At 41.4% G+C, this 72,089-nt stretch overlaps 3 protein-coding genes and 1 long non-coding RNA gene across 4 annotated transcripts; 2 read left to right on the forward strand and 2 right to left on the reverse strand.

The window, feature by feature from the left end:
• Positions 1-12,029: 12,029 nt before the first annotated feature.
• Positions 12,030-26,839, forward strand: LOC136753823 (acyl-coenzyme A thioesterase 3-like). The gene is made up of 10 exons (XM_066710211.1): positions 12,030-12,100; positions 14,333-14,481; positions 14,756-14,968; positions 17,097-17,190; positions 17,492-17,715; positions 18,432-18,607; positions 19,996-20,115; positions 25,515-25,650; positions 26,129-26,238; positions 26,783-26,839. The coding sequence occupies exons 2-10, from the start codon at positions 14,355-14,357 to the stop codon at positions 26,837-26,839; spliced, it is 1,257 nt and encodes a 418-aa protein (XP_066566308.1). The 5' UTR covers positions 12,030-12,100; positions 14,333-14,354.
• Positions 26,840-27,506: 667 nt separating this feature from the next.
• Positions 27,507-29,742, forward strand: LOC136752692 (single-pass membrane and coiled-coil domain-containing protein 3-like). The gene is made up of 2 exons (XM_066708210.1): positions 27,507-27,804; positions 28,308-29,742. The coding sequence occupies exon 2, from the start codon at positions 28,329-28,331 to the stop codon at positions 28,992-28,994; it is 666 nt and encodes a 221-aa protein (XP_066564307.1). The 5' UTR covers positions 27,507-27,804; positions 28,308-28,328; the 3' UTR covers positions 28,995-29,742.
• Positions 29,663-41,217, reverse strand: LOC136752693 (uncharacterized). The gene is made up of 3 exons (XR_010817339.1): positions 41,141-41,217; positions 34,228-34,277; positions 29,663-33,186 (listed from the first exon to the last, which is right to left on the reverse strand). It is a non-coding gene; the product is annotated as an uncharacterized LOC136752693 (long non-coding RNA).
• A 10,370-nt stretch (positions 41,218-51,587) lies between these two features.
• On the reverse strand, positions 51,588-71,787 carry LOC136753824 (peroxisomal succinyl-coenzyme A thioesterase-like). Its single transcript, XM_066710212.1, has 13 exons — positions 71,780-71,787; positions 70,924-70,997; positions 70,606-70,815; positions 69,389-69,482; positions 68,776-68,999; positions 66,382-66,557; positions 61,449-61,568; positions 59,350-59,432; positions 57,519-57,612; positions 56,932-57,012; positions 53,642-53,777; positions 52,351-52,460; positions 51,588-51,793 (listed from the first exon to the last, which is right to left on the reverse strand). The coding sequence occupies exons 1-12, from the start codon at positions 71,785-71,787 to the stop codon at positions 52,357-52,359; spliced, it is 1,404 nt and encodes a 467-aa protein (XP_066566309.1). The 3' UTR covers positions 51,588-51,793; positions 52,351-52,356.
• Positions 71,788-72,089: the final 302 nt, after the last annotated feature.

The following is a 72,089-nucleotide window of genomic DNA, read 5'->3' on the forward strand; positions in this document are numbered from 1 at the left end:
GTGATGCATAGCCCACATAGGGCACGTGCAACACATAACACAACATTTAGCAAACGGGTGACACTTATTTTGTCACGTATAAGAGCTACACTACTCCAGACACTCCCTTGCTCGTGATCTAAAGTTAGACAGAGATGCTGTGCTTGGCTGGGGTCACCTATCAGACAGGCCTCACACTTATCAACTAATTCACGGCCTATACAATGTTTTAGCACTAGCGCAATACTGCCCTTTATGGTATATTTCATCACTAGTGTTACATGATCATCATAGTTTTTACAATTATATCTCACAACTTCCCTGTCTGAATCAAAACTCTTGTGGGTTCTAGCAAGGCAAGAACAAAAGCATGCAATGTTCAATCTTGTTCGAGGTCTTAAAGAGCTGACAGAGGAATCAATATCACTGGTGTCGGGTACTCCATTACTCTAATGAAGAGAAAAGAAAATAACACTTAAAACTGTAATGAGTGTCGGTAAGTAAAGAAGTACACGACAATACACAGTTGTAGGACCTCTATATTTACCTCTCTTTCCGCTGATGGTTCAACTCCACCATCAGTGTCTGAGGTTTTATCCTCACTGCCATGTTCATGGTCCTTGTCATCATCTTCAGACTCATCACCAGTGTTGACATCTTCGTCTTCATCAGACATTGGGAGAGCGTCCCTGGGGCTCGGAGGAGGAGCGCTGACACCACTCTTTTGATAAACATACAAAGAAGAAAACATGCATTTAAATTCACTTTGCATTGAAATTCATATATACACACATACGGCCTAACATGTAAACGCGTGGTGGTAAGTTTTTGTAAAAAACCTAAACATGTTTTTGTTAAAGTGAAATAAAGTGTTACCTCTTTTGGGTCCCTGTCTTCCGTCCATCTTAATTTTGTGTTAGGCGCACCTGCATCTTCATCAACAGTGCTAACGCCTTCATCTTCATCAGACATCTGGGCAGCTTCACCAGGGCTCAGGGGAGGAATTCCTACACATGTCTGTTGATAAACAGACAAATTAAATTAACTTTTCATTGAATTTCATATATACACTCATACACCCTAACAGCATGTAAACACCAGCATAAATTTAAAATGAATAATAATATTCTAAACAATTTTTTTTAAAGTAAAATGAAGTGTTACCTCTTTTGGGTCCATGTCTTCCATCCATCTTAATCATCTTCATCAGCAGCGTGGTTGCTAGGGGGTGTCTTCTTAGCAGGTGTAGCCATAGTGCGCTATGGGGGTTTCCACCATTTACCGCAGACCTGTTCTGTCCCGAACGGGTGACATGTTTTCTGCGTTTACCAGCATGCTCTTTATACTGTAAATGGTGGGCGGCGGTTCTACAGAGGAGGTGGGGTGTGTGTATGGGGACACGTGGGTAAATGGGGGCAGTGGCTCTGCAGGGGAGGCGGGGGTGTGGGCGGAGTTGGGTGCGTGTATGGGGACACGTGGGTACAGTCAGCATTTGTACCTATTATGCTCGTGTCAGTACAAATATGTGATAACAATTTTATCTCTCCAAACGGTCACCTCACCCAGTGTGTACACGTTGTTTTGAACGTGAGACCATGACCATAGCATGCATAGATACAGATGTCTGTGGGAGATAAACTTTATCGGAGTGAAATAGACACACCAACATACCGCCCCAACTGAATTCTGTAATGAGAACAACATTTTTTACGGTTTCCTGGTATGTTATGTGGAATACAATTTTGTGTGATTCTTAGAATAAATATGAAATACCATTTTGCCCCCCCATAAATAAGTCACTCCAAGCAGTTAATTTCACACAGCCGACATAATATATGAAGGGACACACTCTTCATAATGGCATCTGACTGGGGTACATTTGATGAGGAAGAGCTAGTAAATGTGTTATCATGTATTGATGGTAAGAATGTTTTTTTATAGTAATAGAGTTGGGTTTAAAAGTGTTAATATATCATGCATAGTTCATGTATAGGTGTTTGTATAATTTAAGGTGAAACACCGGCCTTGGAGAGAACCGAGATACTACAGCACAGAATAACAGGGCCGAGAACCCAGCGGGGGACCACGGAGAGTGGAACTCACAACCCCCAACGCCTACGTCCCAAACAGCGCATTCCAAACCGCAGGAGACACGTGTTCTGAAGGTGGGCTAAAACAATGTGTTTAATGCCCCGTTTTATTCAGATTTCATGGTATGCCATAGAACAAGTTGTTACATATTATGAATTAATTACATCTTCTAAAACATAATAATGTGTACATTTATGGTACCAATGTTTGTTTTTTGTCAACAGTACAGTTGTCAACGAGACCGTGTTTAACCCACATAACTATGCACTTCCTCACCCACCCCAAGTCACAGAGCAAAATTTTAATGGTGGTATGTAACATTCAGTTTTTTACCAATGTTATTATTATTATTATTTTATTTTTTCGAAATGTAGTGAAAAGTCACTGTATAAAGTGTAATTGCCATGTTTGTTTTATTATAGCTAAAAATGCTGCACAGCCTGCATTGCCCTGCATGAGAGGCATGTCAAGTCGTAAACAGCTGAAGAGACCCGATCGTGCTGATAAGGGGAGGTCCGTTCTACAGCGGGAAAGGCTGCCACCAGCCACACAAGGGTAAAAACAGAGCCCAGAAAAGCCCTGAGTAAGACAAACCGGGTGGCACACGACACCACCGATGTGGGGGTGCAATGTATGAAAGTGAACCGACCAAGCTCCCCTACTGTAAAAAGAGGTAAATGGGGTAAAAACTCAGTTAAAGCCACTACTAGTGGGGATACAGAGATGAAATGTGATCAATCACCCTGTGTTGACATACAGACCCCTGGTGATTCTAGGGCCCTGGTGTTTAGCAAGATATGTCGTATATTGACAAACAATTTAAAAGGAGAAGCACAAAAATGGCCAGTCTGCTTGTGTAATTAGGGGGGTAATGAGAAATAAAAATAATGCTGCGAAAAGAATGCTACGTAGGCTTACATTTAGAACAAATGTGTCACAATTAGCACTGTCACAGACACTGTTGCATACTCTCCAGGCGGGGGGCCATCCGGTAAACTTGGAAATTTAGGAATATATAGATCAGGATGTATCTAATGAACTAGCACTAGGAGCTAATAATAATGACGTCATTATTACGTCAATATCTTGTTTATCTATCTATGGATAACGTAATAAAATGAAAATTGATCATATACGGCCTGACTTTAAGTTAATACTAAGTTACAAGATGTTGGTGAGATTTATTTTACAGGCGTAATTATGTAACCAACCATTATTCAGAAAATGGATACAGTCTATTTCCTAGCATAAAAATGGTACGTGATGTTACTAGAATGAGATATTTCTTAGAAACTGGCTGATCGTGTTGATCCTGGGCAGGTATCGAAAACTATTCAGTTATAGTTTTGTGACGACTATTTTTAAGAATCGTTTTATTCGCTCTCTAAATGTTTGTATTCCCTCTTCCAGTATTCCCACCATGTATAAGTAACCTACATTTAATATTCTCTATTGGAGAGGCATGGTGATATTAAAATGCAGGTTTACCAGTATTAATTTCAATATATTAATGTATATGACATCAGAACAATACATTACTTTAACAAACATTATTTATTCTACACACCTATTATTTAATATGAAATTATGGCACTACACATCATTATTGATAATTCAATTTTAGTAATGATTATATTAATATTTATTTCAGGTATCCAATTCACAAAATGTATTCAGATGTCCAGGGCATTGTCATTACCAAATTTAAATATCTAGGCAATGGAAGCAACTCTGGTTATGTAAGTGTTGCATATACAAATGTTACAATTTCCTTAAATTCAAATGCTTTCACTTAAATGTTACTTTTTATTCTATGAACCTTTTTTATTATTTAAGTAAAACTTTACTAGCATGCCTAGCATGAAATTAATAATGAGAGAGACATTACTACACCTCAACACCCATTAATGAGATGAAGGCAAAATATGGCATCAAAAGAAAAAGAAGCCTTGAAACTGTCTCAGATTCTGAAACATCAAGGATATCACAACAACAGGTCTTATTATTGATGAGAGCATTTTTATTTTAAATTGCAATTTTAAAATGTTGTAAACTTCAACCTATGTTCTAACCAAAATTTACAGCAAATGTGTACAATTCTAGTAAGGTAAGGTTGTCTTTGCATTTATAGGAATTTTGTCTACATCTGCATATGTAATTTCATGCAGACTCTGCTAAAGTTGGAGGACTTTGGAGAGGATGCCCATAGCTTCAATGAGCACATTAAAGCAATGCACCTAGAGATGGAGAAATGTAGGCCAAATCTGGAATCTGTCAAAGACAGAATGCACCACACTGTACATGGAAGGACAGAATTGATGCAAAGGTCTACTGCAGAAGTCCACTGTTTCCGTTTCTTCAAATTCCTCAACTGGTAAGTTAATTTCTATCATGACTTTTCAACGAGTTTTAATGAGCAGAGTACACTGTTGATTTATAGGATTGTTATATATAATGTTATATTTATCTAACATGACCCTTGTGTTTCCTTTTAAGCTGCTGTATCAGGTGAAGGAAAGATTTGGAGAAGATCTGAACAGCATATAAAATTGGACTCCATTCCACTGCTCCCAATCCTAACAAATGCAAATTGTGGAGCATTTGAAAAACTCCTGAAAGGATATATCCATGAAAATGTAGAGGAGTTCAAAAGGAGAGGTATGAAAATTGTAAAATGTATTGAACAGAGGAAAACGATAGTTTCAATTTCAATAGTTTTGCATAAAATATTTTGTATAATGTCTGTATTCAAGTTGTTTCACTACACTTGTTTTTATACAGAGCTCACTCGACTCCCTGGATGGCCTGAGATGTTGACTAGTGTTCAACTATACAGAGAGAACCACAAAATTGCTTTATAGCACTATGCTGTGGTGTTTCTTTAAGAGAAACACTGTTCCCTTTGTTTGATTGCAGGTTTTAACTTTCATCCCCTACACTTACAGTGAAGATGCAGTCACTGTGAAAGTGTTTGTTGTTAAATGCATAATCTGATTTAATTTTGTCTTTTTAGAATTAGAAGCCAATGCAGCAGTGTTGTTCCTTCCTTCATTATTTAGAGAGAATTGAAAACTAATATTCTGTGTAAATGAGGTGAGTAACTTAAGTTTAAGTTAATAAGTACATTCCTGTTTCTATCGTATTCAAAAGTAATTGTCTGTGGATTAATTACATGCATTTTCTCAATTGATAACGTAAAAGACAGTCATATGAACATATATTTACCATGTACTTTCTGACTTAAATATCAGGAATTAATTTTGTGTGCGCATTTACCGTGTAACAAATTGAGGAGTTTGTTTCCACACAGTGCATATAGCAAATTAACAGGGACATGCAGAAAGTGGGGGGTGGGACAGGGGTGATGAACTTTGATCAAGAACTTCCCCCACCCCTCGCCAGATCCCGCTGTGTTTTATAATAGCCGATGATGCATCATCCACCCCCCCCAGCAACCCCCCTGATCAACAATTATAATATATCATTGCCCTGAAACGAGACTTTCCATGCATAATATTGCAATACATGATTTGTTGATGTATTTCAGGAACTAGAAGCAGCAACGCTAACAATTACATTTGAGTCACAAAGGAACAACCCCCTCCAAGCTGGGATGGTTAGCATCAAAATGGAAGTAGTAACCATCGTACGGCCCTCAGCAGACATGGATGCCTCCATAGCAATGGGCTGTTTGATGGCAGTGTATTATTTGTTTGGGGTGCAATACTCAAGAGGGGCTCAACATACCCTACATTGTATGGACACATTTTTGTTCAAATTAAATAAGGTAAATTGTAAATTGTTACAAGCTTTTTGTTTTTGGTTGTATGTAATTAAATATAAATGTCAGCATAGTTTTATCAATCTTATTGTTTGTCTGTGTATACTAAATCATTGTTTGCTAGTAGTTCACTTTTTAACAATATGAAATACCAAATATTTATTGACATATAAGAACATTTTTTGATATATGAAGAGTTTTTTGTATGTAATTAAATAGTTTCAAGCATAGTTTTAATAAATCTACTTATTTGTATTTAAATATATATAATCATTATTTGCTAGTAGTTAACTTTTTACAATATTAAATAAAAGCAATGTTTATGTATATATGAACAGGAAGATTTTTATAAGCATTGTTTTATGTAATGTAATGTAATAGTAAATGTACTTGTATTTATTTTAATATATTTTATATGTATATATGTTTCCCACTATTTAACAAATAAAAACAATGTTGAATGTTTATATACGTCTGGTTATCTATCCATTTCAATAACCACTTCATCCAATACAGGGTCACAGTGAGCTGGAGAAAATAAGTTGATCATGCAGGACATCAGGGCAACACTTATGCATGTCTTACATAAACACTTCTATAAATAAGTTCCACTAAGGTTTAATATGAGGTATATTTAAGCGTTTCTTATTACCACAGAAATGTCAAAGGGATCATAAGGATATAGATCCCCCAATGGTTCTATGCCATGATACAGAAATGGCACCCTAAAAGGTTCCATTCAGAACCATTAGGTTTCAGTAGAAAGAACCCCTTATGTTTCTTTTGAAAGAACCCCTAAAAAGGGTTCTATATAGATCCATTTAGGGTGCCATATATGTATCATCACATAGAACCTTTTGGGGATCTATAAACAGTGAGGGAAAAAAGTATTTGATCCCCTGCTGATTTTGTACGTTTGCCCACTGACAATGATCAGTCTATAATTTTAATGGTAGGTGTATTTTAACAGTGAGAGATAGAATAACAACACGCAGAAAAACGCATTTCAAAAAAGTTATAAATTGATTTGCATGTTAATGAGGGAAATAAGTATTTGATCCCCTATCAATCAGCAAGATTTCTGGCTCCCAGGTGTCTTTTATACAGGTAACGAGCTGAGATTAGGAGCACTCTCTTAAAGGGAGTGCTCATAATCTCAGCTCGTTACCTGTATAAAAGACACCTGTCCACAGAAGCAATCAATCAATCAGATTCCAAACTCCATGACCAAGACCAAAGAGCTGTCCAAGGATGCTCGAGTTTGGCTCAAGAAGAAGCACATTAAGGTCCTGGAGTGGCCTAGCCAGTCTCCTGACCTTAATCCCATAGAAAATCTGTGGAGGGAGCTGAAGGTTCGAATTGCCAAATGTCAGCCTCAAAACCTTAATGACTTGGAGAGGATCTGCAAAGAGGAGTGGGACAAAATCCCTCCTGAGATGTGTGCAATCTTGGTGGCCAACTACAAGAAAGTCTGACCTCTGTGATTGCCAACAAGGGTTTTGCCACCAAGTACTAAGTCGAAGGGGTCAAATACTTATTTCCCTCATTAACGTGCAAATCAATGTATAACTTTTATGAAATGCGTTTTTCTGGATTTTTTTGTTGTTATTCTGTCTCTCACTGTTAAAATACACCTACCATTAAAATTATAGACTGATCATTTATTTTTTCCCTCACTATATATATATATATATATATATATATATATATATATAATCTCATATAATTAAAAAAAACAGATTAGAATCAAACATTAACAGCAACCTTTGTTTTATATTGCACAGGTGTATAAAAGACACCTGTCCACAGAAGCAATCAATCAATCAGATTCCAAACTCCATGACCAAGACCAAAGAGCTGTCCAAGGATGCTCAAGCTCGATGCTCGAGCTCTTTGGCATCAACTCAACTCGCCGTGTTTGGAGGAGGAGGAATGACCCCAAGAACACCATCCCCACCGTCAATCATGGAGTTGGAAACATTATGCTTTGGAGGTGTTTTTCTGCTAAGGGGACAGGACAACTGCACCGCATCAAAGGGACGATGGACGGGGCCATGTACCGTCAAATGTTGGGTGTCAATCAAATCTGTGCTATTTTAAGAAGGTGAATATACTCGTAAATAAGTGTAATTATTTGGGTAAACTACATCTACAATGTCAAAATAACAAATGTTGGATAAATTGCCAAACTGATGTGTAGCCAACTGACCATTCAACACTTGTATGCACTTCAACAGCTGTTGAAGTGGATAAAAGTAAACGGGTGGTAGAAGGGAGATTTTGTCTAGGACTAGCAGGAATTCTGTTGCAGGAGGAGCCAGGTGTGGCCTGTTAGGTGTGAATTGGGGGTAGGCAGACAAAAGCTAAATACTAAATTGTATTTCACAGAGGTTTTTACAAAAGAAAAAACAGATGACATGCCACAGGTTGACAATCAGTTGACAATCCTAAGAGAGATCAGGATACATGAGGAGGAAGTACTAAAGGGACTAGCAGAATTAAAAACCAATTGATTTGCATGTTAATGAGGGAAATAAGTATTTGATCCCCTATCAATCAGCAAGATTTCTGGCTCCCAGGTGTCTTTTATACAGGTAACGAGCTGAGATTAGGAGCACTCTCTTAAAGGGAGTGCTCATAATCTCAGCTCGTTACCTGTATAAAAGACACCTGTCCACAGAAGCAATCAATCAATCAGATTCCAAACTCCATGACCAAGACCAAAGAGCTGTCCAAGGATGCTCGAGCTCGATGCTCGAGCTCTTTGGCATCAACTCAACTCGCCGTGTTTGGAGGAGGAGGAATGACCCCAAGAACACCATCCCCACCGTCAATCATGGAGTTGGAAACATTATGCTTTGGAGGTGTTTTTCTGCTAAGGGGACAGGACAACTGCACCGCATCAAAGGGACGATGGACGGGGCCATGTACCGTCAAATGTTGGGTGAAAACCTCCTTCCCTCAGCCTGGTACATTGAAAATGGGTTGTGGATGGGTATTCCAGCATGACAATAACCCAAAACACACGGCCAAGACAACAAAGGAGTGGCTCAAGAAGAAGCACATTAAGGTCCTGGAGTGGCCTAGCCAGTCTCCTGACCTTAATCCCATAGAAAATCTGTGGAGGGAGCTGAAGGTTCGAGTTGCCAAATGTCAGCCTCAAAACCTTAATGACTTGGAGAGGATCTGCAAAGAGGAGTGGGACAAAATCCCTCCTGAGATGTGTGCAATCTTGGTGGCCAACTACAAGAAAGTCTGACCTCTGTGATTGCCAACAAGGGTTTTGCCACCAAGTACTAAGTCGAAGGGGTCAAATACTTATTTCCCTCATTAACGTGCAAATCAATGTATAACTTTTATGAAATGCGTTTTTCTGGATTTTTTTGTTGTTATTCTGTCTCTCACTGTTAAAATACACCTACCATTAAAATTATAGACTGATCATTTATTTTTTCCCTCACTATATATATATATATATATATATATATATATATATATATATATATATATATATATATATATATATATAATCTCATATAATTAAAAAAAACAGGTTAGAATCAAACATTAACAGCAACCTTTGTTTTATATTGCACATGAGTTTTACACAAATCTTTTACTGATTAAATCTAAGGGACCATTTGCCATTTACCATTTACCATTTGTTATTTGATTTAAAAGCATTATAAGTAAACGTGTGGACTAACAGTAAATCAAACACGAGATCAGTTTTGCGTGTGGACTTCATACTCCAGCGTGCAGTGCTGACACAAGACTCTGTGAGACACTCTGACTCCAGGAGAGAGCATCCGTTTGGCCGGTCTCCTACATTAAGTAAGACGCACATTATACCAAGTCTGTTGTTGTAAAGTTTTTAAAAAAATGTATACTGATCAAAATACCACCTTATTTAATTACAAATTGGCAGTTGGAATGTTGTAGTACTGTTTTGTACTAGATAAACTCATTGCAAATGTAAAACAGCATACTCTTTTTTTTTAGTGTCTTTTTTCACAGATTAAATCTTGTGTTATTTTCCAGATTTAGTAAATACTTTCCACATTTATAAATATTTAGTTTTTCAATTAAATACTTAAATAAATGCTAAATCTGTTTTTTTAATAAATATTTATCATTTGATTAAATATTTAACTAAATCTCTGAGTCACAAAATAAATCTATAGCTTTTCAATAAATATTTAGTGTTTATATAAATGTTAAATATAAATATAAATGTTAAATGTGGCGTTTGCAAAATAAATTTATAGCTAACATGCGGATACAGTCCCGCCCCTCTGGTGCCAATTAGCCTCACACAGCAGTGGGGCGGTACTTCAGTAACCCATGTAAAGATATATTTTAAAAAGCTGCGTTCTGTTGCATCATCGGGGTATCAAATTGTCTGATTGTGTTTTCATGATGCAGTCAGTGGAGCTAGTGGTCACTGATCCACTGAGTAAACACTGGCTCCCAGTGAAATACTGTTTTATTGTGATTGTATTTTACATTACAAATTAAAAGCATACACAATTTTAATACTTATGAAAAAAAAAACAAGTCTAAAATCATTCTTAAAATGTTATTTTAAGTGATTATAAACAAAATGCAACATAAACTCTAAGTTAAATGTGAATTAAAGCATTAAAACAATTAAATTAGTGTTAAGATGGCAAAACTGCCGAAAGAACAAAATTTTACAAGAACAGTTGAATGCATGGAAATTGACAGAAAAATAGTCAAAGCAAAACTGAAACAAGTGCATTTTAAAAACAATAATTAATTAAAAACAGTTTTAAAGTGCGAATAAAAGCATTCATTTTCAAGATTAAAAGATGTTGGACTCGGGCTCCAGCAGGGGAAGTATCTGTCCCCAGAGGTGGGATCCCATCATGAGATTTTAAGCTCCCCCAGGTCTTGAATTTTCCAGTTCTTTAAGGCTTCCTCCTTGCCCCTCTGGTGGATCTCCAGATTCACGAGGTCTCTCACTTGGACCATGCACCTCCGTGCAATGACTTTCGGGTCCAGCTCCTGCTTATTTAACAAACAGATGTTCCATCAATCCCACAGGGCCTGTTTCACCGCACAGATCGCGCATGGTGTTATCCATGGTGCCGAGGCTAAATGGTCTCTGGCTGCTGGCAAAGTACAAGCAGTACAAACTCATTTTCTTGCCAGCAGCCTGGAAGTTCTTAACCACATGGTGCTGACTACCTGAGGGGCTTTAAGATGCTGCGCTTAGAGTGATGTGTATCGTTCTATTACACTGGCAACCCGTTTCATATATTTTAAAAAACATATTATATCTCTGCAGTGGCCTACCTTTAGGACCCCACAGTTGTAGGCTTTATAGAAGGACTAACGCTAAGCACAGAAGGCGTTAATCTAGTTAATTCCGCCACTGCAGCCAAATCAATATAGATCAGTGCGGAAACATTACTAACATGTAGTAGCCTTGTACTACTGCTGTAACCAATAAGGATTCTTGTGATATCACATTATAATATACTCATAACCTATAGTAATAATTATCATTTGGCTAGGACTGTTGTTGTTGTAAGTAATTAGAATTATACTAAGACTAAACGCCAGTTGTACATGTGTACTCTGAACTGTACAAATCTAATATCCAGTTGCATAGCCAGATATGGGGTATGGGGGGGTATGGGGGTCCTCCCCTACAATTTTTTAAAATTAAATAATAATGCGCGATTCTGAGTCATATTTGATTCGTTAAACGTAACTCAAAAGCTCCATGAAATCCATTAAATCAGTCATATTTCGACTCAAACATATCTTTGCTTTTACAACCACATATCACTTTCATATTAACCACATCATTAACATATCACAAAAATCATACATCACCCGACATTATGCAGGCAATCTAGATTCTTGATGAGAGAGATCTATTTTGGTAGAGCTCTAATTGAGACGGGTGAGGATGTTTAATTTGTCTGCCTGATAGAAATTCATTTGAAATCAGCTGTTTCCACAGCTGATGTAGCTGTTGTAACTGTAGCTGTTTCTAGGTGAATGCAAGTCTCCTGTTGTGATGCCCGAATTTGTCACTAACATCTCCATACATTAGTCTGAGGTCCTTATTGTAGCTGGTGAGGCCACACCCTGCAAATTATTGCTTAATTAATTTAATCTGTTTAAGCAATGAGGGGTGTTGTGTGTATAATCAACCCTTGCAGCCTTCATTGAAACAATGCACTGCTGTTCGTGTCAGTCTCTCTGCTGCTACTGGTAAGGATAGTTGCGTAGGATCGTCTCCCTATCTCGCACAGTGGTCGTGACTGGTCCACTGAACCATTGCACACGGTTCATGCTTGTAATCAGATGTATTGTGCTAATGCAGAAGCCGATGGATGCAAAGTGAGGAGCTGCAACCACGAGAGTAATTGCGTTGGTAACCTTAGCACTGCATCCCGAGAAAATGGCCATGCAATCTCTGGAAAGGTCTGCCAGAATTAAAATGTGCCAGACATGGCATAGACCATACAATCTTCGTTAGGTGTCAATCAAATCTGTGCTATTTTAAGAAGGTGAATACACTCGTAAATAAGTGTAATTATTTGGGTAAACTACATCTACAATGTCAAAATAACAAATGTTGGATAAATTGCCAAACTGATGTGTAGCCAACTGACCATTCAACACTTGTATGCACTTCAACAGCTGTTGAAGTGGATAAAAGTAAACGGGTGGTAGAAGGGAGATTTTGTCTAGGACTAGCAGGAATTCTGTTGCAGGAGGAGCCAGGTGTGGCCTGTTAGGTGTGAATTGCGGGTAGGCAGACAAAAGCTAAATACTAAATTGTATTTCACAGAGGTTTTTACAAAAGAAAAAACAGATGACATGCCACAGGTTGACAATCAGTTGACAATCCTAAGAGAGATCAGGATACATGAGGAGGAAGTACTAAAGGGACTAGCAGAATTAAAAACCAACAAATCACCTGGGCCAGATGGGATATTTCCAACAGTACTTAAAGAAATGAGGGAAATTATTTATAGACCGTTAACTCAAATATTCCAAATGACACTTAGAACAGGGGATGTGCCAACTGACTGGAAGACGGCAAATGTCATACCAATCCACAAGAAAGGGGACAAAACTGAGCCAGGAAATTACAGACCAATCAGTCTCACCTGCATCACTTGTTGAAAAAATGATTAGACAGAAAATAGAGGAGCATCTTAATGAAAACCATATTCTTGGAGATAGTCAACATGGGTTTAGACGAGGCAGATCATGTCTTACTAATTTATTAGAATTTTTTGAACATGCAACTGCAGCTGTAGATCACGTGAAAGCATATGATATGATATACTTAGATTTCCAAAAAGTTTTTCATAAGGTTCCACACCAAAGACTGATCCTCAAATTGGATGCTGTAGTCATTCAGGGTAATGTAAGTAGATGGATTATGAACTGGTTGATGTATAGGAAACAGAGGGTGTCGATTAGAGGAGTTGCTTCTAACTGGAGTGAGGTAGTTAGTGGAGTTCCACAGTGATCAGTACTAGGGCCGTTGCTTTTTCTAATCTATATTAATGATCTGGACTCTGGGATAGTTAGCAAACTTGTCAAATTTGCAGATGATACTTAAATAGGTGGCTCAGCAGATACAATCTCGGCCACACAGGTTATTCAAAGGGACTTGGATAACATTCAGTTGTGGGCCGACACCTGGTAAATGAAATTCAACGTGGACAAGTGCAAGGTAATGCATGCAGGTAAGAAACATGTCCACTATAAATACACTATGGGAGGTACAGATCTAGATGAAGTAACACATGAGAAAGATCTAGGTGTCTATGTGGACTCCTCACTTTCTCTATCCAAGCAATGTGGAGAAGCAATAAAAAAGGCAAACCGAATGCTAGGATATATTGTCAGAAGTGTAGAATTTAAAACTGTACAATGTGCTAGTTAGACCTCATCTGGAATAGTGTGTGCAGTTCTGGGCTCCACACTTCAAGAAAGATATCGCTGCTCTAGAGGCAGTTCAGAGGAGAGCAAGGGAAAGTCCTACTCGGAGAGACTGAGGGAACTGAACCTTTTCACCCTGGAACAGAGGAGACTACGTGGGGACTTGATCCAAGTCTTCAAAATCATGAAAGGCATCGACCACATCAAACTAGAGGAGCTTTTCCAGATCAGCAGGGGGACACGCACCCGGGGACACAAATGGAAATTGGGTTTCAAGGCATTCAAAACGGAAAACGGGAGACACTTCTTCACACAGAGAGTAGTCACAATCTCAAATAAACTACCCAGCGATGTGGTAGAAGCTGAAAGTTTGGGAACATTTAAAAATAGACTGGATAGGATCCTTGGATCACTTGGATATTAATGGACACCAAATGAGCACAATGGGTCGAATGGCCTCCTCTCATTTGTAAACTTTCTTATGTTCTAACACTTCTTGGTCCTACAAGTATCTGTATACTATTTGTGTTCCTTGTGATTCAGAGAGCGTTCTGAGGCTCAGAGTATGCGGATGCTCAGCACCCCGAGGACAATGAGAGCTCTCCTGGTGTGTCACAGGGTATGGGAGGGGCTCATCAAGTCCATCCATTCCAGCACCCTCCCCTGCTTCAAGCAGATCAGTGGTAACATGGGTAAGGGAATTACTAACATTGAAATTAAGCATTGAGACTTTACTGTTGCGTAAGCACACTGCAGAGCAGTGTTTTTAACCAATATAATCTTAAATGTTTGTATGAAGTATTAAATTGCATTATCATATTGATATTGTGCTGTCTATATAATGTAATTATTGCTCTCCTCATCAATTCAGTTGCATTAACCAGCTGTTTATGGGATCTGATTGGGCAGCAGGAATAGTGAGGTTAGGACTAGCTGTGGAATATTAATCCATCCTCCTCCCCTCAGCAAGTGCAGTTCGTGATGGAAGCACACAGAGAATCACCCCCCTGCTAACTGCCATGCCCAGCCGTGCTCTAGTGGACCAGCCAATAGAAATGCGGATCCAGCATCTGCCTCTGGATAAGCCATTCACAGTGCGGTCCCGCCTACTCGGTGAGGATGGGGAGCTGTGGGAAGCATTCTCACACTACCGCAGCGACCAGAAGGGCACTGTGATCTGTGAGTACTTCAAGGTGAACTTGACCTGTGCTACCTCCTCCCACCACGAGATGGCAGTATCTTTTAAGCAGTGGACTTGAATGTGTGGAGTTTGTTGTAGTACTCAGGTTTAATGAGAGGCTAGCTAACTGACTCCAGAACCTCTTCAAGTGAATTCAGTTTTACCTTGGTCTAAACCCATGGCTCCATGTACAGAAAAGGGGATACTCTGACGTAAAACAAGATTGAAAAATTGTCCCCAATTTGAAAGAGACATTTTACCTTTGAGGAAGTCAATACTGGAGTTTTATTATGGAGCACAGCTAATGGGGAAACTGTGACTAGTAGAGAACTTGCATATTACCTTTCATATACAATTAATTAGTTTAATATTTGAATAACGATAAAAAAATCATTTATTGCTGCGCAGGGAAACTCGGCAAGAATACCCCAGCAAGCAATTTTTGGTTTAAGCATCAGTGTGTTTTGATTCTAAAAGACCATTTTTAAATCTCATCCCAAAATCATTCTATAGTCGTATAGACTCAATTGTAGTGAACTGAAAGCAGTGTACTAACTGGGGATGATCCCGTGGTTATTACGCAGCTCTGTACTAAACACGTATAAAAGTCAAATATCCATTGCAACGAGCTTGGTGGCAGAAGTTAGTCCCCAGCTGCGGACTAAGGTCTCCATTGCAATTAACCCAAAATAACCTCTCCTTCCCTCTATAGGGTAAGCTTGGGACTAACTTATTCCTGCTCCTGCTATGGATTAACTATGGATGGTACCATACAAAGTGGAACAAAATGTGAAAAATTGCAATATATTGACAACTTTTGTAACAAAATATACAATACATTTGTTTTGTTTTTAACATTGACAACATATTTAATTGTTAATAGTGGCAAATGCTCTGGTGTACATGGATAATATTTGATGCCACCGCTGACCATTACAAATAATAATAACCAGTGTGCAAATTGCATTTAATAAAAGCTTTCAGCTGATAATTAAATAACTGAACATATTGAAAGCTGTACAGGATTTATTACCAAGCTGGAATTTTAATGCAATATAATATGAATAATATGTAAGTGTATATATAATGGGTTGTATGTAGCCTATAGCCCACTTGTGCCAATCGTATTGCAGCAATCCTGAGGCATTGCTAAGGGGCCTGGGCCTGTGGCACGGGAGACAGGGTTCGAATATCTCTGTGGCCGGAACATCCAAGGGTGTTACTGTATATTTGTTTAACATGCATTGGGTAGGGGCTGTGATTCAGTGTTGATCACTCCAACTTGGGATGGTTCTTGTATAGTGGATTGATGTTGGAGGTGCCAGGTCCACACCTCTGCTTGTGCATTAGTAGGGATTTGACTTGAAGATCTTGCTTTGATAAACAGAGGTGAATGCAGACACGGGGCTCTCATTCTTGTGTTCCAACCCAGTTAATTAATTTTGCGGAGAAGTATTAAATTCAGTATCAATTGTAAACGCATAAGAGATGCATGAAAAATCTGTAAAAAGTGTCATGCATGTTCATTAATTCAATTCAGTCAGAAATGGAGAGATCACTACCGAAATTACATGAGGAGCACATCTTGGGTTCATGTGAAAATACTCTGCTGTAGACACCCTTAATCAAACTTAATCCTTAGTACCGTTCTAAAGCTGGTGATCAGAAAGATTTACAACTTTGTTCTGTTTATTTTTTCAACGCAACGGGTACTTTCATAGTATGCAGCTGGGGATGCTCGCAAGATTAGCTAGTATGGAACTTAGTACATGGCTTTGTACTTCCTCTGCAAGTTTTTTGCCACTGACCCATATTCCACTTACTCCAACTACAAGGCTTGGTGCACTTTGTATGTTCCAGACCTCCATTAATTTGTGTATCACAGTACTGCCTATTTTCAGTCCTAAACAAAACCTCCTCCATTTCCGCTAGTAAACGCATCCCCTGGATTCATCCTAAAGTAGTCCTTGTGGTTTACACTCTCCGTACCTTCAATGCTGTTGAGCACTCAATGTAATGTGTCATTTTCGAACATGAATGCCACATATTTAGGGCAGTGTGTATTTTGGGCTGGGATGGGGGTGCTAAACTGTGCAGCAGGGGGCTGACTGTCCTCTCTTCCTTTAGTGTCCCGGGACCAGTCTTTGGGGGGTTCCTATAGTGGCCTGGAACCCATGGGTTTGTTCTGGAGTCTGCAGCCTCGTGGGCAACGGGGCCTGAGGTAAAGAATGTGTGAGTGGGTCTTTGTCAGTCTGTGTTGGTCAGTTTACCAGTGTCAGTCAGTGCATCAATCAATCGGTCATTTAGTCAGTCCAACTACTGTTGAGTAAGGGCTCTACCTTATTCAGTTCTGTATTGACTTTAATTGCACAATTTTCAAATTTTCGTTCTTAGGGTTTTGATTTAGACTCAGAGAGGTCACATTTATTTTCAAATTGACCTTTTATCCTCCAACCAATCACAGATCAGATATTTAGGCATCTGCTTGGCAAACGCTGGATTAAACGGTCTTGTTTTTCCAGGCTCAGGAAAAAGAATACAGACACTCCTTTCACAGTGGAGATATCCGTGATCAACGGACACGTTGGCTCCTCTGACTCCCCGGAGGGCTGCCATGTTGGTCAAGAGCTGCAGGAGGGTGCAGTGCTGGCTGTAGTGAATGTGGAGCGCTGGTACATGGCACCAGGAGTGTGCAGGGTGGAGGTGCGAGAGCAAGGGGTGGTGGGCACCCTCTTCTTGCCTGCAGGTGAGAATTGTCTTGGGAGGGGGCACTGAATAGCGTCTAGGGAGCACTGGCTCCTGTTTAGGTGGGAATTTGTTGGTGAATGTGGTCATTTGAGGTGGCACTAACTAAATACATGGGTCTCCTATTGCCTGTGTTGCAGATTGATGGGTAAAGGTGCCTGTCAATGGTGGGGTTATTTGCCCTTTGTATAGATGACTCAATACTTTGATAATACATTAGATATTCCATTCATACCAAGGATCATGCTACAGTGTTCTAGTCTACGAAGGAAGAATCTGATTGGACCAGAGTGTCAATCCCGTATTAATTCCCCTTTGGATCTTTGTAGCCAAATCAGAACTCTCCTTGCAAGGGTGAGGGGTGGGGATCTTGAACAGCTGAGTTTTATGCAGTTGAATTAGTAGGGATTTGACATGAAGATCTTGCTTTGATAAACAGAGGTGAATGCAGACACGGGGCTCTCATTCTTGTGTTCCAACCCAGTTAATTAATTTTGCGGAGAAGTATTAAATTCAGTATCAATTGTAAACGCATAAGAGATGCATGAAAAATCTGTAAAAAGTGTCATGCATGTTCATTAATTCAATTCAGTCAGAAATGGAGAGATCACTACCGTAATTACATGAGGAGCACATCTTGGGTTCATGTGAAAATACTCTGCTGTAGACACCCTAATGGACAGCTGCCCTTTCTGTCCTTGTCTCCCTCCACCCCAGGTCCAGGACCATTCCCTGCTGTGCTGGACATATGTGGGTTGGGTGGGGGACTGAATGAGTACCGGTCTGCCCTCCTGGCTTCTCACGGATTCGTCTCTCTAGCCCTGGCATACTCAGGGCACAAGGAACTGCCTGAGCCACTGCACACCGTGAATGTCGGGGATCGGTACTTCAAGGTAAATGAGAGACGAGGAAATAATCAGAAAGTATGTGAGGAGCTCAATTAACAGTGTTCAAATTTCGATGCCACAGCAACTGACTTTTATAAAAACGGTGGTAGTGCAACCTGGCCGACCTCCGGGTTGTTCAGATTAGTTGGATGACTCTTGTGGACCGCAATTTTATACACTATACACCTTACAGGAAATTTAAATTGTGTATTGTCTGATATTAAGGGTCCTGTGTTTTATGCAACATCTTTTGTTTCCCCAAGATATCCCTGCAGTCTCTACAGCTGATAAATGTTTTCAGTTAAATAAAACCAACGTTTAAGATTTGTGCATGATTACCCTGAAAAATGTAAATACACATTTTTTAGTAAATTGTTGAAAGTTTGTGGAATTTTGATATGTCATGGTGCTCCGGGTTTTGCAGATCGGTAGGAAAAAATCCTAATTTTAATAATTTTAAATTCTGAATCTGAGACCACAATATGTGAATAATGTGTTGGGGGCTGAATACTTGTTCAAGGCATGGGATGTTGCAGTATTGCCATTATGATTTCAGTATTTTATATACATTTATATACAAGGAATCAATTATGTGGTGTACACTAAAACCTTTTGAATGTATTGTATATTCTAACATCTCATAGACACATTAGTAAGAAGGGGGATGCATGTTCCTTTAAATTTCAGTATCTGCTGTTTAATCAACCCGTGTCTTGACTGATTAAAGGAATTTTGAAAATTATGTATCGATAAGTGACCACCTTGCCCTGAGAATGCAGCCTTAGAAAGCGGGTCATATAACACCCAGGGCCCTACTTATCTTGTGTAGGTTTACTTTAACTGAATTTCAATTAATTCAAACTCATTTATTAATTACTTAATGCAACTTATTATACACTTGGCTGAACTAGTTTCCTTTTAATTAAAAGAACCCTACATTACTGCTACATATAGTACAATGGTACATACACATGCATGACTATGACATAGATTTTTACTGCTACAGAAACCGCACACTCCATCTGAAAATATAATATTGCTTAACATACATAGGCAATATTCTACACTATTCTTGATAATCTACGCTACACTTGACTGACTACTACACAGATTCTTACTGCTACAGAAACCGTACATGATTCTTCTGAACTTACACTATTAGTGCTTTATACTATTACATCCATACTATGCTATTACTGTAACACTCTCCATACACTATACAACTGCATGCACACTGCCACTGCTTCACAACTACACGATTACTGCTAATCCTAATCCTAACTTTATATCCAGAATGCACCTTGGTAGGCGTTTCATTTTAAAGGAAGTAGATCACAATTCTCATTGAGTCCCAGCCAGTAGAAAGAGTCAGGGCTCTGTGTTTCTGTTCACAGACTGCCATGGGGCTGCTGGATAGTCACCCCCAGGTGTGCACTGGCAGGGTGGGTGTGCTGGGCCAGTGCTTCGGGGGGTACCTTGCCTTGCGCATTGCCATGGAGATGCCCAATGTCAATGTGAGTATAAGTGAAAGAGTTATGTGGAGAGAGACTCTGATCATCAATGGAGGTTGAGAATGAGGTCACTGATGCAAAGAGAGGGAGACCATATATGAATTTCTCTTGTTAGACACCCTTATTTATGGCAATTTAATTACATAAGAAACATGTATAAACATTACAGTGCAGTAATACAATTAGTTCAATAAACATACATCATAATATAATGATCTAACCACGGGTAAAGTAGTTATGTCCTGGATACATGTGTTAAAGGAGGGGGTTGGCATACAGTGAGGGGAAAAAGTATTTGATCCCCTGCTGATTTTGTATGTTTGCCCACTGACAAAGAAATGATCAGTCTATAATTTTAATGGTAGGTGTATTTTAACAGTGAGAGACAGAATAACAACAAAAAAATCCAGAAAAACGCATTTCAAAAAAGTTATACATTTGATTTGCATGTTAATGAGGGAAATAAGTATTTGACCCCTTCGACTTAGTACTTGGTGGCTAAACCCTTGTTGGCAATCGCAGAGGTCAGACGTTCCTTGTAGTTGGCCACCAGGTTTGCACACATCTCAGGAGGGATTTTGTCCCACTCCTCTTTGCAGATCCTCTCCAAGTCAGCCTTGGCTGTGTGTTTTGGGTCATTGTCATGCTGGAATATCCATCCACGACCCATTTTCAATGCCCTGGCTGAGGGAAGAAGGTTCTCACCCAAGATTTGACGCTACATGGACCCGTCCATCGTCCCTTTGATGCGGTGCAGTTGTCCTGTCCCCTTAGCAGAAAAACACCCCCAAAGCATAATGTTTCCACCTCCATGTTTGACGGTGGGGATGGTGTTCTTGGGGTCATAGGCAGCATTCCTCCTCCTCCAAACACGGCGAGTTGAGTTGATGCCAAAGAGCTCGATTTTGGTCTCATCTGACCACAACACTTTCACCCAGTTCTCCTCTGAATCATTCAGATGTTCACTGGCAAACTTCAGACGGGCCTGTACATGTGCTTTCTTGAGGGGACCTTGTGGGCACTGCAGGATTTCAGTCCTTCACGGCGTAGTGTGTTACCAATTGTTTTCTTGGTGACTATGGTCCCAGCTGCCTTGAGATCATTAACAAGATCCTTCCGTGTAGTTCCTCACCGTTCTCATGATCATTGAAACTCCACGAGGTGAGATCTTGCATGGAGCCCCAGACCGAGGGAGACTGACAGTTATTTTGTGTTTCTTCCATTTGCGAATAATCGCACCAACTGTTGTCACCTTCTCACCAAGCTGCTTGGTGATGGTGTTGTAGCCCATTACAGCCTTGTGTAGGTCTACAGTCTTGTCCCTGACATCCTTGGACAGCTCTTTGGTCTTGGCCATGATGGAGAGTTTGGAATCTGATTGATTGATAGCTTCTGTGGACAGGTGTCTTTTATACAGGTAATGAGCTGAGATTAGGAGCACTCCCTTTAGGAGAATGCTCCTAATCTCAGCTCGTTACCTGTATAAAAGACACCTGGGAGCCGGAAATCTTACTGATTGATAGGGAATCAAATACTTATTTCCCTCATTAACATGCAAATCAATTTATAACTTTTTTGAAATGCGTTTTTCTGGATTTTGTTGTTGTTATTCTGTCTCTCACTGTTAAAATACACCTACCATTACAATTATAGACTGATCATTTCTTTGTCAGTGGGCAAACATACAAAATCAGCAGGGGATCAAATACTTTTTTCCCCTCACTGTAGGAAGTTGCAGTGAAATTGAAGATGTGCAAAAAATGTATTAGAAGGAGCATAAAAAAAGCATAGTATAGTAAGAGTGTATAAGCATAAAAGTGTGGAGTACCCCAGAGGATTAGGATGTTGTATTACAGGTACAGTCTGAACAGATGCATCTCGATTAACCACTGGTAGGTGATTGGAGACAATGCAGTCCTGACCTTGGTGTAAAGGTCGTTCCACCACTTGGGAGAGAAGGTGCAAAAGGAGCGGGCTCTCAAGGAAGGGGAGTGGAGAGGGGGTTCAAGTCATCTGGCACAGGAAAACCAGAGTAGTCTGGAGGGAGTGTACGGAGAGCGGAGTCTGTAGGTAGCTAGGTGCAGTCTGGTTGAGGCAGGGACAGGTAAGAGTCTTGAACTGGATGCAAGCCGCGATTGAGAGCCAGAATCGAGGCAGATCTTTGCCGAGTTCTGGATGAGCTGAAGCAGTGACTCCGGAGGAGAATGTAGATGAGAGCAGTAGAGGTTGAGGGAGGCAGGGAATTTGGTCCTCTTCCATTTCAGTTCCAGCAAAGATATGGAGGTCATCCAGGGCTGAGGTGGTGGACACGGGCAGACATAAGCTGGAAGTATCACATTTGATGGAGATGGGGAGAATTAGTCAATAGGAGGTAGGAATGGGAGAATAGATGGTGATGGAAGAGTGGGATGAAGGGGGGGTCAAAGATGGGGATGGAAGAAATGGGGATCACAGACAGAGGAGTGCAAGGCCACTATTTTCAGAGAGGGAAAGGGAGATCAGGGAGAAGAGAGGATCATCAATGGAAATCAAGAAAGACCTGGAGAGAGAGTGGGATCTTAGATTGAGAGAAGGGGAGGGGTTGCACAGAGTGAGGTCACATAGACCAAAACCATGATCTGAGGGGGTATAGGTTAAATTGAATCGGGATAGAGGGGGAATTTTGGGGAGGGGAAGAGACTCTTGCTTGTATTCCTGTACTGTGGTGTCATCTGCTATTTAAAGTTAGAAAATGCTAATAGTGGTGTGACTCAAGGTCATCTGCATTTCTGAACAGTGTGGGAGAAAAACGTCAAATTCTGACCAAATGTATCCCTTGCATTACATCACTGCCCCATTGACATTGTTTAAAATCAAACCCACCCCCCCCCCCCAAACCAAATCATCCTGTCGGGATGGGCACAGTTCATACACTTGCCCTGCATTTATCACCCGGGCATAAAAGCCCACAGTCTACAACACTTGGCAAAGTACATGTGGGGGATAAGCAGGGAGTGCAAACTGGGAAAGAAGACTGACTACCCGGATACAGACTACTTTGAGCATGACCATGAACAAATGACACTGGTGCTCTGAAACAACCATATATTAAAGAAATCATAGCTACAATCCTAAACCTGTATGGCTCACACCCTACACAGTGCCACATTGTACAACACACTTCCTTTTGTAGCATACTTTTTGTTGCCATCTGTAAGTTTGATATCAATTGAGTTCAGTTTATTTTACCACTCTAGCCCAGGTGTGTGGTCGGAATCTCGGCTTCTGCGGGACTGAAGATCAATGTGACCAAGGAGCGGATGAATGATTTTATGAAAGAGTAGGTGATTGATTCTTATTACAAAATGTTCGAGGCTCTAGTTGGTGTATTGAAAGCCTCCTGAAAACCCTAACTTTCCAACTGATGTAATTATGGTTGTCTGAGACTAGAGAGGCATGGGTTTGAATGAACCAACATGGGAGAAAGAGTTCATTGGTTCCACCCACAGTTTAACCGAAGAAAGATCACCCTGGTCAGGTTTCTGCCCTAATTCAAGGGACAGGTGGGTGAAATGTATTCCCACATAATGTAGCATGGTAATTGCTACAATAGGATGCATATTGGACTACAGAGCACCATCATTTCTCACTATACAAGCGATCATGGGTAAGTATAGTGTAATGAACAATATTGATTTAAAATTTAAGAATTGAGAAATTAATGCCTCCAGTGCAGTCCTGTGCTTCAGTGAATCACATGATCGGTACTATGTTGTAGCCTACAGCAGGGTTTAATGGAGAACTTTCACATTCTCTTTCTCTCAGGAACCAAAAGTTCTGGTGTTCAAATGAACAAGGATACGTCATCTTGCGAGGAATGTCTCTGCCCAGCAATGTTCCACCCGAGTACAAACTAAAGGTACCAATGCCCATTGTCCAACACTGGTACACCATGCCATATTAACACTGGTACACTGACATATACAACACTTGTAAACATTAACACTGAAACGCAACATCTAACATTGTGTACCAATGACACTGGCTCATGCTGATGCACACTGGCACCTTGATAAAATATTTTAAGGATATCACTGTCAGAATTGAGCACACAAATGCCAATAAAGTACTGGCCATTGTATTACCCATTGTAGTAATGCACAGTAAAAAGCCTGGCATGAAGAACAGATGGGTGTCAGACAACTGCACATTGTGTGTGTGTTTTATAGGTTGAGAGCCTGCACTGCCCCCTGCTGTTGATTGCCGGGGAAGACGACCAGGCTGTTGCAGCCATTGAGAGTATTGATGAGGTGAGGTGATGCTGCCACTGACTGCTACACACACACTATACTGCACTGCACTATACCTACTACACACACGCTATACTGCATTGCATTACACCTACTACACACACACAGTACTGCATTGCACTACACATAGTACTGCTTCCCTAGTGCACTGCACAGCACTTATATACACTAGCAGCACAACATAACGAAAACCTATTACTACATCACACACCCTAAACTGCACTGGACCGCACTGCCCCACACACCGCACTGCACTACACTACACCTAGCGCTGCTGCCCTAGTACACTGCACTAAAGTACACTGGCATTGTATTACTACAAATGCATTAGAACTGCAACATACCATACTCTATTATTGGTACTCGCCCAACTTTCACAACACTATACTCTAGTACCCTACTATTCTACACTTGCCCATTACTGCTGCAGAAACTGTTCACTGTTCCTATTAATCTACACTATATTGCTTTTCACAATACAATATTGTGTGTGTAGTCCTTACACTACACTCAAGCAATCCAATACACTATACAACTGCCACTGCTAGATAACTCTACACAATGACTACACACCCAGCACTATTACTGCTACATGCATAGTGCTACTAGCAATCTCAAATTGGTAAGGTATTAAACATTTTTATAAGGAATATTTATGGTGCACAATTTCCTTTAGTATTGCTTTTAAATTGTATTTTGTGTTGATTTTATTACTGCACTTGTCGCCCTAGCTAACGGTGTCTGCTATGCAGCAGCAGCAACAAGCACAATACATCTTTGTAGTCCTGGGGAGAATTTATTAGCCTGAATTAAACCAGGTACGAGGAATGGGGCCCTGTTTGGTCTTTGTCAAAGTGTCCGGATTGTGAGGCTAGGTCAGTGGTTCCCAACCCTGATCCCTCTGTCTGCTGGTTTTCATTCCAGCCCAGTTGTAACTGAGCAGTCGCCACCAGTTAAAGAGCTGAACACAACTGACCAGGTTGAAATAAGACCATGAGTTCAATTAAGAGTGCAGTTGGGACGAGAACCCAGCGGACACTCCTGACCTCGAGGACCAGGGTGCTGAGCCACTAGTCTAGCTGGTAAATCTGATCTTAACCCTTTATGTGCCAGATCGAAGAGAGGCTGGGGTCAGTAGGAAAGTCTGGCCTGTTGACCCGGATCCAGTACCCGGGTACTGGGCACCTGATTGAGCCACCCTACAGTCCCAATGCCCGGGCAACACTCTTTGGCACCTACCCCAAGAAAAGTATGCCAACCGCCTCTTCTCACCCCCACACTGCCCTCCTCTCCCACACACTCTTGCTCCTGGTCTCCCCGTCTCTCAGATCTAACTACTATCCAGGGGCTGGTTGCATTCAATTATATTAGACTAGTTTTAATTTGCATAAAAATTAAGACCAAGGCTAGACAGAAAAGTTAGACTCGGGGGGTGGGGGGGGGGAGGCTATCTTTCCATTGAGACTGCTTGTACATATTAAATGAATACTGCCAGTGAATTGCCTTCTGTTAGTGCACATATAAATTGTTCAATCGGGACAAATTCATTTGGATTAATGAAATTCTTTGTGTAAACCTAGCCAATGGTTCTTCCTCAAGGGTACAAAATACACGTCCAACACAGACAATGTACAGACTAGCTAATAAGGATGTAAATTCTTTACTATGTGCTATTGGGGGACATTTAGACGCCTTTTGCAAATGCACTCTTCCTCTCCCTCTGTCAGTAATGTCTCTTTGGGGCGGTCAGCTCCAGCCCCACGCTGTGGCCCAGCAGGATGCCTGGAAGAGGATTCTGGGATTTCTAGATCATCACCTGAGGGCAGACTACCCTTTTGTGAGTATTTTGGTCAATTAATAACCAGATTTTAGTCAATTGAGCACATTTGCACTGTGGTTTTACAGTGATTGCCTGTTGGCTCAACATGCTGCACTGTTCCATGAATGAGCTGTGCTGTAGGAAAAAGGTCTCAAACACTTATGGTGTTCCCGCAGTCCAGTGTAGTTGAGCAGTGTTTGTTTTTAGTTTTGTTCCACCAGTGTGCTACCAGGCAGAAGCAAGTATGCCACAGAATACAGCAATCTTTGTATATCTAATTTTTTTTTTTTAAATAAGGTCCTTCAATATGAAAATAAGCTTATCAACACAACCTCCAGAATCTAATAAGGTTTAGTCTGATTTTCATGTTTATAATGGTCCGGAGTTTCTGCTGCACGGTATGTAGGTTTCTTTAGCTTGAACAGGTTTGGAAGCACAGTGAAGGATTGTGCAACCCATAGGAAAACACTGCAGAAGTGTGGTTAAACTGCAGTCAGACAGTGTTTTCTATGATACATTTACCAAGGTCCATTGTTGGCCTTTCTCTCTGCACTGCCCTCAGAAAGAGCCAGAAGATGCCGCAGCTGTCATCCCTCTCATACCGAGACAGGAGCTCTAATGGCTGAGGAGCTTAGGAAAGGGGGCTGGCTCCTCTAACTGAAAGATGCATATGGAACCACATCACAGATCTACACTAGCAGACTTGTGCTTTCTGAGGAACATCTACTGCAAGAGTCTCCAACTCTGGCCCTGGACAGCCCCAATCCAGCCTGTTTAATAGGTCAACTTTGCTTCATCATTATCTAAAGGCATTCAAATATTTGAACCAGGACAGCTGAGCAATTGGTTTGGATTATCATGCACTGAGCAATGAGAAATCATTTTCACAATTATGTTAAGAATTTATAAGTGATCAATTAAATGTTTGTAGTGTACCTTTTGTCAAAATAACAGCAGATGCCAAGTATAGCATTATTGTTGTAAAGTATCACATCTAGTAATGTTTGTTCAATAGGCTGTTTGAATTTAGCCCAGACGTGCAAGTAAAAAGTGTACTTAATGAAATGCACACTTCCAACATGTTCCATCAATCAGGTTTGGGTTCAAAGTAGGACAAGTTAAGTAATCCATTATCATCAATAACATAATATTGCTAGTTATGCAAATAAGTAAAACGTGTTAACACATGTATGTAATGCAGTAGTAGAATTATTGACTGTTTTAAAGAGTGCTTAAAATAAAGTTTAAAATATATAATATGCAATAGTCTGATCAATTTAACAATGAGTCCTGGTTTGAGCTGTGCAAAACTGGTTACCCAGCTGGTTTTGAAAACGTTCGCTTTGTTTTGCGTGCTACAACTCGTTTTTTGTGTGCTGGTGTTTGCTTTGCGTGTTCCTGAATTCTCGCACAGTGAGTGACTGGGCATTCATTGCCGGTCCAAACTCGCTGACGGGCACTTTTCTGCCTGGCATGCTTGTTCTAGTATGAGTTGAATAGGGTGCAATACAAACATTGGATCCCAATGACACGGAGGGGAGGGTAACTTAGTCCAGTGAGTTTTAATGGTGTGTTGGTCCTGCGGTGAGTATTAAACCTGTACGTTTTCTTATCAGAATAGTGTTTTGAGCGGATTTAATCTAATTATTTGAAATGCTTTGTTTATAAACTTGCTTGTATTGTGGCTTTTTGGGGTGGGAGGGTATAGCAGGCGGTTAATATTACGCTTGGAACACCTGTTAATCTTAAAATGGGCACCATAATTACAGCAGTAAACATTTTACCAAACATCAGGACATCAGTCTAATACAGCATCTGTGTATAGAAAAGGGCTACTTTTAAATTGGCATATCTTTTACAGGTGACCGTGGAAGATGGCAACCTAAAAAACCCTACAAAAAAAGGTGTAATGGTACTTAACACTGTTTTGAGTAGTTTTATAGTAGTAGGGTGGCCGTGTCCAAAAAAAAAAAAAAATAGCAGTCAACAAGGAAACTAAAAAGTGTTGTATAATAGTTACAGGTGTACAACATCTACAAAGAAAACGATGGGACTCTCCGGTTGAATGTATTGTTGTTGTGGCGCAGTTCTAGGTCTTGTGTACAGAAATGTCTTGGAGTGACACATTCTTCCCAGATAACCCCAGACGCCGAGAGGAGGTGGTGCGCCTGGGTCAGCAGCTGCTCTCCCTCATGGAGCATAACTTTTGGGCCACCAACCGACTGGCCACACTGCTCAACCGGGAAATGAACACCGGCCTGCGGGAGATCTCTGTGGACAAGCAGAAGACCATCAAGGAGAACTGCGATATGCTGATTGACACCATCGGTAGCATCCAGGCGCAGGTGGCGCAGATTGACAGCCGCTTGAAAGAAAACCTGGAGCCTGAGCTGTATCAGAAACTTTACAGCCTAACTGTGCCTCTTTCTGATCGCATCCACATCGCCAGCAGGGTGCTGAGCGGCGCTTTTGGCGTGCTGGGCTCGGGCGTCACGGTTGCCGAGCTCATCCACAAGGGGGCAGTGCTCGGCCGCATCGTGGCAAGCCTAGGCCGGGTTGGCACCTGCGCAGTGGCCACAGTCGTCTTGGGAGTTTTGGGGTTGGGTGTGGACATGGTCGCTAGTGCCATCCTGGGCGCCATAGAAAGAGAGAACCTGGAGAGAGTCATCCAGGAATACAGCGAGGCGCTGGAGGAGTTTAGACCAGCCTCCGAGCAGTATTTGGAGAATATTGGCAATGTCATAGCCAGGGTCCAATTCAAACGGGGGCACTAACAGCAGCCTTTTCAACCCTGGACACAGACGGTGCCAACCTCTCCATACATAGGTGCTGAAGATGATTGTAATAGTCTAATACAGCCAATAGCAGGATATGTTAATATTAATAATGGCATTCTATAAATGGTGTAAAGAGACTGCTTATTATGAATTTTTATTTAATTTGTTTTTAAAATGTATTTGACTTCCATGGAGACTTTCATAAATTAAATGTAATATAAAGTACAAATGTGCTGTGGTGGAGAGTATACAACACACTAGGGCTATAGACAGAGTTTAAAACTACCAATCCAAAGATAAAAGGACAAAGGTTTTTGTATTTGATCTGTCATGTCATTGGGGTTTGGAGCTTTTGTACTTTTAAAATTCAGCCAAAACCCATGGTTATGACAACATCCCAGCTAACACACAACTAGTGAATTACGTTGCTACGATGTTGTGGCAACATTGCGTGTTAGCAGGGCTCACCCTTGATTTCATAACTCACACTGTACAATAAATGTGGACTAAAGCAATAGTAATGTAATATTGACAGATCCACATTTTCTTCAGGATTTCATTCCTGGTTTATGCCAACTGGAATGTTTGTGTCCCCGAGTTTCCATTAAATTAAACAAACCACTTCCAAACCTGGCAGAACAAATAAACTGTGAACTCTGTAATTGTAAAGCTGTGTCTTTATTGGAAGATTATTTTTGCCTTCATCACTAGAGGCATTCCAATGCCTCTGTCAGCTGTTGCACTGTATACCACCGACTGCCACTGTGGAGTAGCTGCTTCTACATAAAACTTAAAACATAAACATAAAAACTGAGTGAATATATTTTTTTTAATAATATTATCAAACATTACTAAGATCATCAAACTGGCCCTGGGTGGGTGTCACAGGTACCACAAAGAAAATAAATCTCTGACATCACACATTCTTAGCATTAGAGGGATGTAAGCAACCAACAACATGAACAGACACACGACCGTCATAAAGTGTGCTGTCTGACTATCCAGTTCCTTTCACAGCCCCAGCAGCATCACTAGAGCATTGTAGGATGGATGCAGCTCTCACTAAGAACACAGTGAATCTCACGGGCTCCGCGGTAAGACTGGGTTGCTGTTATGCAGTAAACGTCGACTGATTATGTTGAAAGGCTTGGGTAATCTCTGGCATGGGGTTTATTCTGCTATAATTCTCATTTGATCATGTTTTGCATTACTTTCTGGTTAAACAAAATTGGACTGTGCAGAGGATTATTATTATCTTTGTACATTGTATGTGGAGAGATCTAGACCTCTTTGTGTTATCCGTAGTATGGAAACAGAGAGGAAGATGATGCACATTTTGCGCTCACATGCCAGTTTCAGTTGCATGTTTAAATGGGTAAAACTGAATTACAATTTCAGTGTCCACACCACTATCCAATGATTGTAACACTGTTCCTAGTCCAATGCACTCCAAGCTAAAAACAATCCAGTACAATGCAATATAAGATGGCTTTTACATATAGCACATATACACTCACCTAAAGGATTATTAGGAACACCTGTTCAATTTCTCATTAATGCAATTATCTAACCAACCAATCACATGGCAGTTGCTTCAATGCATTTAGGGGAGTGGTCCTGGTCAAGACAATCTCCTTAACTCCAAACTGAATGTCTGAATGGGAAAGAAAGGTGATTTAAGCAATTTTGAGCATGGCATGGTTGTTGGTGCCAGACGGGCCGGTCTGAGTATTTCACAATCTGCTCAGTTACTGGGATTTTCAAGCACAACCATTTCTAGGGTTTACAAAGAATAGTGTGAAAAGGGAAAAACATCCAGTATGCGGCAGTCCTGTGGGCGAAAATGCCTTGTTGATGCTAGAGGTCAGAGGAGAATGGGCCGACTGATTCAAGCTGATAGAAGAGCAACTTTGACTGAAATAACCACTCGTTACAACTGAGGTATGCAGCAACGCATTTGTGAAGCCACAACACGTACAACCTTGAGGCGGATGGGCCAAAACAGCAGAAGACCCCACCGGGTACCACTCATCTCCACTACAAATAGGAAAAAGAGGCTACAATTTGCACAAGCTCACCAAAATTGGACAGTTGAAGACTGGAAAAATGTTGCCTGGTCTGATGAGTCTCGATTTCTGTTGAGACATTCAGATGGTAGAGTCAGAATTTGGCGTAAACAGAATGAGAACATGGATCCATCATGCCTTGTTACCACTGTGCAGGCTGGTGGTGGTGGTGTAATGGTGTGGGGGATGTTTTCTTGGCACACTTTAGGCCCCTTAGTGCCAATTGGGCATCGTTTAAATGCCACGGCCTACCTGAGCATTGTTCCTGACCATGTCCATCCCTTTATGCCACCATGTACCCATCCTCTGATGGCTACTTCCAGCAGGATAATGCACCATGTCACAAAGGTCGAATCATTTCAAATTGGTTTCTTGAACATGACAATGAGTTCACTGTACTAAACTGGCCCCCACAGTCACCAGATCTCAACCCAATAGAGCATCTTTGGGATGTGGTGGAACGGGAGCTTCGTGCCCTGGATGTGCATCCCACAAATCTCCATCAACTGCAAGATGCTATCCTATCAATATGGGCCAACATTTCTAAAGAATGCTTTCAGCACCTTGTTGAATCAATGCCACGTAGAATTAAGGCAGTTCTGAAGGCGAAAGGGGGTCAAACACAGTATTAGTATGGTGTTCCTAATAATCCTTTAGGTGAGTGTAGAACAAAACAATGCAGAAGATTATACAGTCATGCAAAATCCAGTAGGATACAAGATACAGCTACTGTAGGTAGAGGAAACATGAAGTGCAAGCATGTAGAACTAAGATTGAATTCACAATTGTAATTCCTGGAATCCCCAATCCCCAATTGATAGATTCCAGTCTCTGTAACATGGATAAAGTTTGACCCCATGGGCCCTATGGCTCCGGTGCAGTAGCCGTTTTAAGATGCTCATGCGAAGAAACATATTTTCCAATATGGCAGCCAAACCATGTACCCTATGAACTTAATCTTTTCTGGTTGTAAGTTTAAGACATGGACATTAACTTATATGTGAAGTTTCATGTGTGTACTGTATTGCAGTGTGCAGAAAATGTGTAATGTGCATGGCGTGGCACATGTGTTATCTTTCATTGGCCCACAGTAGCCAAGTTTTAAAGTGGAGCAACTCACCTTGAACAAACTTGGTAGTGCTCTGTACTAGTGTCAAGCATGCCAAATTTAATTATTATAGGCATTATGGTTCTGAAGAAGAAGTCACTAGAAGTTGGAACCAATGATGCGACATCACTGCCAAACTGTGTGACACACTGACTTCTGATGAACTGCCGTAATAGTAGGGTATAAGGTATGTATGTGTATGAAGTTGCATATGCTTGTGTCAAGACGTTTTGGAGAAGAAGATTTTTGTAGCATGGCGTACCTTCGCCACTAAACACAATATGGCAGCTGCACCATGTGACCAGCATTTGTAGTTTTCACTGTGATTGACCACTGGAAAGTTTGATGAGTTTATATGCATGTATGACCGTTTTAGGGGCATTTGAAATTTTGGTGGTGGAAGAAAAAAAAATAACTAGAAGTTTGCATGCAACTTTTACATTACATTACTTTACTTTATTTGTCATTTAGCAGATGCTCTTATCCAGGGCGACTTACATTTGTAACCATTTATACAGCTGGGCATTTTACTGGAGCAATCTAAGTGAAGTACCTTGCTCAAGGGTACAACAGCACTAGAGCCCTGCATTTCAGCCCGAGCCTGACGGGCCCGTCTTATTTACACCCCTCGGGCCGGGCTTCAGGACAATTTTCACATCATAGTCCACACGCGGGCCGGGCATCGGGCCTGTTTTAGGCTCCTCCTCCTTTTTATATTTTAGACATTAATTAATTAAAAGAAACTATGAGAAGTTGATGATGGTAAAACAAACATAGAAAGATGTTATATAATCTATCACACTGACACGCATGACAGTCTGCTCACGCACACAGGTTTCCCACGGACAACACGAGAGCATGCTACCGCGCCTGCGCAGACCGGCTCGCATGGTGTTAGTGTCCCCGCCAGCGGCAGCAGCAGCAGCAGCGTGTCTTCAGCGCAGCTGGAGGAGGACAGAAGAAAGCAGGACTGGATTGAAACCTCCACTGTCGGCCGCTGGCTGCTTGGTCGTCACTTTAAAAAACAAAAACTTTAATTTAACAAACAAAAAATGCTCCAAACATTTTTCTAAATTAACTTAATAAAGAAACGAAAATAAATATAACTACTTTGCCATTAAAAACAAAACTGAACTATTTTAATGGCTGCAACAGTAATATAGGCTGTGTAATGGGAAGAAAAAAAAAAAAAAAAAAAAAAACAGGCTCCTGTCGGACTCGGGCCGTGCAGGGCTTTAGTGACGGGCAATTTAATCACTGATTAGTTAATTATTGTATTTGTTTATTTAACTTTTATATTGTTGTGTGCACTTTAAATTGATTATGGTTATTTTCATTTATGCAGTATGTTTATTACTTCCTTATTTTGGTTGTGTTTTTTTTTTGGGGGGGAGGGGGGTATAATTGGGTTATTGGGTTTTTAATTGTTTTATTGTTTGTCCGGCCCAGTACACGCCACCAGATACATTCTCACCTGGACCGACCCGCATAATGTCTCCTAATCACCTTCACCTGCACCCTGGTTCTCTGCTTTTGGATATATAAGCTGAGAGGGGTCCTTCAGCAGCAAGGCACACAGAGGGTCAAAGACAGAACTGCTTGTGAGGTGGTGAACAGCGGGACGTGGAAACAAAGCCAGTGCTGGAGAGGGGAGCAGTGGAGGCTTTTGCGGGGCTGATGAACTCTTTATCTTCCAGTGGATTACAAATAGTACAACGGAGACTCTTAATCCGGAGACGGCGATGAGATATATTAAGGACTTGGCAGCAGAGCAGTGACAGCGAGAGCTTCGAGCAACTAAGTCCATGGGTTTTTTGTTGACTGTGTGACAGTGGTAATTAGTGAGAGCACGAGTGAAGCGGCTTTGAACATGGAATTTAAGAGCCATACACATTAGTACTGTTGGACTCTGCTTTATTTGGAACTGGGTGCATCCCCTCTTCCCTGGTATTCGCTACATTCAGTTATAGTTGGAGAAAAGCGAATATTATTGTGGATCGTATTGCAGAGTCATGGCAAGGAATGAACTGTGAACATTGATTGTTTTTCTCCTTACCTGAGGTCTTCCATTTCCAGTTTGCGGCTGTCCATTTGGCCAACTGGGAGCTGTCGGGCGGCGAGAGAGAATGAGAAGTTAGAACTGACTTGCCTGTGTGATGGGATTGTTGATCATATTTGCGAGAGGAAGAAGAAGAATTATTGGTGTGTTTTGTACTGGAGATATAATTGTATAAGAAATTGTAGTTTTATAGGATTTTATTAGAAAAAGGAAACTTATTTTTTGATGGTTTTATTGCCCTTCTAATTAAAGGCAGTTTATAATTCTGTTCATTTGGGCTGCGTAGTCGCCTATAAGCACCCCCTAGGGGGTGACACTAGTACAATCTATCAAAAACCGCAACCTAGAATATCTGAAAGTTGTTCATAGTTGTTGTTATTATAATTAAAACCTGAGGTTCAGGGGTTTTGGCAATGCTCAGCAACTTTACACCAACCTACAGTGTCACTTCTCTTGCATAGAAAATAAGTTTGCTACTATAAGGGTATGTACAAAGTTCTCCCCCCCACTATCTCATTTCAAAATAAAATGTTAATATAAATGAAGATCGGTATTTTTGATCAGTATAAAATGTTATAACAATAACTGGGTTCCAGAAGTGGAAAGAGTACTGAAAAATCCTACTTAAGTAGAATTACTGTTACTTTGATGAAATTGTACTCAAGTACAAGTAAAAGTACTGGTATAAAAAAACTACTCAAGTAAAAGTTGCTCATTTAAAAAGTACTTGGAGTACAAATTACATAATCACTTTTAACAAAGTGTTGTCACATGACCTCCAAGCAAACACTAACCCTATACAGCTCTGGAAAAAAAAATTGAGACAACTTAACATTGATTTCTGAACTTGGACTGGTTTCTTAATTTTTCCCCAGAGGTGTGTATGTGTGTATTTTTATTTTATTATTATTATGGCCAGAGTTCTATTGATTTAAAAGTTTATTTCTAAAAAGCTGTAGCTTATATTTAAATTAATACAAATAAAATCACAATACCTACTTACCCAGAACACAAACAAATGTGGATATAACTTTGTCTGCTATCTCCACCTAGATGCACTCGCACCACCTCAAACTCAACCTCTCCAAATTAGATTTTTTTTTCCCCCACTCTTCCTCACATTCTGCCGATTTCTCCATCTCGATCCCCTTGGAATCCATCACACTCTCTCCTTCTTCCGCTAAAAATCTAGGAGTCACCCTTGATCCTGCGCTCTCCTACACCCAGTACATCACCACGCTGACACGCACCTGCAGATTCTTCCTGAGCAACATACGCTGAATCCGTCCCTTCCTCACCCACTACTCGCCTCAGCTGCTCGTCCAGTCACTGGTCCTCTCCTGCCTGGACTATTGCAACTCCCTCCTGGCCGGCCTGCCTGCATCTACTACCCGCCCGCTCCAGCTCATCCAGAACTCTGAGGCTCGTCTGGTATTCTCTCTGCCCCGATTCGCACATGCTACTCTACTGCTCCGCTCCCTCCACTGGCTCCCGATACGGCACGCATTCGGTTCAAGACACTGACCCTCACCTACTGCTGTCTCAACCACACAGCACCAACCTACCTTCAGTCCCTTGTCTCCCTATACATCCCCTCCAGAACACTGTGGTCTTCCAGTGCCCAGAGGCACAGCTTATGACCAGGCAAGCCAGGCAGCTGCCTGGGGCCCCAAGACTAAATGGAATCCACTGCATTGACCGCAACGCAACGCTCCCCCCCCTGCTCTCACTGGAGAAAACTCCGTCTGGAGCTTACGGCTATCGATTTAGTTTAATTTTACAAATTGTGAAAACAAATAGAAAATGTTCTGCCTAGTGCCTCCACAGACTCTAAAATCACCACTGCTATTGCCAGAAGATTAACTCTGCCTCCTCTCCACTCCCCTTCCTCCAGAGACGCTCCTTCTCATCCCTGGCCCCCAAATGGTGGAACGACCTTCCCACTGAAGTCAAAACAGCAGAGTCCTTGACCTCCTTCTGGCGGTAACTCAATACACATCTTTTCAGACAGTACTTGTAATATTAGTCCCTTACTCTCCTGTTAAATAGCACTTTGCAACATTTTATCATGCATCTTGCGTCACTAATCCTTGTATTATTGATTTCCCTTTCCTGTAGCCCTTGACTGTGACCTAACATCATGACTGCACTTAGCTTTTACTTTCCAGGATGTAAGACCTCATTATTGTATTTACTTTTATACATTGGAATGTGTACAATGTATTATGCTTTGGATTGCTTGTATTATGTAAATTTGAATTTGTAATGTTTGATGCCTTGAACTGAACTATATTATTGAACCTTGTATTGCACTTATTTTGTAAGTCACCCTGGATAAGGGCGTCTGCCAAGAAATAATAATAATAATAAACTCACTGGTCAGGACAGGAGGCCATATTTGGGACAGAATAAAATGAATGACAAAACGGAATGCCCATTGATTACAATGGAGAAAACAACAGGATGGCCTATATCTCCAAATCCCACACAGGAATCCCAAAATTCCTGAATAGACTTTCTTTAAAATAACCTCATATAAAACATAAAAGGGGAATGACATAGAATGACAGCCGCTTTCGATGGAATGGCAGGCCTGGAATATCGAAAACGCACTGAAAACATAGCACAAATAGATTTGACTGCCTGTGTGTGTGTGTGTGTGTATATATATATATATGTGTATATATATATATACACACACACACACACACACACACACACACACGTCATCTACATTTATGTACACTGCAAATTCAACCTTATCTGAAAAAATAAACTGTGTAAATGGGCAACATAACATAATGTGATGAAGTGAAACAATTGTAAATAACCCTTAATAAAGTGTCTGCATAGAAATATTAACAAAGAATTTTCATAAGCAATTAACAGCAATAAAGACAGCATTATGATAATTAACTGAATAACTATTTTTACATGCTTTTATATTCAATTATATTGTTTATCCATTTCTGCACAGTAATTGCCATTTAATTACTTTCTCAAGTACTCGAGTACTTTCTATTTTATTCCATTTGAATATTAGAGCAATAGGTTTTATGAAATCAAATATGAAGTATTGTGCATTTTTCTGCGGTAGATAAGGTTTGTTTAGTTTTGAAAGTAAATTAACCAATCAAATGAGAGAGGGCATGGTTCTTTGTTGTCAATGCAAGTGGTATCATGGAGCTTGCCTTTTGAACAAACCATACAATGTCCAAGGTATTTAATCTGTGAGACCTCCTTGTAAATCAATAGGTGTGTCTGTGCAGAGGTGGAAAGAGTACTGAAAAATCCTACTCATGTAGAAGTACTGTTACTTTGATTAAATTTTACTCAAGTAGAAGTAAAAGTACTGGTATAAAAAACTACTCAAGTAAAAGTAAAAAGTAGCTCATTTACTTTTATCAAAGCATTGTCACATGATCTCCAAGCAAACACTAACTCTCTCTCTCATATATATATATATATATATATATATATATATATACAGTGAGGGAAAAAAGTATTTGATCCCCTGCTGATTTTGTACATTTGCCCACTGACAAAAAAATGATCAGTCTATAATTTTAATGGTAGGTGTATTTTAACAGTGAGAGACAGAATAACAACAAAAAAATCCAGAAAAATGCATTTCAAAAAAGTTATAAATTGTTTTGCTTGATAATGAGGGAAATAAGTATTTGACCCCTTCGACTTGGTGGCAAAACCCTTGTTGGCAATCACAGAGGTCAGACCATTTTTGTAGTTGGCCACCAGGTTTGCACACATCTCAGGAGGGATTTTGTCCCACTCCTCTTTGCAGATCCTCTCCAAGTCATTAAGGTTTCGAGGCTGACTTTTGGCAACTCGAACCTTCAGCTCCCTCCACAGATTTTCTATGAGATTAAGGTCTGGAGACTGGCTAGGCCACTCCAGGACCTTAATGTGCTTCTACTTGAGCCACTCCTTTGTTGCCTTGGCTGTGTGTTTTGGGTCATTGTCATGCTGGAATACCCATCCACGACCCATTTTCAATGCCCTGGCTGAGGGAAGGAGGTTCTCACCCAAGATTTGATGCTACGTGGCGCCGTCCATCGTCCCTTTGATGCGGTGCAGTTGTCCTGTCCCCTTAGCAGAAAAACACCCCCAAAGCATAATGTTTCCACCTCCATGTTTGATGGTGGGGATGGTGTTCATGGGGTCATAGGCAGCATTCCTCCTCCTCCAAACACAGCCATTTGAGTTGATGCCAAAGAGCTCGATTTTGGTCTCATCTGACCACAACACTTTCACCCAGTTCTCCTCTGAATCATTCAGATGTACAGGCCCTTCTGAAGTTTGCCAATGAACATGTGCTTGCTTGAGCAGGGGAACCTTGCAGGCGCTGCAGGATTTCAGTCCTTCATGGCGTAGTGTGTTACCAATTGTTTTCTTGGTGACTATGGTCCCAGCTGCCTTGAGATCATTAACAAGATCCTCCCGTGTAGTTCTGGGCTGATTCCTCACTATTCTCATGTTCATTGAAACTCCACGAGGCGAGATCTTGCATGGAGCCCCAGACCGAGGGAGACTGGCAGTTATTTTGTGTTTCTTCCATTTGCGAATAATCGCACCAGCTGCTGTCACCTTCTCACCAAGCTGCTTGGCGATGGTCTTGTAGCCCATTCCAGCCTTGTGTATGTCTACAGTCTTGTCCCTGACATCCTTGGACAGCTCTTTGGTCTTGGCCATGGTGGAGAGTTTGGAATCTGATTGATTGATTGCTTCTGTGGACAGGTTTCTTTTATACAGGTAACGAGCTGAGATTAGGAGCACTCCCTTTAAGAGAGTGCTCCTAATCTCAGCTCGTTACCTGTATAAAAGACACCTGGGACCCAGAAATCTTGCTGATTGATAGGGGATCAAATACTTATTTCCCTCATTAACATGCAAATCAAATTTTTTTGAAATGCATTTTTCTGGATTTTTTTTGTTGTTATTCTGTCTCTCACTGTTAAAATACACCTACCATTAAAGTTATAGACTGATCATTTTTTGTCAGTGGGCAAACGTACAAAATCAGCAGGGGATCAAATACTTTTTTTCCCCTCACTGTACCTTGCACATGTCCACACTGAATTTCATCTGCCAGGTGTCGGCCCACAACTGAATAATATCTAAGTCCCTTTGAATAACCTGTACTGCCAAGATTGTATCTGCCACCTATTTTAGTATCAACTGCAATGAGAAGGCTGATGTACACCAGATGACCGGGACTCATTTGCATGCTAGGTCAATATTTATTTTGCAACTCTCAGATTTAACATTTAAATCAACTATATAAAAGCTACATTTGTATTGTGATGTTTATTGTATTTATTAGATTTAAGTTAAAATTACATTTCAAAGTTAAAGGTTCAGTTTGCAAATCCCAGATTTAGGATTAAAGTAAAATATTTTGTTGAACAGCAAATTTTTCAAAACTGAGATGTACCCTTTACATTAAATAATTTGAAACATATCAATGATAAAACGGCTTCATTTATTAAATCTTGAAAAACTAAATATTTAAGTTAAATCGTGAAAAGACACGTGAAACAAAAATGCATTTTCACATTTGGCACCTCAAATCGCTGGTTATGCTTATTGTATGTTTCGTCTCCTGCTTCCAGGGGGAAACTCCCAGAGGATAACCACATGTGAGCTTGCAGTTACGATTTAGGCTGAAATTGTAACCTAGGGTATGCACTGCTCCTATTAATCCCATTTCAGGCCGCAAATGTAACACCCCTTTTGCAGTTACCACCTGGACACACTGGATGGCGGTTTAAAAAATATTGCTATATTCATACTTATATTAACCTCCATGCAACCTCACAAGAGCTTCTCAGTATCCACTGGGCAAAAAACAAGGAGTGCAAAAGAGAGAGAAACAAAGTGAAGTAGACTAATACAACAGTTTAGGAACCTCCTCTTTGGCAATGACCCCATCCGATAATTTGACCGTGATTGTGGGTGAACCTGACCCCATCTTTTTGGCTTATTGACTGTGACAATTCTTTTGGATTTTCAATTTGGACCCGTTTGTTGTTTTGGCTTTTGTCCGCCATGTTGATTATTAGTTTAGCAGGGATCCGTTTACACTGTGTAGGGAGGCTCAACAAGGAGTCAGAGTTTTGTTTTGTTTGTTTAAATAATATGACTCCCGTTGTACGGCAGCCTCCCCCGAAAGGTAACACTGCCCTTCCCCATGTTACGGTAAATGAGCGAACAATAAATACCATTGTTTGTTATGCTACCAAACAAGAAGTGAAGTTAGGAAAGTGGGCCGGGCATCGCATCAACTAGGAAATCTGAGCGATTGCTCACAGTGCATTATATTGTATATTATATAAGTAAATATATTAGTAGCATAGTAGCATATATTTTTTCTTCTGAATAATTGTGTGTTTTTTAACAAGACAATCGTACATAAAAATCTATTTGCAAGCAAGAATATACATAGCAAAGGCTAAAATACATCTCATTGCACGTGTCCCTTCCCAAACAAGATCTCAAACCAATTATGTAGACTAAACATTTAATTTGAAATGGGTCTGAATTATTTTAAAGAAAATATCAAATGTCTTGCTCAGACGGAGGAGTGGGACCTCCAACACCACAGTCCAGCACCGATCCGCTGTACGACAACTGCGGTCCCAAGTTGGAGCTATCAGCACTTAATCACAGACCTACCCCATGCATGTTATACAAATATACTGTAACATCCAGGGGGGTTCCAGCCACTGCGAGAATCAAACACTGGTGTCCCATGCCACAGTGCAGCGACATTACTGCATCTCATTATAAACCTGAGTTCAACAACAAACTCCACACAATCCACCTCTTTAAGCTATTGCCATTTAGTGGTGGGAGTAGGTAGCTCAGGTAAAGTTCACAATGAAGTACTCACAGATCACAGTGCCCTTCTGGTCGCTGCGGTAGTGTGAGGATGCTTCCCACAGCTCCCCGTCCTCACTGAGTAGGCGGGACCGCACTGTGAATGGCTTATCCGGAGGCAGATACTGGATCCCAATTTCTATTGGCTGGTCCACTAGAGCACGGCTGGGCGTGGCAGTGACAGGGGCGGGGCTCTGTGCGCTCTGATGAGGAGCCGCATTTCCACTGGCCGCGTTCAGCTGCCCTCAGCGGGCCCGGCCTGTATCTGTGACCTGCACTAACCCGCAGAGCTTCCACTCAGTGTCGTGGGTCCGAAAGGTCAAACCGCATCTGGGACCGTCGGCATTCTGGGATTTAGTGTTTTAAACTGGAGGCTGAAATACCTCTAACATTAAAATGCAATCAGCTTTGGGCTGAAATGTTTTTACGATATGTAACACAGTAGAAATCGGGACACATTGAAACAATGTATAAAACAAATTTCATCACTTAAAATTTCACCTAGTTTATTTTACAAATATATTTAAATATATTTAAGTCCGAGGCAGTCCTTTCTTCGGCAGGATTTTCGCGATCTGTTCAAACACTCTTAAATGTCTTTCTGTGCCAAGCAATTAATCCTGTGTGTCACTTTTCCACCGTGCATTAATAACTGCTCCAGATGAATCGTTTCCCAAGGTAAACACAACATGTTCCTTCTTGTGAAAAGTTTCCAGCGCATCTCTCGCATCGAGAGCGGCCGCCATTACTGTAGTTACAATGTCAGAGTGGACGCGCTGCGTCAGGACGTCACAGTACGTGCCGCGGACCAGTTTGGGGCTCAGCCGATACGATATACGAAACTGTGCCTGCGCCTGAAACTAGTCCAGCACAGTCGGAGTGCAGCTGAGCCCTAGTGGAAACCACCACGGCCACGCTGAGGTGCAAATAAACGTGGCCAGTGGAAACGGGATATAATAGTCCTGAACTGCTGCTCACTCTTCCTGCTGCCCAGGCTCAATGCTTAATTTCAATGTTCGTAATTCCCTTACCCATGATACCGCTGGTCTTCTTGAAGCGGGGGAGGGTGCAGGCATGGATGGACTGGGAAAGCCCCTCACATACCCTGTGACACACACAAGGAGAGCACACATTGTCCTTGGGGTGCCGAGCGTGCACAACAGTGTTCTGAGCCTCAGTACACTGTGGTAAATGAGCGAACAATAAATACCATTGATCACAGTGCGGTCACTACAGCAAAGTCTGTTTGATTTTGAGAACACTCCCTGAAAAATGGAAGATCAAGGAGGTAGGCCCAGAACAGTTTACTATTACCATACATCAACCAAGCAGTGACGGGGAAATTGTACAACAGAACATTTTGTAGAACATAGTACAAGAAAAAGCCTTGGCTGTGAGGGTGTGCAACATGCAATGCACTGTTGTGCTTTCCATGTCTGTTGTTTCAGACAATTGTGTCAAAAGATTTGCCCTGGACTTACCGAGGGGTGACCAACAAGAAGTAGATCAAAGAAAAAACAAAAAGCACGAACACAGTGAAAACCCATATGCAGAATGTGGTAAACCTAGCGATGTTGGGCAAAGTTAACTTAGGTACCCAACTGTAAAGACCTATAGAAACACAATTCAGAAGCACTATGAAGAGGTATACAGGAACAGACATATTTTGTAATTTACACACACCATTACTCTCAACTCTCACTCACACATCCAGAACACATACTGAACCATACAAAAAGTTTGAGTTATTTGAGTTTAAGCACATTTGAGTTTATTTATTTTTGATTTATTTGGGGTCATATTATTTATTTGAGTTCATTCAGTTCAGTTCAGTGATTTGTTGTTTTGTCGTTTCAAGATACATTTTTTATCATCTTGATATAGCCTATGTTTAATCTGCTGTATTGTGAATGTTGATAAGTTAAATGGACTTTGGGTGTGCGTCTTCCTCTGTTCTTCATGATAAGTTAAATGGAAAAAATTGTTTCAATATAACATGTTTTTATTTTACCCTGGGCAGTGTCTATCTATTTGGGAAGGGGGGCGCTTGTCAGGTCTCTGCCCCATGGAACAAAAAACCCACCAGCTGCCACTATAGTTTAGTCCTCTCCATTTGTATACCAATCCAATGATAGTGGAGTTGTGTCAAATGTTAACCAGGATCAATCATGTACGGTTCGCCCTACAACAGTGCTGGCATGTGACTATGATGTTGTGGGAGTGACAGAAACATGCCTTACAGAAAATGATGGGGATGAATACAGTGAGTGATTTTTTTTTTTTTTTTGAGAAAGCCATCAGTCAGCTCCTTCCCTCTAGCGAGAAAGAAACACCATCAGTACACACACCCCTCTCCCCGGTTGGAACTGCGGACAGAACACCGGCAGCACCAGTTGGGGGGGGGTTTGGGGAATTTATTTTTCTTGCCTATGGCGGCAGAACATCCAGGGCCAGGCATTTGAACCATTTCCGCTCAGTGACATGTGGAAGGCACTGAAAGCTGATGAAGAGGTACAAGAGTTGTACCAACACCTTCTTAGCGCTACTGAAGGAAGTTCTCAAACCTCAGACATAACTGCTAGTTATGTGATCTTAGAGGATAAAGTCTTCAGAAAAGTAAAACAATCCCAACAGGGTTATCGCTATCAAGTTTACATCCCACATGCCTTGCGGTCTCAGGTTCTTTCAGCATATCATGATAATCCCCTGAGTGGACACTTTGGGAGATAAAAAACTCTGAAGAGGATCCAGAATGTTGCCTTCTGGCCAAAAATGTGGCGAGATGTTGCAGGTTACATTCAAGACTGTAAAACATGTCAAGTGTTTAAACCGGACAATCAACTACCTGCTGGAAAAATACAACAAACTGAAGTGCATAAACCATGGGAAATGATTGGATTGGATCTCATGGGACTCTTGCCACATAGCACGCATGGGAATACACAATTGCTTGTTATTGTGGACTACTATTCTCGGTGGGTTGAGTTGTACCCTTTACAAAGAGCCACCGCTGAAGTCATCAGTAAGATTCTTGTTAAATAAATATTTGCTAGATGGGGAACACCTGATTACATCCTTTCTGATCCTTTCCACAATTTGTGTCATAAATTTTACAGGAAGTTTGTGATCAGTGGCTTGTAGTGAAAAATTAACAACCACATATCATCCTCAGACAAATTTGACTGAACGAGTTAATAGGACATTGAAGCCCATGATTGCCTCTTTTGTTGGGGATCAACACAAAAAATGGGTTCAATATCTAGCAGAATTCCGTTTTGCTATTAATTCAGCCATACAAGAGTCAACTGGACATTCTCCTGCAAAAGCCAACCTGGTTCGTAATTTGGAAGGACCTTTGGAGAAAACCTTTCGATGTGCTGTTAGCCCTGATAGTACTGCCTATGATGTACTTGCCCATTTGGCACAAATGCATCATCAAATTTGTGAAAATCTGGCTAAAGCAAAAGTTTGACAAAAAATAAACTACGATAATAAATGAAGGGATGTGACTTATGACCTTAAGGATAGGGTATGGGTTCGTAAACACCCTCAGTCAAATGCATCTTTGTCTTACTCTGCCAAATTAGCTCCGCATTGGCGTGGTCCTTACCGGATTGTTAGTCAGCTTGGACCTATCAACTACCAGGTGGTTAGGGAGGATAATGGAGAGGATTTGAGGACAGTTCATGTTGTTAATCTCAAACCCTGCTATCCTTCAGCTAGCCATATTGAAGAGTTAGAAAGACAAAGACTTTGGGATATTTTTAATGCAGCAGACCACACTGATGAATTCCTAGGGTTTACAGGCACCGAGGATGAGTAAACTATCTATGTGCCAGTTTTACCATGGGGGGGGGGAGCAGTGTGCCGTATAGGCTCTCCGCTGATGCTCAACGTGAAGACGTCAGCTGCTAATTATGCACAAAACCTTTGATAGGAGGAAAGGAGGGGGAGGAGAAGGGGAGTTTGAATTGTATGCAGCGGGAAAGAATTGGGGCATGGGAGAGAATGCGTTTTGTTTGAACTTTGTAATGTATTAAAACAGCAAGACTATCCGAACGAGAGGTTCAATTACCTGTTGCCGAAATAATGTGAGGGGTTGAGTTACAGGATCCAGGGCTAGACTTAAGCAAGGGTTAGAGGCACCAGAGCGAGTTGACACTGAAAAGACAAAGAGACCGAGGAAGACTGCGTTTGGGAGTTTATTTGGTTCTTTTTTGTTCCATTTCGAATAACTTGTGACTGTTTAGTGCTTTGGCAATGGAGTTTTTTGTTGTTCTTCGATTAGCTTGCTTATATAGCTATTAGGACTTGCAAGGAGGAGATCGGGTTTATCCGTGGATTGTTTCTTTTTTTTCTATTTGGGACAATTTTTAACGTGAAAGATCTGCTGCGGGACTAATATGTTTTTTTAAGCATTTATTTTTGTACACTAATAAGAGCAACTGCTGCCTCTTTCACGGAAACTGAAAATGCACATTGTTTGAAAACAAAGGGCTTCATGATTGGGCTGCTAATGAATTTTGTATTTTTAAGCAATAAGTCTTGTGTTTGGGAGTTTGTCATTTAAGCAGATTGAAATTAAATTGTTAATGTCCTGTGTTCCTTCACTTGCTCCTGCTGCTACTAACCTTTTCTTGTATTTGTCTGTCTGCCAGCCTATTTTCTTGCTGTTTGTGTGTTTTTGTTTTGTTCCCCAGTTTTGTTTCTTTTTGATGTATCCCTGCCCTATTGCTGTGCAGGGTGAAGCACGTATGCACTTTACATAATGCATTTGCACTTTTACCGGATAGTACAACATTCCATTTCTGAAAGGTGTTGTGGAAAGAGTTGAACTCTTGTTCACTGTGGGGGAAAAATATAGAAATCTTATTTTGCCTTTGTCCTTGGTGTGCTGTTACTCCTAACTTGGTTATCACCAGTTCACATTCCTTTCTTGCAACGTATTATCTGCAAAGTACTTTCCAATGCAACTGGCAATGTAGAGGTTAATGATTATTATTCATAAGTATTGATTATAATATTGATGAGATGGGAAGGCTTAGTTTAGAATATCAATGAAATCACTGCTAGTTATTAGAAATGACCGTTCAGACAGTGTTTGTAAAATGTTAAGGCCCCTTGGGCATATGTCCTAGAGGGGATATAAAAGCTTTGTTCTGTCTTGGGGAACAGTGTCATGCAAGCCTACAATCCTTTGAGTTTTGTGTTGCGCTGTTCCTCCCATGCACGTAATACATTCTGACTAGAACTCCCGACTCCAAATATTGACTGAAGGGGTGATTACTTATGCATTCAATTTTTTTCTGTTTTGTATTTGTGATTAATTTAGAAAAAAATGCAGATCATATTTTTCACTTTGACATTATGGACATTTTCACTTCTGAGTGCCAAACTGCCCCTGGAAGCAACGTCAGCAGAAGAACTGATTGTCAGGAGCTTCATGAAATTGGTTTCCATGGCCGAGCAGCCGCACAAGCCTAAGATCTTCAGGGTTTGGTGGATGCCAGGAGAATGCTATCTGCACAAATGCATAGACCAACTGTAAAGTTTGGAAGAGGAATAGTGGTCTCAGGGCTCGGCCCCTTTGTCCCACTGAAGGGAAATCTTAATGCTGCAGCCTACAATGACATTCTAGGTGATTTTGCATTTCCAAATTTGAAGCAACAGTTTGGGGAAGGCCCATTCCTGTTTCAGCATGACAACCCGTGCACAAAGTGAGGTCCATACAAAAATAGTTTGTTGAGATTGGTGTGGAACAACTTGACTGGCCTGCACAGAGCCCTGACCTCAACCCCATCCCACCTTTGGGATGAATGGAAAAGCCAACTGAAAGACAGGGCTGATTGCCCAACATCAGTGCCCAACCTCACTAATGCTCTTGTGGATGAAATCCCCTCAACAATGTTCCAAAATCTAATGGAAAGCCTTCCCAGAAGAGTGGAGGCTGTTATTGCATCAAAGGGGGGACTGACTCCATATTAATACCCATGATTTTTGGCATGAGACGTTTGACGAGCAAGTGTCCACATACTTTTGACCATGTAGTGTATGTACTTTGAGCCCCTGTCCAGTATTTTTGGAAGATGTCCGTTTATTTTAAGTACTGTAATGTATTGAATATGTCTTTAAAAATGTTATCAGTGTACAATTTGCCTTCAACCACACCTCCCCACCCCCTAGCATCGTCTAATTGCCACCACCCCCCCTAGGTTGACATTTCGCAACCCCCCCCACTAGGGGTCCGGTATTTTCGTATCTCAAAAGTGGCAAACAAGGTGCAGGGGGCATGACTCCAGCATGTGACATTAACTCCCTGGCAGTCAACCTTTGGACAAACTAGTCAGGACATTTCAGATAACAGACGGCTATAAAGAGATGAAGAATCTGGTTTGAATAAAATAATTTGTAAATACTTAAAACTTTAGAGTTAAAATGGACTTTACTTCTTTTGCAAGTGGTTATGAGAGATGCCCTGAGATTATAGAATCACTTATAGAAATTGAGAGGTGTGAGAAAGTGAAGCTGTCATATAATTAAAATTAATACAAAATAATCTGATCTGATTTTATAACCCCCAACACACAATACCTATGAAGTTACATATTTTGTTAATTTAAGAAAACTGGACTTAATATCTGGGTGAGTTTAATGGAAACAGTGGAGCAGCTCCATGACCTTAGCTCCGGCTCCAGGCTCCGGAACGCACAAAAACTGTCCAGCACAAAGTATAATACTTTAAACGATACAGGCTTTTTGTTTGCCATATCGTTGTTGGAGTTCACCACCAATCTGCAAAAATAATGGAGGATGCAGGGTTAACCACAACAGGAACTTTTATTGAGAACACAGTCTTCAGGCTGGAGCAACCGTCTGTCTCACTACCCTCTCACTCTCGCTGATCAAGATGTGTCTTGAGTAAGCACCGGAAGGAGGTCAAGGATTCTCAAGGTATCGGGAGCCAGTGGAGGGAGCGGAGCAGTGGAGTAGCGTGTGTGAATCCGGGCAGAGAGAATTCCAGACGAGCCGCAGAGTTCTGGATGAGCTGGAGTGGGCAGGTAGTAGTTGCAGGCAGGCCGGCCAGGAGGAAGTTGCAGTAGTCCAGGCATGAGAGGACCAGTGACTGGACGAGCAGCTGAGTCGAGTAGTTGGTGAGGAAGGGATGGATTCGGCGTATGTTGCTCAGGAAGAATCTAGAGGTGCATGTCAGCGTGGTGATGTGCTGGGTGTAGGAGAGCGCAGGATCGAGGGTGACTCCTAGATTTTTAGCGGAAGAAGAAGCAGAGAGTGTGGTGGATTCCAAGGGGATCGAGATGCAGAGATCAGCAAAAGGTGAGGAAGAGTGGGGGAAAAACAGGATATCCGATTTGGAGAGGTTGAGCTTGAGGTGGTGCGAGTGCATCCAGGTGGTGATAGCAGATTAACAGGAAGAGATGCGAGAGGGAGGATGAGAGGGTCAGAATAGGGAAAAGACAGGAAGATCTGGGCATCATTGGTGTAGTAGGAGAAACCATGGGATGTGATGAGGGGGCCCAGAGAACAGTGTAGAGAAGGGGGCCCAGGACGGAGCCTTGGGGTATGCCTTTAAGGAGAGGTTGGGGGGTGGATGAGGAACCTTGCTATGTCACTTCATAGGTCCAGTCGTTGAGGTAGGAGGAGAACCAGGTGAGAGAAGTTCCAGAGATTCCAAGGTCAGCGAGGCATGAGAGGAGGATGGAATGATCAACAGTGTCAAATGCTGCAGAGAGATCAAGGAGGATGAGGACTGAGGAGAGGGAGGTCGCTCGAGCACAGCTGAGGGAGTCAGTGACTGCCAGGAGAGCAGGCTCAGTGGAGTGAGCTGTGCGGAAGCCGGATTGCAGAGGATCAAAGAGTGAGTGTTGGGACAGAAAGGCAGAGAGCTGACGGTGGACCGCCCGCTCGAGAGTCTTTGAGAGGAAGGGGAGTAGGGAGACAGGGCAGTAGTTCTGAGGAGAGGTGGGGTCAGGGTTTTTTTTCTTGAAGAGTGGGATGACAGCAGCTTGTTTAAATGCAGAGGGGAAACACCCAGAGAGGAGTAAGGAGTTGAGGAGGGAGGAGATGAAGGGGAGTAAATCAGGAGCAGTTGCTTGGAGGAGGTGGGAATGGAGAGCGTCCAGGGCGCATGTTGTAGGTTTGTGATGTAGGAGGAGAGAGGAAACTTAAGAGTCTGAGAGAGGTGAGAATGAAGCAATTCATGTTATCATTTAATTATTTAATGTAAAGTTTTATTCCTTTGTTTGCTATTTTATTACACATTTGATTACACATTTGTGTGCCAATTCTCTGTAGCTTATTTAACTCTTCCTACAGGTACCTCTCCACTGTAGATCACTTCCCTGCAAGGAACTCCGACCTGTGGTGCCATGATAGGGTACATTTAAGCGATAATGATGGAATGCCCATCTTTGCCCAGCTGATCTGATGTACAGCATACTTTCAGCTGAAAGTTCCACAGGGGATCAAGACCACCACTGCTGCACCCAGACAAGCATTCCGCAAAGTAACCCCTCAGCTGGTGGTGAGAGGGACACCAGCTGCACCAGCACAGGAATGTGATCCTTACTCATGGGCTAAGGTGTCAAGAGGACAGAGTAAGAAGACGTCGGACAGTCATTTCAGACAGTTCCAAGCATTTAAATACTTTTTTCTGCTGTTCTTTACATTCAAATTATGTATACCATATGTGCAAGAACGTCTGACCTCTGTGATTGCCAACAAGGGTTTTGCCACCAAGTACTAAGTCGAAGGGGTCAAATACTTATTTCCCTCATTAACATGCAAATCAATTTATAACTTTTTTGAAATGTGTTTTTATGGATTTCTTTGTTGTTATTCTGTCTCTCACTGTTAAAATACACCTACCATTAAAATTATAGTGAGCAAACATACAAAATCAGAAGGGGATCAAATACTTTTTCCCTCACTGTATGTGAAATGTTTAATGTTTAGCAATAATACAATATTTTTGTAATTAAAATGTTAAATAGTACACTTTGATAAACATGCCAAAAGGAACAATAACAGGCGATATATTGTGTAATTCTACAATTATTCAGCAGTTGCTTTTTAGTTCTGTTTGTCTTTCATGTTGCATATCATCAAAAAAATGCTTCACTACTATTTTTGATTGTCTTTTTTAACATATAATTAAACATTTATTGAAAATACATCTCACATGTTGTACAGCGCATTATATATATTTAAGTGCCCCGGCACCACTAGATGCCCAGCAACAATTTCAATGATGTAAATCTGATGCATCTAACCCCATAAGCTATTCAATATGGGTCTGTAGATTACATTTCACCCCCCTTTGTCTGAGTTACAATCCATATATTTTTCTGGAATTGCACAAGTACACCAGCCAGCAGTGAAAAAGTGTATTTTTTTCCTATATTTAGATTTTAAATATATAATGGAATATAAATATAAATAAACATAATAAGTGCATATGTACAAAGCACTGCAGATTATGGTTAAAAGACATAATTGTATCTTAATACACGTTCAACCATTATTCAACCCTCCCAAACCGAAAGTTGCATTTTGTTTGCCAGCAACTGTTGATCACTTCACACATCATGCCAAACACTAACACACAAATATGTAATCTTGGGTTGTAGCATGCAAAACGCAATGTGTGATAAACGGGCTGAAGACGTCATCCTGTGTTTAAAATTGAAACCCAAAATACCATAATGCCATTAATGTGTGAGTGTGTGTTACGAGGACAGTAGGACGTTAACAGTTTTGCGCTTTATCCACCTCTCTCCCTCTTTCTTGCTCTAGTTGATTAGTCTATATTTTAGTATTAAAACTCCATCTAACCTCATAATCCAACTCTCCTTCAAGTCCACACACATACGTGCATATAAACAGGAGCAGGTGATTACTCAAAATGCCAGCATTCACCTTTGAATTCTGTTCAGGTCAGAGTCTGTCATGGGTAGACGATCTGAGGATGTCAGTTTTCTTTAAGTAGTCTATTCAATGCACATGGTTTTTATGCGAAGGGGCTTTTTGTGAAACAACTGATCTATGAATGAGTATGGGATGTGTGGGTTTTCTTTGGTTCTACACAGAGGCAGTGTAGAATTTATGGAATATTTTCTCCGGGTACTGGAATATTTTTGGTTCAAGAATGTTTTCTTGAATTGATCTTTCTGGACTCTAAAGCCAAAGTAAAATACTTTTTTCCATCAGAATGTTGCTGTCTCTGTTGCCTCAATTTGTACACCTTTCATGGCGCTTTCTACAATACCTGAGCGAACAGGTTTGGACAGTTACTATATTCAGTGACAAGTTCATTCTCCATCACCTGGGACCTCACACAATGCTAACGTTTTTGAAACCTAACTGGATAACCAGTTTTGTAATTCACAACATGAGATACAGTTAAATAATTGAGCAGACTAGTTGCATATTTTTTTTATACAGGTTATTTTAATCATTCTTATAATAGTGAACAGAGACTCCTGCAGTAGATGTTCCTCAGAATCCACAAGTCTGCTAGAGTAGATCTGTGATGTGGTTCCACATGTGTCTTTCAGTTAGAGGAGCCGCCACCCTTTCCTCAGCTCCCCAGCCATTAGAGCTCATGTCTCGGTGTGAGAGGGATGACAGCTGAGGGGTCTCCTGGCTCTTTCTGAAGTTGCAGTGCAGAGAGAAAGGCCAACAATGGACCTTGGTAAATGCATCATAGAATCTGTACAAAGAACACTGTTCAACTTCAAGTGTTTTCCTATAGGTTGCACAAACCTTCACTGTGCTTCCACACTTGTTCTCAAGCTAAAGACACCTACATTCTGTGCAGCACAAACTCCGGCACATTATAAACTTGAAAGTAATTACATTTCTGTGTGATTCTAGAGGTTGTGTTGATATACAGACTTATTTACATCTGGAAGGACCTGATTTAAAATACAAAAAAATATAATTAGATTATATAAAAAGATTTCTGTATTCTGTGGCATACTTGCTTATGCCTGGTAGCACACTGGCAAAAACATACTGCTTAACTAAACTGGACTGTGGGAATACCATGATACAGGTTTCTGAGGCATCTTTACTACAGCACAGTTCATTCATGGAACTGTGAAGAAGATTGAAGACATGTTGAGCCCACAGGGAATAACTGTAAAACCACAATACAAATGTGTTCAGTTGACTAAAATCCTATTCCTAAATTTACACAATACTTACAAAAGGCTAGTCTGTCCTCAGGTGATGATCTAAAAATCCCAGAGTCCTGTTCCAGGCGTCCTCCTGGGCCACAGAGTGGGGCTGGAGCTCACCGCCCCAAAGAGCCATCACTGACAGAGGGGGAGGGAGAGAGAGAGAGAGAGAGAGAGAGATCATTGAGAAGTCATGATCATGAATTCATTCCAATTGAAGATTCTGAATGATCTGTTTATATGTGCACTGTAGGCAATCCATTGGATGTATTAGTTTAATATGTACAAGAGATGTAATTGGAATACATTTTTGCGACATGCGCAGAACACCCTTCAGCAGCAAGGTTACTATGAAAACATCCACAGCAGACCAATTTCTGCTCCTTGCCATGTTTTTGAGTTTCACTGTGCAATGCAAATTAACAAACATGTGGTGAAAGAACCCATAGTTTGTGATTGAGAAAGAAGTAGGATTAAAGTCTTACATGGCTGTTAGATATAAAAATTCTTCTATTGAACGCATTATCAAAGGTGTATAGTATCAAATGTCTTTCATTCGGATCAAAATTTAACTCAAGCTGAATAGTTTGTTTCGATTCACGTGTTTATGAGGGTTTTGTATTCCGATGTAACTATTAGTCATATTATTATTATTGGAATGTCAGGCTCCATATAAACATTGCCACTGACAGTGGATAATTGTAATAAAGACTGGTAGGAGAGAAAGAGAGAAAGGGAGAAAGATGGAGAGATCACCACATGTAATAAACAAAGACTGAATATAATTATACTAACGATAGACTCTCAGTTAAAACCGTTGCAAAGAACAGTTGTTCCTTAGACTGGTCTTACTTAGTCAGTCAATCACACAATGCATTCTGGGTATTTTAAGACACTTAAGACAAAAAAAAAAAGTCTGTAACAGAAGAATATGCTAAAGCAAATTCCACATTCTGGAGGAGGACCTCCCTCCAAACTTAAACAGACCAATCTTTGGGGAGGAGTCCTCATGTTTTGTGTGTGAGCCAGTGCGAGTCTCCACCTGTCAGTGACAATGGTCTCAGGCAAACCGCTTCAATGGAAGGACACTTAAATTGTAAGATAGACTGGGGGTGAGGAGGCTAACTTTTTTTCATCATAATTTGTATGCAGCTGAATAACTTGCATTAGACTAGTCAAATTAAGACTAGTCTAATACAGTTTAATACAACCAGCCACTGGATAGTAGTTAGATCTGAGAGACAGGGAGACTGGGAGCGAGAGTGTGTGGGAGAGGGGGGTAATGTGGGGACTGAGGAGAGAGGCGGCGGTTGGCATACATTTCTTGGGGTAGGTGTGAAAGAGAGATACCCGGACACTGGGAGTGTAGGGTGGCTCGATCAGGTGCCCAGCGCCCGGGTACTGGATCCGGGTCAACAGGCCAGACTTCCCCACTGCCCCCAGCCTCTCTTCAATCTGGCACACAAAGGGGTAAGATCAGATTTACCAACTAGACCAGTGGCTCAGCACCCTGGTACTCGAGGTCAGGAATGTCCACTGGGTTGATCATCCCAACTGCACTCTTAATTGAACTCATGATGTTCTTATTTCAACCTTGTCAGTTGTGTTCAGCTCTTTAACTGGTAGCAATTGCTCAGTTAAAACTGGGCTGGAATGAAAACCACCAGACAGAGGGATCAGGGTTGAGAACCACTGAACCAGCCTCACAATCTGGACACTTTGACAAAACAGGAGCTGAACTGAAACAAGGACTACAATAATCTATGACTATGACACTACTACTATTTATTTCTTAGTAGACACCATTAACTAGAGAGACTTACGGTTTACACAAAAAGTGCAGTAATAAAATCAACACAAAATGTATAGCATTACTTAATAATAGTAGGGTACTCTTTGTTTAATGTATAGTGTTGTGAAAGTGTAGTGTAGTATGTACCATGAATAGTGTACAATACAGTTAGGTACATAAATATTTGGACAGTGACACAATTGTCATCATGTTGGCTCTGTACGCCAACACAATGGATTTGAAAGGAAACAATCAACATAAACATGCTTAAAGTGTAGACTTTCATCTTTAATTTGAGGGTAGTTACATACAAATTGGGTCAACGGTGTAGGAATTACACCCATTTTTATATGTGGTCCCCCCACTAACATAATCATTAAGTAAACTGTGAGTTTCAATACTTGGTTGCAAATCCTTTGCAGTCAATGACTGCCTGAAGTCTGGAACCTATACACATCACCAGATGCGGGGTTTCTTCCCTGGTGATGCTCTGCCAGGCCTGTAATGCAGCCGTCTTTAGTTCCTGCTTGTTCTTGGAGCGTTTTGCCTTCAGCAAGTGAAATGCTGCTCAGTTGGATTCAGGTAAGGTGACTGACTTGGGTTGCTTTTGCAGTATGCATCGGGTCATTGTCCATCTGCACTGTGAAGCGCCATCCAATTAGTTTTTAAGCATTTGTCTGAATCTGAGCAGATAATAAAGCCCTAAAACCTTCAGAATTCATCCTGCTGCTTTTGTCAGTCACATCAAATAATTACAAGGGCATACCCATGCCATAACATGCTTCACAGATGAGGTGGTATGCTTCGGATCATGAGCAGTTCCTTCCCTTCACCATACTCTTCTCTTCCCATCATTCTGGTACAAGTTGATCTTTGTATCATCTCTCCATATGATGTTGTTCCAGAACTGTACAGGGTTCTTTAGATGTTTTTTGGCAAACTAATCTGGTCTTCCTGTTCACATCTTGTGGTAAACCCTCTGTATTTACTCTGGTGAAGTCTTCTCTTGATTGTTGACTTTGACACAGATACACCTCCTGAGGGGTGTTCTTGATCTGGCCAACTGTTGTGAAGGGGTTTTTCTTCAACAGGAAAGTTATTCTGTCATCCACCACAGTTGTTTTCTTAGGTCATCTGGGCCTTTTGGGGTTCCTGAGCTCACCAGTGCATTCTCTCTTTAAGAAGGTAGAAAATAGTTGATTTGGCCACACCTAATGTAATGTAATCTCTGATTTGTATGTTTTGATTTCTAAGGCAAAACGCCTCAAGAACAAACAGGAACTTAAGACAGCGGCAGTACAGGCCTGGCAGAGCATCACCACTGTCACGGGTGGCAGTGATCACTGAACCCAAACCCAGTTCCAGTATGCCACCCAAGATTTATGTAAGATGGGGACTCGCCACCACCCAGGATTCCCCGTACAGGTTCAGCGCGATCTCAGTACATACACCACGGACTTCAAGAAGTCAATATATTTATTAGACACAGCACGATATCTATGACACAATCAGTACAAGGGGGGTGGGAAGGGGCAACTGGCAGGGCACAAAGTCTGCTAATCCCCAGGGCTTAGTCCTAATCTAAAAGAGTTAATCACCTTCAATTACCTGGGTGATAAAATAGTAAAACCATACAAAAGCTAAAAACTACAAAAATTATGCTAAAATCCTAAAACCATACAACAACAAAGAGCATAAGACCAGCTATAATAAAACACGAAAAAGAAATAGTCCCGATCAAAACAGAGAAGGGGGGAGAGAAAAGATAGATGGGTTGAGAGAGACGATGCGCTCACGCTACACACACGCACACAGAAGATAGTTGTTTTACATTCCTTCCTCACCCTCTACTGCGCTCCTCTCTCCCTTCCTGCTGCCTGGTCCGGAGTCTGGGGTGCCATCCACTGTTGAGAGACCTCGTTCCCACCCCTAGGAGGTAGATCCAATTACGGACTCGAGTCCGAAGTTCAATGTCCGCTCAATCGCTGTGCGTCAATTCAAATTCAGTCACTTGTTGATCTCTACAATAGCACCAGGAGAATAAAGCCTAGCAGCAAAGCATTCCTCCAAACGGCATTTCCGCAAGGACCCTTAGCACCCCCGGAGGCTAAACTTCCACCGGCTGGTAACCTCATAGCCGGTATGTCCGCACTCCACAACCGAGAGCGTTGCGGTCCTGGTCCTGGTCCTGGTCCTGGTCCTGGTCCTGGTCCTGGTCCTGGTCCTCTAGACCACCGTCTATCTGTCTCGCTGTTCTTACTCCCCTCAATCAGGGAGGCTTTTATACAGGCTGTCCGCCGAGTGCAAACATGTGAGGTGGCTGTGAGTGAAGGGTGGGGCACCATTTAGTGGAACAGGTGCGCCGCATAAGTCTACACTTTAAGCACATCTTGATTGTTTCCTTTCAAATCCATTGTGTTGGCGTACAGAGCCAAAATGATGACAATTGTGTCACCATCCAAATATTTATGGACCTAACAGTATGTAGCAGTTCTAGTGTTGTGTGTTTGTAGTAGTAATTGTGCTACAATGCCAGTGTACTGTAGTGCAGTGAACTAGGGCAGCAGTACTAGGTGTAGTGTAGTGTAGTGTAGTGTATGATAGTGCAGTGGTGTGTGGTGCAGGGCAGTGCAGTCCAGGGCAGTTTAGTGTGTGTGTAGTAGTAACAGTGTTTCATTATGTTGGGCTGCTAGTGTGGATATGTGCAGTGCTGTGCACTAGGGAAGCAGTGCTAGGTGTTGTACAATGCAGTGAAGTGTAGTACAGTCCCATATAGTGTGTGCATGTGTGTAGAAGTCAGTGGCAGTAGCTCCTCACCTCGTCTATACACTCGATGGCTGCACAGCACTGGTCATCCTCCGCTGCAATCAACTGCAGGGGGCAGCGTAGGCTCTCAACCTACAACACACACACACACACACACACACACGCACACGCACACATACACACGTATCATCAAGACAATTGGAATCCATGTCTGTTCTCCATGCCAGGCTTTTTACTGTACATTACTACAATGGGGAATGACAATGCCAGGCTTGAGCACGCAAATGCCAATAAAGTACTGGCCAGCGATATCTTTATAATATTTGTATATATTAACAATAGGTCTGCATCTCAGGGCATCAATTTAAAAATAAATCTCTTTAGAAGACAAGAACACGGAACGTTTTCTAGAAGATTGGAGAAGCAGCTTTGGCTATATGGTTAAATGTAAATGAGCTTGATGTGTAGATGCTGGCACTGTTTTTGAACGTTCCCTTTAGGGTTTACAACACCTGAAATCTCATGTCTGTAATTCCTTCTGTTCAAAGTGCCAGTGTGCATCAGCATGTGCCAGTGTCATTGTGTACCAATGTTGGTAGTGTGTGCCAGTGTCAGTATTGGTGAATGTGTGTTGGTACCTTTAGTTTGTAATTGGGCGGAACGTTGCTGGGCATAGTAATCCCTCGGAAGATGACGTTTCCTTGTTCATCAAAACGAAAGAGCTTCTGGTTCCTGAGAGAGAGAGACAGAGCGAGAGAGAAAATGTAGAAGTGCTCTATTAAACCCTGCTGTAATATATAACAAAGCACTCTTGTGATTCACTGAAGCACAGGACTGCACTGGAGGCCAATACAATTGTCATTCATTTTAATTCTTAAGGATTTTGAAAATATTTATGATTCATATATATGACTGAGTACATATGTGCCTCCTTCCCCTTAGCTCTTAACTATGACTTTACATCTTGTCTGCACTTATTAGGTATTACAACCTAGGACACAGGACTTGTATTTTGTATTAACTGTATATTTTACCTATGCACTTATTGCTTGTAATTTTGAACTTTGTAATCGTATTATGTTTTTATCTGTAATTTTATAATGTATTATTGCTATTTTGTAATGCTCTTATATTTTGTAAGTCTCCCTGGATAAGATCGTCTGCTAAGAAATAAATAATAATAAAATAATAATAATAATAATAAAAATAATAATAATACATTATATGGAAGTAAATTTCACCCATTTGTCCCTTTAATTAGGGCAGAAGCCTGACCAGGTTTATCTTTCTTACAGTTCATTGGTTCCACCCACAGTTTATCCTTGCTTTCGCATTGGTTAATTCAACCCCATGTCTCTCCAGTCTCAGAACTCCCATTTAGCCAGCACCTGTATAAAAGCTGATTAGATAAGGCTGTCTCTTTCATTCTCATTTCTATTTAAGATCTATTGTTAGTGGCTGCTTTTCTGTTTACAACTTCTATAACATTGAAACTACAGTTTTGTTAGACAAACTCTGTGCACCAGTGGCGTAGGTTTGGTTTCAGAATTGGGAGGAGCCTATGGAGCCGGGCACACATTATTGGGGGGACAATGTAACATTCTCTCAACATTGGGGGGGGCGCATCACCCCTGTCCCCCCCTAAAACTATGCCTATCCTATGCATAGGCACATGTCTTTTCATTTGTACTTGGTCTTATTGGCACATCTTTTTGGTGGTTTCCCTGTTACCTGTTTAAGCTTTGGGTCAGTTTAGTGTTGGTTTTGTTCTTCATATTTGTTTTCTGGTTTACTTTTCTTCACCAAGGACAGTCCTTCATTCAAAATAACACTACTGGACAGACATTTGAAATCCTATTGTTTTCTACAACCTACATTTCTACATTCACCATTTCTACATTCAACATTTCCCTTCCCATTTTTGAACATTGGTAAATAGGTGGTTTGTGAAGGTTGACACCACTGACATCCCTGATTTTGTGGTCGATCATTCTTGCCTACTGATTTAGGTAAAGATGGACAAGTAGTATCTTAAGGAGTAAGTAAAACTACTTCACAGTTGTGCAGATTTAATTATTCTATTTTATAGTTTACTCATTGTTTTTGCACTCCCCAAATAAAGATTTAAAGAAAGATTTTATGGTCTACTCATTTTAAACCATTGCCTTCTTGAGGCATATAATGTTGCCTAAAAACATTTGAATAACATTTTGAACCATGTAAATAAATATGGGCAATGCAGTGTACTAGCAGCTCTACAGAGCAATCCTCAGAATAATAGAAGTGCATTAGAAATGTAATTCCAGAGATGGGTCTATGAATGTGCACACAACATTATTATGCAACAATCAGAGAACATTCATTAAACTGTGTTCTCTGGGTGGGGTTGGTGTGGACCAAAATTACATCAGTTGGAAAGTTAGGGTTTTCAGGAGGCTTTCAATATACCAACTTGAATCAATTACTCACTCCTTCAGAAAATCGTTCGTCTGGTCCCTGGTCATGTTGATCCCCAGCCCCCCCGGACCTGAGATTCCGACCACACACCTGGGCTAGAGTGGTAAAATAAACTGTCAATTCAATTGAAATCAAACGCCTCTTTTGAATGGCAAGAAGGAAGTGTGTTGTACACTGTAGCATGGCATGAGATGTGAACCATGCACGTTTTGGGGTCGTGGCTCTGAATTACTGTAATACGAGGTAGTTTTAGAGCAACAGAGAGTGTAATTTTTGGTTGTCATTCTCAGCCAAGGTAGGGTCTGTATCCAGGTAGTCAGTCAGTCTTCTCTGCTCTCTCATCAATTCCTCTTTTGAACTCCTGTTTCCCCTTCATGCTTTTCCCCGCAGATACTTTTCCCAGAGTGTTATAGGTGGTTGGCTTTTATGCCGGTGCGAAATGCAGGGCAGGAGTTTGCACTCTGCCCAACATGACAGGAATGTGATGTGGTGTTTTCACCATCATTATCTCCCATTGTGCAACACTCCATGCACACAGCCACATACACTTATTACACAAAGCAAGTCATCTTATAATATATTATGATAATAATAATAATAATAATAATAATAATAATAATAATAATAATAATCTTACTGTTCTCATGGGGAAACAAATGTGGGGTAAGATTTGGTTGGGGGGGTGGATTTTAAACTGTGTAGATGGGGCAGTGATGTAGTGGTAAAGATAATAGTACATTTGCTTAGAATTTGAAGTTTTCTCCCTATCTCTGTTCTGAAATGGAAAATACATTTATTCACACAACTATTAGGATTTTCTACATTTAAATAACAAATGAAACCACAGTACAGGACTAGAAGTGTCTCCTCCCCTCCCCAAAATTCCCTCTCCACTCATTGACTCTCAATTGATACTCCCCTCAGATCATTGTCTTGGTCCATCAGTAATCTCTCTGTCTCTGCATCACCCTGCATCCACTCTGAGATATCTCAAAATGATTTAGAGATATCTCGAAATGAACAGGAAGTCATTTGAAGATATCTCAATAATTTACAGATATCTCTAAATGATTTCAAGATATCTCTGAATCATTTAAAGATATCTGCAAATATCTCCAAATCATTTAAAAATATCTGCAAATAATTTAGAGATATCTCTAAATGTACTTTTAAATGAGATATCTTTAAATCAGAGATATCTGCAAATAATTAATAAAAATACAAATTATTTGCAGATATCTTTAAAATGATTTAGAGATATCTTGAAATATTTGAATATATCTGGAATTATTTGAAGATATCTTGAAATATTTGCAGATATCTCTAAATGATAATTTGGCTTGCCATACTTCTCCATCTTCTCCTCCATCTTTGCCCTCCCCTTCTCCTCCATATGTTCCCAGCAGCAGCTTCCTCCAGGTCTCCTACCGACTTGCCTCCTTTCTTAACTCTGCTCATGCTGCCTCCCTCTCTTCTGCTCTTGATCTCTATACATCCTATGACACTATCAATCACTGCTCCATCTAATCCAGAACTCATCTGCTGTTCTCTGCCCTGATTCAAACATACTACTCCACTCCCTCCTGATCTCGGCTTGCATCTAGTTCAAGACCTCATCTTGACCAGACTACACCTAGCTACCTACGGACTCCTCTCTCCTTTCACTCCCTCCAGACTATTCTGGTCTTCCTTCGCCAGGCAACTTGCTGAACCCCCTCTCCGATGTCCTTCACCCCTAAATGGTGGAACGACCTTTACATAATGGTCAGTCTTCGGGGCTACACCACACTTTTACACTTATGCACTCTTACTAAACTATTCTTCTTTATGCTCCTTCTTACTTATGCATGTTTTGCACATCTTCTGTTTCACTGCAACTTCCTATGCCGACCTTCTCCCTTAACATATGTATCCAGGACATAACTATTTTACCTGCATAAGTTTATTATATTATGATGTATGTGTATTGTACTGATTGTATTACAGCACTTTGTAATGTTTATAAATGTTTCTCATGTAAACTAAGTTGCTAAGGTGTCTGCCAAGAGAAATTAATATATTCTCTCTCTCTCTCTCTCTCTCTCTCTCTCATATCTTTCACTGGTACTCACAGAGATGTTGGGCATCTCCATGGCGATGCGCAAGGCAAGGTACCCCCCGAAGCACAGGCCCAACACGCCCACCCTTCCCGTGCAGACCTGGGGGTGTCTATCCAGCTGTCCCATGGCAGTCTGTGGACAGAAACACAGAGCCCTGACTCTCTCAACTGGCTGGGACTTGATGAGAATTGTGATCTGTGTTCTTTAACACGAAACCCCTACCAAGGTGCATTCTGGAGAGAAGGATAGAATTTGTAGCAGTAATTGTGAAGACGTGGCAGTATTGTGTATGCAGATAATATATAGTATATGTATTATAGTGTAATATAATATAATAATATAGTGTATGTGTAAAAGTAATAGCATATTGTAGATGTAATAACGTATGTGAAGCAGTGATGTACTGTGTAAAGCAATAATAGTGTAGGTTCAGAGAAATAGTGTACAGTTCTGTAGCAATAAAAATCTGTGTAGTAGTCAGTAAAGTATAGCATAGATGAACAAGAACAGTGTAGAGCAGGGGTCCCGAATCTACGGCCCGCGGGCCATATCCATATCCTTCTCTTACATTTTGACCCACCTCCTGAACCATGCTGGCAATACATTTTGACCAGCCCTCTGAATTATTCCACCTCATTAAGTGAAATGGTCAGGAAATGTAAAGTTACATGACAACTAATTGTCGAACTGGTCGAATTGCAAAACTGCGATGCACTGGAAGACGCTTTCAAGTCGAACAATCTAATTTACTTTTATGGGCCCTTCCCTAATGACACATATCTAAACATTAAAAGGCACACTCGCAAGATGTCCACAATCTTCGGCAGCACCTTCGTGCAACACTTTTCAGGAATTAAACTACTGAAATCTTGTACTCCTGCACTCCTGTGTTTGGATACACAGCATTTCTGTTCTGTGCCCCTTGGTGGTGCTTGGCATCGCTCCCAGACATATGAGTGAAAGCTTTTCTTTCTTACATTACATATTGCTGTAATTTAAGTTAAGTATTGTTTTACTGTTTGGGAAAACAGTATTGATAGTGGTGACTGTACTGACTGTGTACTCTGGATACACTGTGCAGTTTACTTTTGCTTTGGCAAATTGTGTATTGCCATGAAAAGTCACTTAGACTAGCCACAGTGGGAGTTTGCTTTCAGGGCTCTTCCACAGTGCAAGAGCGTCAGTAAATCTGAGGCCTGGCTGCTCAGCCTAAGCCTCAGTCTGTCGTCAGAGATCTTGCACATGTGAGGGGCTCCTCCTCCCTCAGGTGCTATTTGGAAGCACTAAGGATATTCGCCACTCGGACCAGTTGTTTATGTCCTATGGAGCACGGACACAGGGCTTTGAAGGTCCCAATGAGCACAGTGGCCTCCATCATCCGTAAATGGAAGAAGTTTGGAACCACCAGGACTCTTCCTAGAGCTGGCCGACCAGCCAAACTGAGCGATCGGGGGAGAAAGGCCTTAGTCAGGGAGGTGACCAAAAACCCGATGGTCACTCTGACAGAGCTCCAGCGTGTCTATGTGGAGAGTGGAGAACCTTCCAGAAGAACAACCATCTGTGCAGCATTCCACCAATCAGGCCTGTATGGTAGAGTGGCCAGACGGAAGCCACTCCTCAGTAAAAGGCACATGACAGCCCGCCTGGAGTTTGCCAAAAGGCACCTGAAGGACTCTCAGACCATGAGAAACAAAATTCTCTGGTCTGATGAAACAAAGATTGAACTCCTTGGCCTGAATGGCAAGTGTCATGTCTGGAGGAAACCAGGCACCGCTCATCACCTGGCCAATACCATCCCTACAGTGAAGCATGGTGGAACTGGGAGACTAGTCAGGATCGAGGGAAAGATGAATGCAGCAATGTACAGAGACATCCTTGATGAAAACCTGCTCCAGAGCGCTCTGGACCTCAGACTGGTGTGATGTTTCATCTTCCAACAGGACAACAACCCTAAGTACACAGCCAAGATAACAAAGGAATGGCTACAGGACAACTCTGTGAATGTCCTTGAGTGGCCCAGCCAGAGCCCAGACTTGAACCCGATTGAACATCTCTGGAGAGATCTGAAAATGGCTGTGCAGCGATGCTCCCCATCCAACCTGATGGAGCTTGAGAGGTCCTGCAAAGAAGAATGGGAGAAACTGCCCATAAAATAGGTGTGCCAAGCTTGTAGCATCATACTCAAAAAGACTTGAGGCTGTAATTGGTGCCAAAAGTGCTTCAACAAAGTATTGAGCAAAGGCTGTGAATACTTATATACATGTGCTTTTTTGTTTTTTATTTCTAATAAATTTGCAAAGATTTCAAACAAACTTCTTTCACGTTGTCATTATGGGGTATTGTTTGTAGAATTTTGAGGAAATAATGAATTTAATCCATTTTGGAATAAGGCTGTAACATAACAAAATGTGGAAATAGTGAAGCGCTGTGAATACTTTCCGGATGCACTGTACATGGCACCCGCCTGTGTCCAGGACACTGCCTTCATTCATCCACCAGCAAAGTTCTAATCCTTTAATGCTGTGGCTCTATTAACATATGTTAATTACTCTGCAATTGGAAACATGAGATGCAAATGTATTCCATTACACATGCACATAGTGCTATTGATTTTGCACAATATTTGCAAAGAGCATTCATCCAATAAGAGTGCAAAGCTGTCTCAAACAGTGGGAATAAAAGTCTACTGTGGAGTGCACAGGTGGTTTTTCAAGATGCAACACGGGCACAGGAAAAAAATGCTATGTTCCAATGTCGTGCAAAGATTTGTGACATGTTAGAATTTCTCTTTTTTTGGGGGATAATTGCATTTTCTTGTGAGGCACACATTTTGCGAGGAAATTGCATGAAATTTGAATATCTGGCCCTGTATATAATTTTTTTTTCTCAAGGTCAAAACAACCAGCTCTGAAAAAGGACTGTGGTTAAATCAGTCTAGATTAATTAACAATACTGATTGAATAGATACGAAGTTGCACTACAACTGTTCTTCTACGTCATGATAATAATAATAATAATACATTTTAATTGGGGGACGCCTTTCTACATACTCAAGGACATCTTACACAAAGTTGACCTATATAAATTAATACAATAAATGATGGAGAAATACATAGGGACTGACAGTTACAAAGGAAACATCAGCTAAAATGTAGCCATAGGGCTATAGAAGGTAGGCTTTCTTATAAAGGTGAGTTTTTAAAAGATTTTTAAAAGAGATGAGAGTGTCTGCTCAGAGGCTGCCCAGAGGCTGGGATGAGGTCTGACAGGTAGGTAGATGCCAGGTTATGAAGGGCTTTGTAAGTAAGGAGGAGCGACTTAAAGATGATACGGTAGTGCACAGGGAGCCAATGTAACTGGATAAGGACTGGTGTGATATGTTCAGATGATCTAGTGCAGGTGAGTATTCTGGCAGCAGAGTTCTGGACCAATTGTAGTCTATTGGTGAGTTTAATAGGGATACCAGTAAGGAGAGAATTGCAGTAGTCCAGTTGGGAAGTGACCAAGGCATAGATAAGGGTTTCAGTGCTGGAGTGTGACAATGAAGGACGAAGCCTGGAGATGAGGCAGAGGTGGAAAAAAGATGTCCGGGTAATGGCTTTTATATGGGGTTCAAATGAGAGCATGCTGTCCAAGATGACACCAAGGCTTTTGAACTGCCATTTTAACATTTTAGCGGAACTGAAAAACCATCAATGTTAATACTAAGGTTGTGCTGTTTAGAAAGAATAGACAGAGCCAATAAGCATGACTTCTGTCTTGTTGCTATTAAATTTGAGGAGGTTCGAGCTTATCCAGCTCCTAATATCTTGTGGGAGGGAGGGGAATGGTGGGTTTGGTGGAGATGTAAAACTGCTTATCATCAGCATAGCAGTGAAAATTGACTTTGTGATGATGCATAATCTTGCCCAGCGGTAGGAGTTAGATTATGAAAAGAAGTGGTCCCAACACTGACCCCTGGGGGACACCTTGTGAAACAGCTGCACACCCTGATCTTTGTTTTTTAATTTGCACAAACTGTTGACAGCCAGTGAGGTAAGAAGAAAACCAAGAGTGCAACAACCGTGACACCAACACCAGCTAAACTTTCTATGACGAGTGGATAGGAAATGGTATCAAAGGCTGCACTCGAGTCACGAAGGATGAGAATGGATAGTACCCCTGAGTCAGCTGCACAGAGAAGGTCATTGGTGATTTTTACTAAGGCTGTTTCAGTGCTGTGTTTGGAGCGAAAACCAGACTGGAATGGTTCATGAAGGTTATTGGAGCCGAGATGGAGTTGAAGCTGAGTAGCCACAACCCGCTCAAGTGTTTTGGAAAGGAAGGAAAGGTTTGAGATGGGACGGAAGTTGTTCAGGTCATCAGGGTCAGCATTCCATTTTTTAAGGATGGAAATAAGTGTGGAAGGTACAATGCCAGTAGTGAGGGAGGAATTAATTATGCCAGTTATCAGAGGAGAAATTGCAGGCTAGTGGGCATGGGGTCAATTAGACAAATAGATTATTTGCATCTACAGATAAGTTCAGGTGATGGAATGCTCAGTGACTAGAGTGAAATCAGAGAGACAGATAGTGTAGGCTGAGCCTTGTGAGGTGTTCATCCAAGACAGATTATCATCAGGAGGACAATGCAATTTTGATAGATATTGGTGGATGTCATGGATTTTTGTGTGGAAAAAGTTGAGGAACTTGTTACATTGTTCAGGGGAGGGGTCAGAAGGGAAGTTATTGGGTAAACGTTTTACTGTGGAAAGAGGACTTTTGAGTTATTTTTACCAGAATTGATGATGCTAGAGTAGTATAATGTTCTGGCAGCTGAGAGGGCATTCTTGTAGATCAACAGGTGATCTGTGTATAAGTCGGTTGTAGTGGATTCAATACTTGAACATTGCATCAGTTCAGTTCCTCACATATTCTCTCATTATTTCCTCTTTTCTCTCACTTACCTCGAAGTACTGTTCCCCGACATTCACGGTGTGCAGTGGCCCGGGCAGCTCCTCATGCCCACAGTATGCCAGTGCTAGAGTGACAAATCCGTGAGAAGCCAGGAGGGCAGCGCGATACTCACTTAGCCCTCCGCCCATCCCCCACATGTCCAGCACAGCAGGGAATGGTCCTGGACCTGGGGAGGAGGGAGAGTGGGAGATGAGGTAAGAAAGGACAACTGCCTATTTGTCTGTCTAAAGCTGTGAGTATTTTCACATGAACCCAAGAATCTATTAAAAGATAAATCCAATGATTTAAAACACAAATTACATTGCTCTTACAGATTTTTCATGTGTCTGTTTTGCATTTACAATTGATAATACATTTTGTGGAGAAGTATTTAATTTCTGTAACTTGAGCTACAGTGAGGGAAAAAAGTATTTGATCCCCTGCTGATTTTGTACTTTTGCCCACTGACAAAGAAATGATCAGTCTATAATTTTAATGGTAGGTGTATTTTAACAGTGAGAGTTAGAATAACAACAAAAAAATCCAGAAAAAATGCATTTCAAAAAAGTTATAAATTGATTTGCATGTTAATGAGGGAAATAAGTATTTGACCCCTTTGACTTAGTACTTGGTGGCAAAACCCTTGTTGGCAATCACAGAGGTCAGACGTTTCTTGTAGTTGGCCACCAGGTTTGCACACATCTCAGGAGGGATTTTGTCCCACTCCTCTTTGCAGATCCTCTCCAAGTCATTAAGGTTTCGAGGCTGACGTTTGGCAACTCGAACCTTCAGCTCCCTCCACAGATTTTCTATGGGATTAAGGTCTGGAGACTGGCTAGGCCACTCCAGGACCTTAATGTGCTTCTTCTTGAGCCACTCCTTTGTTGCCTTGGCTGTGTGTTTTTGGTCAATGTCATGCTGGAATACCCATCCACGACCCATTTTCAATGAGGGAAGGAGGTTCTCACCCAAGATTTGACGGTACATGGCCTCGTCCATCGTCCCTTTGATGTGGTGCAGTTGTCCTGTCCCCTTAGAATAAAAACACCCCCAAAGCATAATGTTTCCACCTCCATGTTTGACGGTGGGGATGGTGTTCTTGGGGTCATTCCTCCTCCTCCAAACATGGCGAGTTGAGTTGATGCCAAAGAGATCGATTTTGGTCTCATCTGACCACAACACTTTCACCCAGTTCTCCTCTGAATCATTCAGATGTTCATTGGCAAACTTCAGACGGGCCTGTGCATATGCTTTCTTGAGCAGGGGGACCTTGCGGGCACTGCAGGATTTCAGTCCTTCACGGCGTAGTGTGTTACCAATTGTTTTCTTGGTGACTATGGTCCCAGCTGCCTTGAGATCATTAACAAGATCTTCCTGTGTAGTTCTGGGCTGATTCCTCACCGTTCTCATGATCATTGAAACTCCACGAGGTGAGATCTTGCATGGAGCCCCAGACCGAGGGAGACTGACAGTTATTTTGTGTTTCTTCCATTTGCGAATAATCGCACCAACTGTTGTCACCTTCTCACCAATTCAGCCCATTCCAGCCTTGTGTAGGTCTACAATCTTGTCCCTGACATCCTTAGACAGCTCTTTGGTCTTGGCCATGGTGGAGAGTTTGGATTCTGATTGATTGATTGCTTCTGTGGACAGGTGTCTTTTATACAGGTAACGAGCTGAGATTAGGAGCACTCCCTTAAAGAGAGTTCTCCTAATCTCAGCTCGTTACCTGTATAAAAGACACCTGGGAGCCAGAAATCTTGCTGATTGATAGGGGATCAAATACTTATTTCCCTCATTAACATGCAAATCAATTTATAACTTTTTTGAAATGCATTTTTCTGGATTTTTGTGTTGTTATTCTGTCTCTCACTGTTAAAATACACCTACCATTACAATTATAGACTGATCATTTCTTTGTCAGTGGGCAAACGTACAAAATCAGCAGGGGATCAAATACTTTTTTCCCTCACTGTATCTGCATTTGCTAAACACAATATAGGGGTCAAATGCATTTGTAAATACTCTCAAGCAAGATCTTCCAGTCAAATCTCTACCTATTTAACTCCATCAATCTCACCTGTTCAAGTTCCCCCCCACCTCCCACTCCCACTTCCAAGGTGAGTTCTGGATTGGCTACAAAGATGCAGTGGGGAATGAATACAGGGTTGACACTCCGGTCCAATCAGATGATTCTTCCTTCATAGACTAGAACACTGTAGCATTATCATTGATATGAATGATCTACAGTATTATCAATGTATCGTGACATCTATACAAAGGACAATAACCCACCATTGACAGGCACTTTTACCTGTCAGTCTGTCAATCTACGAGGTAGTTCACCAACAAATTCCCACCAAAACAGGAGCCAGTGCTCCTCAGTGCCCCCTCCCAGTTCTCACCTGCAGGCAAGAAGAGGGTGCCCACCAACCCCTGCTCTCGCACCTCCACCCTGCGCACTCCTGGTGCCATGTACCAGCGTTCCACATTCACTGCAGCCAGCACTGCCCCCTCCTCCAGCCCCTGACCAACATGGCAGCCCACTGGGGAGTCAGAGGAACGAACATGGTCACTGAGCACAGATACCTCCACTGTGAATGGAGTCTCCACATATTTTTTCCTGAGCCTGAAAAACCAAGAAAGCTTAATCAGGCATTTGCCAAGCCCTCATCATAAACAGACACTTAAAGATCTAATTTGTAATTGGTCAGGGGGAGAAAAGGTAAATTACAAATAAAATACACTGATGCATTTGACCTCTCCAAGTCTAAATCAACACCCTAAGAACGACAATTTGAAAATTGTGTAATTATAGCCAATACAGACCTGAATAAGGTAGAGCTATTTACTCTACAATAGTTGGTGGACTGACTGACTGACTAAATGGCAGATTGATTGATGCACTGACTGATGCAATGACAGGAGGACTAACTGAGACTGGTGAACTGACTGGTAAACTGACCAAAATATAGACAGACTGACTGACAGAGACTGACACAATCGCACACCCTTTACCTCAGGCCCTCTACCCCCACAGGCTGCAGACTCCAGAACAGACCCATGGGTTCCAGGCCACTGTATGAACCTCCCAAAGACTGGTCCCGGGACACTAAAGGAAGATGCTGCACAGTTTAGCACCTCCATCCCTGCCCAAAATACACAATGCCCAAAAACACAACCTTATTCAGTATGTGGGATTCATGTTCGAAAATGAGGCATTACATTGAGTGCTCAACACTGTTGAAGGTACTGACAGTGTATCCACCAAGGACTACTTTAGGATTAAACTGGGGGATGTGATCACTGGTGGAAATGAACAGGCACTGCTGCAATAACCAAAATACTGGAGGTCTGGAATTGTAACAAAGTGCACCAAGCCTTGTAGTTGGAATAAGCCGACTATGGGTCAATTGCAATAAACATGCAGAGTTAGTATGGAGCTGCATACTAAATTGCATACTAGGCAGTATGGTACTATCTTGAGAGCATCCCCAGCTGTGAACTACAATAGTACCTGTTGCAATGAAAAAAGAAGTGGTAAACTAGCTCACCCCCAGCTTTTGTTAAGGATAAATTTAAGGATTATGTTTGTTATGTTACCAAACAAGAAGTGAAGTTAGGAAAGTGGGCCGGGCATCGCATCATCTAGGAAATCTGAGCAATTGTTCACAGTGCATTATATTGAACAACAACTAAATATTTGAGTAGCATAGTAGATAATATTTTTTCTTCAGAATAATTGTGTGTTTTTTAACAAGACAATTGTGCATGAAAATCTATTTGCAGCAAAAAAAAATACATCTCATTGCACATGTTCTTTCCCAAACGAGTTCTCAAACCAATTATGTAGACTAAACATTTAATTTGACATGGGTCTGAATTATTTTAAAGAAAATATAAAATGTCATGCTCAGACGGAGGAGTGGGACCTCCAACACCACAGCCCAGCACCGATCCGCTGTACGAGAACTGCGGTCCCAAGTTGGAGCTATCAGCACTTAATCACAGACCTACCCCATGCATGTTATACAAATATACTGTAACATCCTGGGGGGTTCCAGCCACTGCGAGAATCAAACACTGGTGTCCCATGCCACAGTGCAGCGACATTACTGCATCTCATTATAAACCTGAGTTCAACAACAAACTCCACACAATCCACCTCTTTAAAGCTATTGCCATTTAGTGGTGGGAGGAGGTAGCACAGGTAAAGTGCACAATGAAGTACTCACAGATCACAGTGCCCTTCTGGTCGCTGCGGTAGTGTGAGAATGCTTCCCACAGCTCCCCGTCCTCACTGTGCAGGCGGGACCGCACTGTGAATGGCTTATCCGGAGGCAGATGCTGGATCCCAATTTCTATTGGCTGGTCCACTAGAGCGCGGCTGGGCGTGGCAGTCAGCAGCGGGGCGGTGCTCTGTGCGCTCTTATTACGGACTGCACCTGCTGAAGGGAGGACGAAATAATATTCCACCCATAGTCCTGAATTGCTGCTCACTCTTCCTGCTGCCCAGTCTCAATGCTTAATTTCAATGTTCGTAATTCCCTTACCCATGATACCGCTGGTCTTCTTGAAGCGGGGGAGGGTGCAGGCATGGATGGACTGGGAAAGCCCCTCCCATACCCTGTGACACAACAGGAGAGCACGCATTGTCCTTGGGGTGCTGAGCATGCACACCAATGTCCTGGGCCTCAGGATACTCTCTGAATCACAAGGGACAAAGATAGTAGAATGATACTGGAGAAGAATTATACCTTTGGTATATTGGTATTGATCCTTCCTTGGATCAGGATGACATGGTGAAAGTCTGGTGCATCCCTGAGAAAGCATCTGCAGGAAGTAAAATGCACCACAAGTGATGTACACATTACCAGGTTCATTATGTATAGGACCAAGTAAGTGGATAAAAGTGTTGTTTGGTGAGTTGGCAACAAACAGGTATGGTAATTTATCCAACATTAGTGTTTTTTTTATATTATAGGCCAAGTTCACCCAAAAAATGACACTTATTTACGAGTTAATTCACCTTCTCAAAATAGCAAAGATTTGATTGACACCAAATGAAGACTGCATGGTCTATGCCATTTCTGGCAGACATTTTCAGACATGTTTTCTCAGGGATGCAGTGCTGCTCTTTTTTTGATGTTACGACCCCAATTACTCCCGTAGTTTCAGCTACTCACTTTGCAATGCTCGGCTTCTGTATTATCACAGTACATCTGATTACAAGCATGAACAATGTGCACTGGTTCAGTGGACCAGTGATGACCACTATATGTAGTTTTTTTATAACATTCCTAAAGAGGTGGTGGGATTGTGTGCTAAAGGGGAAAATTGTTCTCCGTTAGTTTATTACTTTATTACACACCCTGGGCTTACTGGTTGAAGAGGCCCCAAATACCTCACCCGTACATGAGGTTACTAAAGAGCACATAATGAGACCAGCTTCTACCGGTTTGTACCAGATGCATCTCTCTGCAGACACACAATACAAATTTAGTACAGAACGTACATTCTGTAAAACCACAAGAAGATGGGGAAGTGGGCACACGACCCCCCTCTACCTATCTAGAAATGCGTTAGATACGTGTGGAAAATAAATAACGAAATGGTCACATATGTCTCCATATTTGGGCATAAATTAGAAAATATTGTGTTTAAGCTTAATCAGGAAGATAGTAGGGATATCATAAGAAAGGGAGTTGTCTCCCCCTTA

Source organism: Amia ocellicauda, chromosome 7 (assembly GCF_036373705.1).
Source record: "Amia ocellicauda isolate fAmiCal2 chromosome 7, fAmiCal2.hap1, whole genome shotgun sequence".
NCBI classification, from domain to species: domain Eukaryota; kingdom Metazoa; phylum Chordata; class Actinopteri; order Amiiformes; family Amiidae; genus Amia; species Amia ocellicauda.

What these genes read in the sequence shown, in the direction of transcription:
- LOC136753823 (XM_066710211.1), top strand. Translation starts at nt 14,355, where the DNA reads ATGCGGATGCTCAGCACCCCGAGGACAATGAGAGCTCTCCTGGTGTGT. An exon ending in CGTGGGCAACGGGGCCTGAG is followed by an intron (nt 17,191 to 17,491) that starts GTAAAGAATGTG and finishes TTGTTTTTCCAG; the next exon opens with GCTCAGGAAAAAGAATACAG. An exon ending in CACCCTCTTCTTGCCTGCAG is followed by an intron (nt 17,716 to 18,431) that starts GTGAGAATTGTC and finishes CCTCCACCCCAG; the next exon opens with GTCCAGGACCATTCCCTGCT.
- LOC136752692 (XM_066708210.1), top strand. Translation starts at nt 28,329, where the DNA reads ATGTCTTGGAGTGACACATTCTTCCCAGATAACCCCAGACGCCGAGAG.
- LOC136753824 (XM_066710212.1), bottom strand. An exon ending in GAAGACCAGCGGTATCATGG is followed by an intron (nt 70,816 to 70,923) that starts GTAAGGGAATTA and finishes TCCCTTCAGCAG; the next exon opens with GTGCAGTCCGTAATAAGAGC. An exon ending in GTGGGGGTAGAGGGCCTGAG is followed by an intron (nt 69,000 to 69,388) that starts GTAAAGGGTGTG and finishes TTGGTTTTTCAG; the next exon opens with GCTCAGGAAAAAATATGTGG.